Source organism: Saccostrea echinata, unplaced genomic scaffold (genome assembly GCF_033153115.1).
Source record: "Saccostrea echinata isolate AGI-Se365-2 ecotype Australia unplaced genomic scaffold, CSIRO_AGI_Sech_v1 ptg000029l, whole genome shotgun sequence".
In the NCBI taxonomy this organism is placed as follows: Eukaryota; Metazoa; Mollusca; class Bivalvia; order Ostreida; family Ostreidae; genus Saccostrea; species Saccostrea echinata.
Genome location: NW_026889778.1, coordinates 38,596,543 through 38,668,631, shown reverse-complemented (window position 1 = coordinate 38,668,631; position 72,089 = coordinate 38,596,543). Strand labels below are relative to the sequence as shown.

At 32.0% G+C, this 72,089-nt stretch overlaps 3 protein-coding genes across 3 annotated transcripts in view; 1 reads left to right on the top strand and 2 right to left on the bottom strand.

Annotated features, from left to right (window-relative positions):
* The first annotated feature begins 33,174 nt into the window (after positions 1 to 33,174).
* On the top strand, positions 33,175 to 41,705 carry LOC133194812 (heat shock 70 kDa protein 12A-like). Its single transcript, XM_061330718.1, has 5 exons — positions 33,175 to 33,470; positions 33,553 to 33,867; positions 37,353 to 37,572; positions 39,360 to 39,510; positions 40,304 to 41,705. Exons 3-5 carry the CDS (start codon positions 37,552 to 37,554, stop codon positions 41,344 to 41,346), a joined length of 1,215 nt encoding a protein of 404 aa, XP_061186702.1. The 5' UTR covers positions 33,175 to 33,470; positions 33,553 to 33,867; positions 37,353 to 37,551; the 3' UTR covers positions 41,347 to 41,705.
* A 5,538-nt stretch (positions 41,706 to 47,243) lies between these two features.
* On the bottom strand, positions 47,244 to 51,326 carry LOC133195290 (E3 ubiquitin/ISG15 ligase TRIM25-like). The gene is made up of 5 exons (XM_061331140.1): positions 50,174 to 51,326; positions 49,759 to 49,803; positions 49,445 to 49,579; positions 47,580 to 48,256; positions 47,244 to 47,276 (listed from the first exon to the last, which is right to left on the bottom strand). The coding sequence occupies exons 1-5, from the start codon at positions 51,324 to 51,326 to the stop codon at positions 47,244 to 47,246; spliced, it is 2,043 nt and encodes a 680-aa protein (XP_061187124.1).
* Positions 51,327 to 69,290: 17,964 nt separating this feature from the next.
* The window catches only part of LOC133194811 (heat shock 70 kDa protein 12B-like), a 3,343-nt gene continuing 544 nt past the window's right edge, over positions 69,291 to 72,089 (bottom strand). The window contains exons 2-3 of the mRNA XM_061330717.1: positions 71,785 to 72,003; positions 69,291 to 70,398 (exon numbers count right to left, since the gene is read on the bottom strand). Coding sequence (XP_061186701.1) covers positions 69,346 to 70,227 — 882 coding nt within the window. The 5' untranslated portion in view covers positions 70,228 to 70,398; positions 71,785 to 72,003 and the 3' untranslated portion in view covers positions 69,291 to 69,345. The remainder of the gene's footprint in view (positions 70,399 to 71,784; positions 72,004 to 72,089) is intronic.

Here is a 72,089-nt window from a genome sequence, read left to right as displayed (position 1 = left end):
GAAACTGTAGAGCTGAGCAAATTTTCCAGCAAAGTTTCAACACTAGTGAGTGCTTTTACACGTCCTTAAAACTGAAGTTACGTATTTACTTTTACAGACATATATGTTTCTTATCCATTCTAGCATTAATATAACAAGATATCAAATCGCACAAAACAGAGTTTAAAAATACTGATTTCAATCTCCTTCTTTCACCACAGTAAACAATTAAATTTATAGTTCTCTTATTATTCAGAATCAGCACTGTATCTGCATCTTGCTGAAAAATGACCTTAAGACTGCATTAACAAATCCAAGAATTTTCACTAATTTTGGGAAAATATATGGTTCTTCGCAAAACACAATTCCGCCAGGAGAATTCGCTTGCCTTGGATTCTACAAACCAAATTTTTCCCCATTTGGACCTGAAGGCATCGTCTCCTATGACCTGAAAGATTTAGGAATATCATTATGTATTTACTTTTGCAATCCATATTTTGGTTATAACAAATTTACCATGTCGTGGATGAAGGAGGGAAGAAATGTGGATCAAGAACTCTGTAGAACTCTTTCGTCAGATACTGCAAATATGTGGTATGCGTATGGCCACATGACCTGGCATGAAGTCAAGTCCAACTCGCACAATGTCATGGCTTCCGGTTTTATAGGAGAAGGGTGGACTGCCGGATTGCAAGTGGAAATAAAAAATACATGACCAAAGCTTGCAGTAAAAGATATGGACTTTAAATCTTCATAGAAAGCCTGGAGATTAGAAGTTGACTTATTTCTTATATTAACAATCCTCATTTTTGCTTATTTCTAGTGTTGTACATACGTGTTTTGTACATAAACACTTCTATTTTTTATTTTAGATTTTTAAAAAAAAAATAATCAATTTCTATATTTGTAGTTCACGTGACATTTATCAAATAATTGTTCTCCCAATTTAAATTATGAAATTCTACTTTTAAACATATTAAGAATATATATATATATATATATATATATATATATATATATATATATATATATATATATATATATATATATATATATATATATATAATCATTATCCCCTCTTTTGTACATTCAAGATTAAAGCCCTCAATTTATGAAAAAAGTACATTTTTCATTTGTTACTGGTTGTGTCTGCTTTTTAAGAAAACACACCTTTAATCTACATGGCATGGTGCCCATTGACCAGAAGTGCATAAAAATGTTTTAAGGGATCCGAATCAGAAATTATGATAATTCACCCTTGCCTGTTGAATGCGGATGTTACAGCGTCATATCTTCAAATCTTTAAATAATTTTATTTCTTCTGATGTGTCCGTCACTTTTACTGGTACCGTTCTTCTCTTGTTATATCCATTAAAATAAGCTGATGTTTTTTTTTTACCTAATTACCCTCTATTTTCTATTTATATTTTGATTCTTAGTAATTTTGATAATCTTTTTAAATATATACAGACCAGACTAATGAAGGATCAAATATTTATTTTCAGAGATTTATATTCACATTCAGGTCTCTGAAAAATCCAAAGAGTTTTTTTTCACGCCATATTCAACGCGATTAGCTAACAAATAAGCTACAATTTAAATTTGATTTGTAGTTTACACATTCTTCTTTTTCCTATCAAGTTTCAAATAATAAATGCATAGAAATGGAAAGCCAAAAATGGAAGTTCTAATTAATTAATCTCAGCAGAATATGCTTTCTTAAGAAAAAAATTCTTCATGTCAAAATTTATTATCCCCCCCCCCAACTTAAGGTATACGATGCCCATAATAAGCAATTTTATTTTTTTATTTTTTTTTTTCGGGGGGGGGGGGTCACAGCCAAACATTTTCAGTTCGGGGGCACTATCAACTACTAGAAATTCCTTTGCAATACAAAAAAGGCCATCAGACGTTTTTATTGCCCAGCGTGCCCCCTCCCCCTCGGGTTCCTACGTCCAAGTTTTGAAGGTGTTACATGTATCAAATAAAAATTTACCACCAAAGGAATTTACGATATTTCGATAGTTTTCCAATTTAATGCCACTTTTAATTTTACATTTAAGTCTATGTACAGCACATGTTATTGAGATATTGTAAAAAATAATTTGATCTTCATACAAATCTCTTGGTGAAAATACATGTATGCATAATCTCTCTCTTTATTAAAATATGAAATTAAATGAATCATTTACCACAGATATTTTGACAAAATCAAAATTTTCTTCTCAACAAGGGCTTCTTTTCATCACACTCAAAAATCAGGTGTTTCACATTTTCAATTTTGTTATAATATACATGTGACGAAGTCTTTCATCATAGGAAATAAATTAAATCCAGATGAAGGTTCAAATATATTTTATAATGACAATGTTAAAGGGGTCTGGACCCCGTTGCAGTGTTTGCATTTAAAATTTCTATGCTTATTCAAAAAATAAACCAGTTAAATGAATTGAACTTGCATGATTATTTTTAGAATTCAATGACAACGACATTCTTTTTTACATCACGTCAAACACCTGTTTTTGTAAACAGGACACGAGCTCTGTTATTGTTAATGTTTACGTTTCACTGGGTGTGTTCAATTTGTTAAACTCTGCTCACATCATTGAGCACGGATTGACAATACTGGTAAGATGGTTTTGCTTTCTCACATTTCTAATCTGAATTTTATAATACTTTTCATTAATACACAACAAAATTTCTTTTTTTTTTTTAAGTATTAAGGATAAAGTTTCTTTGTGAAAGTGCAAGGATGTGTCAATCAAACACGTCCCGGAATACGTAGTTGCATTGATTTCCAGGTAAAATAAGGTTCTTAACATATTTTCATTTTAACTTTTATTATATTTCCGCGTGAAATGCTAGAAATGCAACATATAAGTCATGATATTATAAAGAAAATTAGAGAAAATACATGTATTAACTTCAAATATGTGTCCAGGCCCCTTTAATGAAGAAACGAATGAAGATGACAACGAAGGTGAAATAAAGATGACCTGAAATGAAAATGACACGAAAATGACACGCTCATACAAATTCATTAACACTATTATATTTATTTAAATTGCAATTAGTTAAAATCAATATTAAACAGGTTGGGCACACTTCCCTTCTTTAGTTTTGTTTGTTTATTGTTTAACGTTCCTCTCGAGAATTTTTCACTCATATGGAGACGCTCCCTTCTTTAGTAACTGTTACGCTAAAAGGGAATTGTTCCTCTTTTCCGTAATAAAGACATTACCATATAAGGAAATTTAACTGGCCCCCCCCCCCATTCTCATGTTTGGATGTTTTTGCATCCTCTAAATATTTATAGTCTATTAAGTGTATTTATGTTAAAAATACAATATTTACCGCTGCAAAAAGCTGAAAAAAGTGATAAAATATTTTTACGATATAGATTTCTTACGGAAGCTTATCTGTGTTAAAATTGTGAGATTGAATACGTTCAGCACTTGCTAACTCGTACATGAAATTATTCTAGGGATGTATTCACTATTTGAAAAGAATTGACCTATAGGAGAGAACAATTTCCCGGAAAAAGTTACTTTTAAAACTCAATGCTCATTAGTTTTTAACTAACATATAATTATAAAATTATGTCTAAATTTTTTAAATTTTTATTTTGAGCCTAAAATTTATTGTATACAACTTACAAATTAACCTCCAAAGTTAGCCAAAACAGCATTTTGTCCGTTTATGCACAGATTTATGCATGAATTTTTTCCTTGAAGTTCTTCTGAGCAGGCCTGTCCCTAAATAAAATTATGATATTTTGATATTTTGTAATGAAATGAATATATGGCCTTTGTTACTATGTCACAATGATGCGAGTCAAAAACATTTCAATCCGCTTGAGATTACATTTAAATTTTGTACATTTTGAAGGCATTTGCAAGGAAATTGCCTTCTATTTTACATTTCATGATTAAGATTATACTATGAGGAATAAAACAAATATCTATTCAAGTTCTACTGTGGAACCTTAGTTGGAACAGATTATGCTTGTTTATAAGCCGCTACGCGGTTAATGAACCGTTAACTAATCCAGATTATACAGTAAAACTTGGGTGACTATTAAATTCATTCCTTAACAACTTTTAGAAATTAAAGGGAGAAAACAGTTGAAGAATTTTATTGTCAATATTAAGTTTTCATACAATTAATAAAGTTTTAATGATTCTAACTCTTTTTATGGTGGATCAAATCTGTTTTTTCTGCATCCTTTTTATTTTTACTTTCTATAACCATAGAATTAGAATTGTTACATTAAATTCACATGCATTCGTTTTTAATTTACTTTATTTTTTATATGCAAATTTATCTATATATACTATGTATTCAAATATTTTACATAAAAAGTCAATGATTTGATACTTGGAAGTTCTTGTACTTAACCTTGCACAAGTTTAATAAATGGTAGATGAAGTTTCATGATAAACTGTCAAATTAAAGCTTCAGTATTTATGTATATTGATGGTTAATCATTGAATTAAAATATCAAGTCTCATAGCTTATCGAAACATCAAGATATAAACTTTTGACTATTGTTTACTATAGTAAATTGAAATGACTAAAACATATTTTGTAGGGTATACATACCGTTTATGATTTTTTCTTGACTACGGTTGCAAAGGAATGAATCGTAACGTAGCATTGTAGCAACCTCTAATGATAAAACGCCGCTTAATGATACAAATATCATTAAGCGTTGCAATTGCAAAGCCTAATGCCATAAATTATTGCATTAATAGCTGACATTCTCAACTGCTAATGCTAAATCGCCGCTTAATGATAGAATTCTATCACTAAGCGTCACAAATGCAGAGCAACATCGACGCTTAATGAAACAATCAAATATCTACATAATCGACGGTTAATGATACACACTAGTATATCATTAAGCGTTGCAGTCACACCCTTTAATGATAAAAAATATCCCCTCCCAACCGGGGTCTTGACGTCATATGCATATTTATTTGTTTGTGTGAATGTGTGATTTTTTTTATCATTTTTTTTTATCAGGCATATTTCATTTCTAAAAGAGCTTTACTGGTGAGATATTTTACCGGTGTTGTAGAGTAGGATTTCTCCCAAAGCAGCTCCCCCCCCCCTCCGGAAATTGTACCATAGAGTAGGATCCCCCCAAGGGGAAATCTCACACCACAGCCAACCCCCCCCCCTCTTTCTCAGAGTAGTATTTACGCCCTCGTTATGGAGCCAATATAAAATACACCCGCAATATTTTTGTGAAAAAAAGATTAACGACACACTGACTTTTAAATGAAAAATCAATGTTTTTGACATATACAGTTCAATTGTAGTAAGAATTTTTTCAGCATATTTTTCAATCATGGAGTCTGAACCCGAATATGAAGCTTTCAAAAGAAATATAATTCTTCTCAGATTCGAACACCTCTAATGGCGCAGCGGTACTTGTTTCAGTATACATCTGGAAGGCCGGCACGGTGGATCAGTCGGTAGAACGCTCGCTCCGTGATCGGAAGGTCGTGAATTCGAATCTTGGAGCGACTGACCAAAGTCGATAAAAAATAGGTAGCAACTGTTCCTTCGCCATGCACTCGGCACTTTGAAGTGAAAGTTGCGGGTCCTTCGGATGAGACCTTAAAAACCGAGGCCCCGTGTCACATCAGGTGTTGGCACGATAAAGATCCCTCACTGCTCAATGGTCCTGAATGCCGAGTAAAGGTCTAAATTTGAAGCCCTTCACCGGTACATGGTGACGTCTTTATATGAGTGAAAGATTCTCGAATGGGACGTAAAACTACATACAATCAATTAATCAATACATCTGGTCACCATTTTGAAGAAGGGACACATGTAGCAATGTGTCGCCCCCATTCCCCCTCATCACATAAGTACAGCCATAATATTTTATTGGGGGAAAATTGGCTCTTGGGGAAATCGAACTCTATAACTACTACACAGAGTAGGACCCCCCCCCCCCAAAAAAAAAAAAAATGAATCTGGTGTGGGATTTCCGTAGGGGAAATCCTACTCTAGAGCCTATTTACCGAGGGAAATCCTAGTCTAAAGCCAATTTCCAAGGGGGAAAGATTTTAGAGGGGAAAGCATACTCGATCTCGAAGATCGACCCCCCCCCCCCCCCCGATAAAAACCGGATACTGCGGGTCTTATAAAGTTCTAATCGTATGAATTTTCTTGCGATTTCAATCTTCTTTTTTAGCATATCTCATGTATTTTAACATGCGCGGATCTAAAGGAGGACAGATCTCCTTGGAATTTTCAGAGCTATTAAATGTATATCCTAAAGCAACTAAATGTGGCCTTGGACCAACCCCCTACAGAAAACTCGGACCCCTGTTAAGTTGGCATGAAAAGTCATACGAATGAAGCTTAAGAAGTAACGGCTACAACCCTTCCCCACCCCCACCCCCCCCCCCCACACACACACACACACCCCACCCCCACCCCACCACCACCACTACTAAATAGATTTTTTTATCTTTTTATTTTTTTTTTCTTGTCAAGAAATATAGGGTTGAATTTTTTTTTGGACTGGGTGGAACCCCCCCCCCCTCCCCTGGAAAAAATTCCTGGATCTGCAAATGTTTAAGAATATTCAGATTGTAATTTACATCTTGAATATTTTGAGTTTGTTTAGAATGTATATATAGTATTAGAAAGTATAATTTATATAATTTACCGCTGAGAAAGCAGTTTAAATTTAAGTTCAGAAATGTACTCTCAAAAGAGAAAAATGAACCAGTGAATCACCAAATACTCTACATCAAGAATATGTATGTATGTTTAATGTGCTACAGAATGAACATCGGGATCGATCCTACAGTGGTGACAGGTCACGATGCCGTGGTCAGGCTAACAAAAAGTATACATGTGTATATACAAAACAAAAGATTTTTTGCGTTTAAAAGGACATAGGCAATGTACATGCACATAAACTTTACAATATACCTTTTCCAATGATAATTTTCCAAAAATATAATTAAGTTCATACAATTAGTACCATCAGATGATCTGTTAGTTTTTGAAAGAGATTTAACAAAAATATGGTTTTAGCGGGTATTTTTATAAATTTGATTCATAGGAGGTGTACAGCATTACCAGGCATCAAAAAATTGCACAAAGGTTCTTCAGTTATTGAAACTTTTTAATTATACAGGGAATAAGAAATTAAATGTTCATAACTACGTTATTTCCTTAAGGTAAAATTGTTCTCTCCTTTCCTCCCTCTTTTTTCTATGTCACCTTCTATTAAGTTTTCCCTTTTTTCTTACACTTAGATCATATGTAAATGCCTATAAAGCAGAGCCAAAGTTTAAAAGCTATTGCAATCCGAAAAATTCCGAAACTTCAAAAAAATCTTTACAAACAAAGATACATAACGGGTTCCAGTAAATGTTCTACCAAGCCTCTTTCTTTACTCATCACTAAGATATTAACGGTAGTGTAGGAAAAACTTCAAGAGTACTGTGCAACAATATATTCGAAAAGTGGTGTAAATCAGATGTGGATACTAAAAAATTCCAAAGAACTTTTGGAACATTTGAAATCACAAAATTCTACCAAAATCAACAACATAAAAACTTACGACTTTTCAACTTTATATACAACTGTTCCCCACGATGAATTAAAGTCCAGACTTTCTGACATTGTTGACAGCTGCTTTTTCAATAAAAGGAACTCGTAAATTTACTCACCTTGTCATCGGTCATTTGCAAAATTACTTTCTTAAAAACAATCTGATTGTACACACAAGTACTCTGAAGTTGACATTAAAAAGATGCTCGAGTTTCTGATTTTCCAATTTCTATGTGGTTTTTGAGACCAGGTCTTCCAACAATCTATTGAAATTTCCACGGGTACCAATTGCGCCCCGTTATAGCTGTGGCCTTCAACTCGACATTTAGATATATCGACGACGTATTGCCAATTAACAATGGTTATTTCCATTCTTATGTCGACACGATATATCCCGGTGAGCTTGAGGTAAAAGATACCACAGAGTCTGACACATCTGCTTCATATTTGGACATTTTATTAGAAAAAGACGTTAATGGTAATCTAACAACAAAACTTTATGACAAACATGATGACTTTATGAACATACGCAACGTAGATTGAACTTTATTGTTTTTTCCCTGGAGTTGAAGAGTTCCAATACTTAAAGGAACTGTGTGCTACATTTAATGTCTATAAATGCTGTTGTACACTTCTTCTAAAACAAGTTTGGATAAACAAAAACATCTAGAATATATGTTTAATAATTTTTGTATATATTTTTTTTGAATTATACAAAAATTTTCATCAATTGATATCTTTTCAAAACCCCTGATAATATATGCTATTTTTTTGTCTACGAACGTCTGATTGCACTATAATCTTAAATTAAGCATATCTTGAAAAATTATCAGTAGGTAAGGTACGTTGTGTATGTCCTTAACTTTTCAATCGTCAACTCCCCTTACTTGTGCAGCAATATACCCTTATCACCTGCATACGGGATTCATATCTAACAGTTGTTTGGATACGCAGGAGCATGCTTTACGTATGAACCATTTCTAAAACGAGGTATATTATTGACAAACAAGTTGATGAAACAAGAATATCAGCAGTCTCGTTTAAAGTCATCATTTCGTAAGTTCTATGGTCGATACAGTGACCTTGTCAGCAAATACAACCTTTCATTAAATCAAATGCTGACTGACTTTTTTCATACTAATTGTTATGCCATTACACTGAGATGTCGATTGCTTTTTCCATTAATCCCGATCATGACAAAGAGCACACGGCGGGTGTGACCGGTCGGCAGGGGATGCTTACTCCTCCATTGCACCTGATCCCACCTCTGATGTCTTAGAGGTCCGTGTTTGCTCTACTCCTATTTTGTAATGTTTAATGAACTTTTGAGCTCGAATACTGTTCGTTTTCTCCACATATCTAATTTCAGGAATTTGTTATGTCTGTGGCGTATCTCAGTATATTAGACAGAATAAAAACAGAGCTTTGTAATTTTAACGACTGACAATGCAACTTCCTCTTACGATTCATTTCAGATATTTTAGGAAAATCCTCCCATGGAGCCTAGCGTACAGGTTCAGAACCTCTTATTTTTGGCCATTGCGCAATGTGTGGGAATTCGCTACGATTGTGGGATGGATATATTCTTTCAATTGTATTTTACATATGCTTGATTTTTAATAGAAAATAGAAAGAATGTTTTTGTTGCAAATAAGAAATATGAGAGCTTCAAATTTGTTGTCAATTAAAGCCTAAAATAAGTATCAAATAAGTTAGTCAAGAAGAGTCAGTTAAACTTTTATACTTAAAGTAATGAATGAGTATGAAATAACAGTGACATAGCATGTTTTTGAAGGGGGCAGAAGCGGGGAGGGGGGGGGGCTGAGAAAACAAATTTCAACTTAACTGACAAGCAAAAAAAAAGGTAAACTTTTCCAAAGTCGAAAATCCTATTTCGTCGGTGGGGGGGGGGGGGGCAATTTTCTCTCTGTACCATTTTTTTGACATACATTACTACCGTTATTAGACCATGCTACGACAAAAAGTGAAGGGGCACCAGTCTTTCAATGAACATTTTTAAAAGTAGAAAGTTATCTGTGGAAAAAAGGGGGACAGCCCCCCCCCCCTCCCCGATGTTAGATGTTACCAATCTGAATAATAATTTGATAATACATGTACTTATTTAATGTGTGGAAAAAGTGTTACAGAAACATAAAAGAAATAATTTACAATCATACTTTATAAAGGTGTCATGTTCTAAATCTTGAATTTACTAAGTGGAAGTAAATACAAAATTACAACATAACAACAGGTATCGTGTTCTAAATTTTATATTTACTCCCACCCGGTAACTTCATAAATTGGAACATATCAGAAAAAGGATTTGAAAAGAAATCGCAATAATCGAGCCTAATCCGATCTAAATTAAATGATCCGGACTGGAAATATATTTAACAACTTCACTTTCACAATAAAAATAGACTGTTTGGCTGCAATATGTTTACAAATAAGTTTTACTTATTAAGATAGTTGATTTCTCCTTGTTAACTACATGAGAATGACAAAATTTGCTGATATTTTTATTTTGAGTTAATTTTATCGGGTTAATTTCATTCGGGATGAAAGTGCAAACTTGAAAATCAGAATTTTCATCAAATATCTCGATTAAATCAATTTAAAAAAGAAGGATTTCCCAACATTTATTTTGTATATGTAAAAAAAAATTATGTAATGGGTTTCTGGGTTGGAAATTTTTTTGACTGGGTTGGACCCCCCCCCCCCTTGGAAAAAGTCCTAGATCCGCGCCTGCCCTCTGTATACTTTATGTGTTTAGATCCAGGAATACCCCCTTCATTTTATGCATTAACCTATCTTATTTGTAGACAGCTTCAGAGACCGTTTGAGGGCATAATATGCATGCATATTACAAAACTCAATTGAGTTAAGGATTTTTTTTTTAGCTTTGAGGCAAAATAACTTACCACCCTCTTTCGTCTTAATATGCAACCTTGCATAATTTACAAATCCCGAAAGTACAAATTACATTTAAAAAGTTGACAAATCGCAAGTCTACGAATTACACTTGATCATTGACATAACTTCATGCATTTACATTTTACAATTTACACTTGTCAAGTCATGCTGGATAAGTTACAATTAACAAATTGTGATAGAACAAATGACAAATTATGAAATTATGATTTACAATTTACAAATTATTAAGGTTCAAGATATTTCCACCCTAACGAATTTATGGGTTCAAAATAGAAAAACTGCATTTATTTTCACTGAATATAGTTTGAATTTTTGGGGCGCCCCCTTTTTTTCTGAGTATAATATTTTGCTATAGTAAATATTCCTTTAGATGCTGGCAAATTCCAGTAAATTACCTTTTTTTGCTTGTGGAATTCTTTCGGGAGGATGCCCCCCACACACTTTTGAAACTTGCTACGGGCCTGTGTAACGAATAGAAATAACCACGTTTGAATAATATAAGAAACAATTATTTTTTATTATTTCGAATTCATTATAGTACAATTCTCTGATATGCTTGGACTTTCGGTATATAAGGTGTGCAATTCTCGGTAAGTGCTACACTGTACATTATTAGCGTTTCTTAGATTCTCCATGGTCCTTAGCTCATCTGATTCAATATTTATAGCGTACCACAAATGCAAGTAAAGAAAAGAAACGCAGAAGTGTTTGAACATTTCTTTCTGTCAGTGTGTGCTGTCGGTTTGCAAAAATAAGCACGAGTAAGAGTTCTTATTGCAATGACATTTATTTAATTTATATATTTTTTCGATATCAATAAACAATTCTTTGCGTGGAAACGCTTAATTTAGGACCCTGCGTAGCAGATGTAAATTTGGATATCCGGAGCTTTAAGAAGTTCCCTTGACTAAAAAACATGGAAAAATTCCAATAATTACTATATTCTATAGCACAAGGGCATACATCAATGTTTTTTTCAAGTGATGTATGCCCTTGTGCTATTGTGGATGTATGTTTCTCTTAGTTATTGGCAGTCATGTCTAAATTTTGTATCATTAAAGGGTGCGACTGCAACGCTTAATGATATACTAGTGTGTATCATTAACCGTCGATTATGTAGATATTTGATTGTTTCATTAAGCGTCGGTGTTGCTCTCCATTTGTGACGCTTAATGATATGATTCTATCATTAAGCGGCGATTTAGCATTAGCGGTTGAGGATGTCAGCTATTAATGCAATAATTTATGGCATTAAGCGTTGCAATTGCAACGCTTAATGATATTTGTATCATTAAGCGGCGTTTTATCATTAGAGGTTGCTACATAGCATAAACATACAAATGTAATTATATATCGCTAAAAGTATCTGAACAACAAACTTATATGTATGCAATAATACATTTCTAATCTGTAAATATACAGATGTAAAGACCTGTTTGGTCGCAAAACATGCTTAATATTTGGTATAAAAATTCTTTGTTGGATTCAAACACTGTATCTTGAGAGTATGTTCATCTTTGTGTAAAATTAAAAGCAAAGTTCATTATCCTACGAACCTCTGCTCTGGCTTTCTGTTTACACTGACTATTATCTGATGTATGGCATTTACTTATTTTATAGGGATCAATCAGATTTTTTCGAGAACAAAGTAATTTTGATTTACTTTATTTTCATCAATTTCTTGAGTGCTTAGATTTTCACTCTGCTTCAAAAAATGATTGTCATCGACCACCTCTGCATTATTTCTTTTAGCAATGGGATGTGATGCAGTTTCAATAGTGCCATAATGAGCTGGATCCGGGTCTACCTCGTTTCCAGTGAAATGAGCGTGGTCGTAATTGTCATCTCTGTCCGTCACTGGTGATTCATGGAGATGGTTGTAGACACCAAAGCTTAATTTGGACTTCATGCTGGATTGAGGTTGCTCTCTCATCATTGGCAGCACTTGCACAACTTTAGATTTCTATTTAATATGACAATGCATTGTGAATGATGAAATTCGCTATAACTTGCTAATGACACTTTCTTAACATGTTAGTATATTTAAGTATATTCGTAGTTCTTCACTGACAGAAACCTGTTATAATTCCTGCCTTCTTTTATAGTCAATTTTGATGTGTTTTAATATTGCCTATATAAATTCTACAGTTACTTCAAATTATATACCACCCATATAAATGGGGAAGAAATGAAATCAATAATGGTCTATTTCAATTTACTGAAGCTAGATATATACTTTGAGCAACAAAGACAAAATCATTTTAACACTTAAACCCCAAAAGTCATATTAAGGGAGAGCTTTCTTGAAAACCCTTCTTGTAAATATGAATATTTTTTTCAATAAAAATACGAGATGGTTAATATTACACCTAATTGCATGAAGGATTTGGAGGGGGGGGGGGGAGAATGGTTAATAAGTTTCCAACCAGTTACTAACTCTCAATTCTAAAAACAAATTTATGTCAATCATTTCTCTTTACTTAATTTTTAACGCATTTTCGGACGTATGCAAATTGTATGGTCTTATCACAGTAGTTTTACTCACGTTTTCTTCATTAATCTCATTGTATATGCCACTCATTGGAACATCTTCAGTAGGTGGTTCATTAGGATTGTGTGCAGAATTAATTGTATACAAAACCTGGGACATTGCTCTGGTCTTTTGTCTTTGTAGTATGAATGAACAAATTCATTAGCAAATAAATATCATTTTTAAAAAGTTTAAATATAACATTAAAATAAATTCTTGATAATTTAAATAAAACGAAGGTGCCTTACTTTTGATTTCTATCACGGAGAAGACAGAAAATGGATGTAATCATTATACCGACAACTAATCCAGCAAATGCAGCCCCAAACGACGAGCCATATAACGTTTCTAATAAAGAACTTCTGTGTTTTATAGAGTATTTCATAAGCTTAGTTTTTAAAACAGACAGAAATAAAATTAATATCTTTACCTTTTTATTAACATGATTATGAAATATTGATATCAATTATTCAAAGACATACTGTTAAACAGATCCTTGGGATAGGGAGTTTCTGGAGATTTCGATCTACTACCTAAATACATAATACATGTACATGTTATTTCATAATCAAAAAATTGCACAAGCTGCTAACTTAATGTTTTCATTTAATTTCATCAAGAGGGTCAAAATTATTATTCACACGTTTATCTCGATGAGAACGTAAGCAATATGTTTGTTTACTATTACATGCAAATAAAAAATACGTTCGGTAGGTATTAGGATTTTGTTTTTATCCCTTTTTTATAATAGGTGCCAAAGAGAAGTAAGCAGTCTCTGTTGACTGTTGACTGGTCACATAATTATATTTAACAGCTTCTAGTCACATTAACAAATATAGTTTTGATAATTGTTTATATGTATTAAAACAAAATATACTTAATGTGTTTGCATTCCTTTATACTTTCTCAATGTACTTTATAAATCTTTATAGTGTATATCAAAACTTCTCAGTTGTATCTAATTTTGAGACAAAAGAAAACCAAAAGTAAAGGGGAAAAGTAAAGGGAAACATGTTAACAATTGAGGAAAATAATGCCGATAAAATTAGTTTCAAACTAATATAAATTACCGTTTGACTGATCATTCATATATCCACTTCGAGTCGACGTTGTTACAGCTGGTATCGTATGAAGTGTTGATGAAAGTTTTGTTGCATCTAATAATGGTGTAAAACAACACTCTAATGATCATACAGATTTAAATTTAAAACCAAACGTAAAGAATTTTGAATATCTGATTAAAAAAAATAATAAATGCAAAGGGATATGTTTAAACAACTGGGGGAAAATGCCAAGACAATTAATTTCAAACTAAAATAAATTACCGTTTGACTGATCAAACAGGTATTCGCTCTCAGTCGACCTTGTCATAGCTGGTGTCGTTTGAAGTGCCGCCGATGAGTGTTGTGCACTTAATGTTGTTGTAAAACAAAAATCTAAATAAATGTTCATACAGATTAAAACTTAGATTTTTATGGCTAACTTTAACTTACTCAAGAAGTATTCAAATTCAAAAATACTTTTTTTTCTGGATATTGATTATTTATTGTGTGTTTTGTACAAAAATATATTTGAAAAGTAAATTCAACTGAAGATGTATAATAATTTTTATACCAGCTGGTAAGGGCAGTGCAGAGATGTTGCATGAAATGTTGTATCTTTGATTTTCATTGTCTCCAAAAGGGATTACATGCATAGTACCGTTGGTAGATATCAACATAAGAAAAGCATCTTTCTGTTGACCATTCCTTCCATTCGAAATAAGGCTACATGTATCGCTGCATATTCCACTCAAATCTTTATATATAAAAATCATATTATTATATGTTATTTTATTTTCATATATTTAAAGAAAATTGCAACAAAATACTAGTATTTCTTTCTTTGGTGTACATGAGAACAAAAATGTACAGTATTTTTATTTCGTTCTGTTAACTAAATAATTTGAAAATCGGATATGTTATATCAAGATAATCATTAAACATTTAGGTTTTTAACTTTATTCACGTATCAATTAAGCCTTTGAATATACAAACACACGAACGAATTTATTCTTACTTTTATTTCCTTTTTTACAAATGTGAAATTTCAAATGTTAAATTCCTAGTCCATTATTTTTGTTTAACATTCAGTTCTAAATTTTGTAAATTAGGTTCAACTTGAATATAAAAGATTAAAACTTTAAATACTTACAAAAAAATATATTCAACAAACTGGTGTAGAAAATTCCTGATGTTATACTCTCCATTTTCTCTGTGACATTCTCTCTTAAAGGTTTACTGATACCTTATTTTACTTAAGTAGAGTTCTGTGTAAAAATCATGCAAAGGGTGATATATGAGGGTTCTCAGAATTTGATGATTTTCCACACACAGTTTTCTTTCGCACTATGAACCATGTATGCAAAAGTAAAAATGTTTTGATTCACGGTTACCATGGAAACATGGGTAAAGAAATTTCCCTAGCAACCAGCCAATTTTCAGCTTTGATGAACTAAAAAATCTCTTATCTTTCAGGCTCAAATTAAATGTAAATACTAAAAGAATTTCTTTTTCATTGCTGTTATTCTCAAGATAATGATCTTAACAGTTTTCACAATCAAAAATATAGAAATAAGATTTAAAGATATAACTGTGATAGATGTGGGAATATATGCATGTTTTTCCTTTTTTGCTGACTCAGCATTTTCTTTGATTTTGGAATTATTCAATGTCTAATTACTCCGTTGATGGATCTCATACAGACATCCTGTGTATATAAAACGAAAGCAGAGGATTCTGTCTTTTAGAATTGGAATTTAGAAGCGTATAATTTTTAAACATTCCTATCCGTTGCCTAGCAACAAAAATGGATGTTTTGATGAATAAAAAGAGAAAAAATGTAAAATGCTAAAGTCATAAGTCACATAACTTGTTATCTTTGAATACTCAAAACAAATTTTGCAATAAATTGAAATTTTTGAGACTTCTCTGCAAACTAGGGAATGTTTTACAATTTGTTATCTCCATGGTAACAGCAATTTCGCCTTAGCAACACATTATAAAATAATGATTCAAGCATGTTCATGTACCTGTTGTAAAGGATTCTTCAAAGCATGCTGTAAAATTGTGATTAAGAAAATTTTACAATGCAATTAACATCTTACAAAATTCTATTTTCACTTGATTTTCCCATGGCAACGATTCTGAGCACATAGCAACCAATGTAGCCTATGTAGAGTTAAGAGTCATTCTCTGTAGGAATTTCAACTGTTTTGATACTCAGAATCATTTTTAGATTACAGGACATTGACATGTAAAATGATTACTGTACAAAATAAACATAAATATATACATTAGTCATTTGCAATCAAGATTTAAAAAAATCAAACTTAGAATGTTACCATGGTAACGGGTATAAACATTTTTGTTTATATCATTTCAGCTTTATTTCTTCATTTTCATTCAGAGCTTTCTAAATTAATAATATATATATATATATATATATATACAAGCCGGGTTTTCATGTTTGAAAAAAAATATTAATACACTTCTTTAATTATTATTTCTTGAATGAAATAAATTCATTTTTTTTATTGAAGTATTTTATAAAATGAATTTTCGCATTTTGGCATAGTTAATTTTCCGTACTTTTTTGCTATGCTTGTATAGGAAAATTGAATTTGATGTGGGATTTCCTTGGGGAAATCCTACTTTAGAGTCATTTTTCCGGGAGGAAATCCTACTCTAGAGCAAGTTTTCCAGGGGGAAAGATTTTATTGAGGATTAAAAAAAAAAAAATGCTATAGAGCGCACGCTCTGTGATCGGAAGGTAGTGAGTTCGAATCTTGGCCGCGACTGACCTAAGTCGATAAAAAATAGGTACATGTAGCAGCTGTTCCTTCGCCATGCCCTCGGCACTTTGAAGTGAAAGTTGCAGGTTCTTCAGATTAGACCTTAAAAACTGAGGCTCCGTGTCACAGCAGGCGTTGGCACGATAAAGATCCCTCACTGCTCAATGGCCTTGAGTGCTGAGTAAAGGTCAAAATTTGAAGCCCTTCACTGGTATATGGTGACATCTCTATATGAGTGAAAAATTCTCGAATGGGACGTAAAACAACACACAATCAATCAGTCAGTCAAAGCATGCTGTAAAACTGTGATTAGGCAAATTTTAAAATGCAATTAGCATCTTATTATTTCTTTTTTTATTTGATTAACCCATGGCAACGATTCTGTGAATATAACAACCAATGTAATCGATGGAGAGTTGAGAGTCATACTCTTAAGCACTTCAACAGTTTTTGTTCACAGAATCAAGACTACGGAACATTGACAATTAAAGTGATTGCTGGTAGAATATATATATAAATGTTATACATTCTGCAATCAAGTCTTAAAACCAAAACTAAGAACGTTACCAAGGAAACTGATGTTGATATTTTTGCATATATAACTACTGCCTGTAATGCGCCATTTGATTCGTTAAATTTTACTCCAAATCATAAAACCTGTGTTGAATTCGTACAATATGACCAATATTGAAAAATCTATCAATCATCTAGACGTTGCTTTTAAAATTGTACATTTTAACCTTAATTGTGATGACGGGGAATCATTTACGATTTTATTCACCTCTCCCTTAGAAATATCTGTTTTGTTAGAATACACTGAGTTTGCGACACGTTTGAATTTGACCGACGGGTTTTGTGGAAAAAAGTTGAAAAAATAAGAAATGAACAACGGGCAGATGGACAGACAGACAGAAGACAGGTGATCAGAAAAGCTCACTTCGGTCCCTTTCTTAATTTTGTAGTAATGTTTCACCTGCTTGTGGTATCTATTCGCTACTCAAGAGCTTGCTCTGAGTACCATCAATTTTTAAAGCGAGGCATGCTACTCACTGATAAGTTGATGTTACAAGGATTTCAACAACCTCGTTTAAAATTGGTATTTTGTAAATTTTATGGTCGTTATAATGACCTCGGTAGCAGATATCATTGGGTTGCGTTTGGATGACTTGTTTCATACCAATTGTTAGGAATTTGTTTTTATACTGAATTGACTATGGAAAGTTCCGTCATCCTGATAAATACATAGGGCTCACGGCGGGTTCGACCGGTCAACAGGGATGCTAACTCCTCCTAGGCACCTGGTCCAACCTCTGGAATTTCCAGGGGCCCGTGTTTTATGCCCTCTTCACATATTTGTAAATATTGTTTATAGATTTTATGAGATTGATCACTGTTTGTTATCTTCACCTTTTACATTGAAACTTCTGTACAGGCGAACTTATTGAAATGGTTCGATCAATGCGAAACTAGAAAATAAAATAATTTGCTGTTTTTAAACTTTTCTATATATATACCTGTACGAAATGTTTCGCCCGGAATATAGTGGGAATAGAGGCGTACTTTAAGAAGGATTCCGGGCGTCAGTTTGTCTCACTACATATATGGTGTTATGGAGTTTCCGGGCGTAAACCAAAAGGAAACCAAGCGGAATTGAGCAGGAATTTGAGGCGAAAAATGCAAATGAGTTACGCCCGGAAAAATAAATGACGTCTGGAAGAAAATTACGCCTGAAAACTAAAATGACGCCTGAAGCAGAATTACGCCTGGAAAGTCCTTATTATTATATAATACTATGTGACCTTAAAACCTATACAGCCAAGAAAAGCAAAATTATGATTTACAATGTTAAAGTTGAAAATTTAGCCTTTTGAACTGTAAGAAAACATAATGACAAGTCATTAACATCTAAAATAGTATAAAAATATATTATAATATATGAAAACTGTTTTATATCTTTGCATAAGGGACATTGTGACATCATCAGGAGTGTAATATAATGTCTATAAAAATTTGATAAACTTTCTGAAATTCTTTTATCACTCCAGGCATGACAATGAATCAAACAAATTACTTAACTTTAGTTCATTTACTCAGTACTTTACAGTTTGAGTGCCTCTATGTCATCTCAGAATGTGTTCAAGGAAACTCGAATAATCTAAAGAGTCAATAACAATCATAATGCACATTCAAATTTACCTAAATAGGTACCAGATATTAATTATCACACCTACCAGCAGATACTGTGTCACCCAGAACAAGTGTAAAAGCCTTAACATTGATATAACTGTATTTCCGATTTCACTCATACTAAAGTCCTTCCGTCCTGATGAAATTCAAACTTAACCTCCTATCTGAACTGACACTTAATTGATAATTAAATTGACCAATCAGAGGCTTTTACTCCTTCTGAAAGTTCCAGGCGTAATTTTTGTTTCCATTTTCCTGCTATTTTACACCAGGGAAAATCTGAACTTGCAAACTGACGCCCGGAATGTAGAAATGACGCCTGGAAGACGCCTCTTCTACTCAGGCGTAACTTTTCAAAAGTCCGTCTTCGTCTCAAGTACGCCCGGAATTAGCCAATTCCTGCTATATTCCACCCATATTCCAGGCTGAATTCGCCTTTAAATTTCATGCAAGTCGTAAAACATGCTTATATCGAAGTACCAGGGATAGACAATTTTAATACATTATAAGTTTATCTTATGGGTTGTATCCACCACACATGTGAGATTAAACTAATTACGTTTAATCTTATACTTGTGCTGGATACTACCCATAAGATTATGCTTTATCCTTGCGTATGCTTTATAAATAGCACTTCAGGCTTTGACACAATCCCATGCTTCAAGACGTAAAATTTTCGAAACTTTTATTTTTGAAAGTGTTTGCGTTTTAACATAAATGATAATGATCAAAAAAATTTGTTAAAAACAAAAAAGCTCTCGTTTTACCTCAACGAAATTTCATTGTTTCTGAAAACTGGCTACTGTAAATATGAATGTTAACCCCACTCCCCACACCACCAACACATTCTCACAGGAAACAGTAGGCCTATCAGTGAAGTTGGTGTTGCATGATTCATTTTACAATTCAGGAAAGTCTAGCCACTTTCATCAATACTTTCTTACATTATACTATATAACTTCCCATGATTCTACAAATAGCTGGCCTAGCACTGTAACCATACACAGAATGATTTCAGAGTAGGATTACATTTAGTGATTCCTCGGTCTGTACAACGTGTACAACTTCAAATTGTCATATATGTTTTAAAAGACGCAGCAAATATCATTCCAAGATTTCATATTTTGTATAGATTTACAAAAAAAACTTTCTTTCAGCATTTCAACGTTAACAATGCAGGGATTATCTTAATTTTTGTGAAAAAAGACAATCTTATAAGATAACTAAAATATCTATAACTGTGCGATCAATAAAACATCTATAATTGTGTGACGTGATATTTGCTTTATCCACGTCGTTTAAATTGTGTATATTCTCTCGGAAAACATCGGGAATATACACCATTTCAACTCATTTGATAAAGTACAGTACCAAATATTTCCTTAACAGATCACTTAGCTGTAAGTGTCATTTCTTATATAAGCTCCTTGTCTATAAGCATGTTTTTCTGTATTCCTGTGTATAACTTTGATCATTGTTGTGGCTCCACACTACCCCTAAGTGTTATGAATTGAACGAACCTGAATCTGCAGCTTCTGTATTATTAGGAATAATTAATCGATTTTCCTTGAGAAGAGGATTTTTAAAGATATTTCCCATATACTTATGTATTCCTATGTAAAGAAATCCATTATCTAATGTGGTTCAACCCCCCCCCCCCCCTCCCCCATCCGGTCATGATTCGAACAAACTTTAATCTCCCCTACCTCCAGAAGTCATTTTTTAACAAACTTGAATCTACACTATCTGTGAATGTTTCCATATAAGATTAATATTTTCTGACTCACTGGCTCTTCGGAAGAAGATTTTTAAAAGATGTCATTAGTTTTTCACTATATTTGTAATTATCTCCCATTGGAAGAAAGCTTGGCCCTTCATTTAGACAAACTTGAATTCCCTTAACTAAAGAACACTTTGTTGCAATTTGGTTGAAATTTGCCCAGTGGTTTTGAGAAGATGTCGAAAGTGTCGAAAAAGTTTACAGACGGACAGACAGACTGTAGTCTGACAGATGAACAGACCGATGGACGCTGGACAAAATATGATCAGAACCTTGAGCAATCTGCTAGCTCTGGTGAGCAAAAAATGGACCAAACAAACTTGAAACCTGATTTGTAAAGCAACAATATCAAGAGACATACCATAAATCGCTGATTATCAGCTCATTATCTACCGGTCTTGTAGAGTAGGATTTCCCCTCTAAAATCTTTCCCCCGGAAAACTGGCTCAAGAGTAGGATTTCCCCCGGAAAATAGACTCTAGAGTGTGATTTCCCCATGGAAAAATGACTCTAGAGTAGGATTTCAGATTCAATTTCCGGTACAAGCATAGAAAAAAGTACGGAAAATTTACTATGCGAAAGTGCGAGCAATTCATTTTATAAAATACTTTCAAATAAAAAAATAATGAATTTATTTCTTTCATGAAATAATAATTAACGAAGTGCATTAATATATTTTTTTTTCAAAACTAGCAAACTTGCTTGTATATTTCTTTTTTTAAAATTTAGAAAGATCAATGAGCTATGAATTAAAATGAAGAAATAAAACATAGAATGACTCTTAACTCTACATAGGTTACATTGGTTGCTATGTGCTCAGAATCGTTGCCATGGGAAAATCAAGTGAAAAATAGAATTTTATAAGATGCTAATTGCATTGTAAAATTTGCCTAATCACCATTTTACAGCATGCTTTGAAGAATCATTAACAACAGGTACGTGAACATGCTAAAATCATCATTCTATGATGTGTTGTTAAGGTGAAATTGCTGTTACCATGGAGGTAACAAATTGTAAAACATTCCCTAGTTTGCAGAGAAGTCTCAAAAATTTCAATTTATTGTAAAATTTGTTTTGAGTATTCAAAGATAACAAGTTATGTGACTTTTGACTTTAGCATTTTACATTTTTTTCTCTTTTTATTCATCAAAACATCCATTTTTGTTGCTAGGCAACGGATAGGAAGTTTAAAAATTATACGCTTCTGAATTCCAATTCTAAAAGACAGAATCCTCTGCTTTCGTTTTATATACACAGGATGTCTGTATGAGGTCCATCACCGGAGTAATTAGACATTGAATAATTCCAAAATCAAAGAAAATGCTGAGTCAGCAAAAAAGGAAAAACATGCATATATTCCCACATCTATCACAGTTATATCTTTAAATCTTATTTCTATATTTTTGATTGTGAAAACTGTTAAGATCATTATCTTGAGAATAACAGCAATGAAAAAGAAATTCTTTTAGTATTTACATTTAATTTGAGCCTGAAAGATAAGAGATTTTTTAGTCCATCAAAGCTGAAAATTGGCTGGTTGCTAGGGAAATTTCTTTACCCATGTTTCCATGGTAACCGTGAATCAAAACATTTTTCCTTTTGCATACATGGTTCATAGTTCGAGAGAAAACTGTGTGTGGAAAATCATCAAATTCTGAGAACCCTCATATATCACCTACATGCCTATTTTGCATGATTTTTACAAAGAACTGTACTTAATTTCTTCCTCTAGAAACAATAGTGCATAGTTCACGTGAGAATGACTTCATATATTTACGTCCTGGTTATTGTACATTAAATACAAAAAAGGAGGTTACTGAGCAGATATTAACAGATCACAATAAAACACAGTAAAAGGAATGTATGTCTCCTGTATAGGTATTTTCTTTCTAATGATACACGAAAGAACTGTTTGCTAAATTTCTTTCCTTTTGCATTTATTTACAATATATATTAAGTATTTATCTATCATGTTCTAAACCTGAAGTTACCTTTATTATTTTTTTCTTTAAAAACTTTCGTTGTAGATTACTCAGAGTACAAGGGAGATTACTGAACAAATAGATACATGGACAGAAATGTAAATAATGATAAATTATTTTCTCAGAATTGAGTCACTGCACAGATCATTTTGATTTTTTTTTCTTTAGCAACATACGGTTCTTCTCACGGGTGTTTATTTTGTTTCTCCAGCAAAAATTCGAGAACTTTATATGCTAAAAAACACTTTCTTTCTTGATCTTGCAACTTTAATTACGCAGCACAGTAAAGGCTACAAAAAGAAGGCGGAGCCTAATTTATAAGGGAAATAGTAACTATGACATCATGTTAAACCAACAAGTCCTAAAAATACCACAAAATAAAATTGATTTACAAATTTAAACTATTGGAGAGCATTAAACTACATCAGAACTTACTATTACATGTACATGTTGTTTTGTCGTTTGTTTAGGTATCTAGGTATCTTAGGTATCTAAGTCACTGATCGCGATGCAATGAAATGCAATTTGTATGCACTGAAAGCGGATCGAATAATATTTCCAGATCGAAAATGCATTTAATAATTAAGTAAAATATTATTTGCAGATATTTCATAGGCCATTAACTTGGATGCAATACCTTTTTTATGGTTTTATTCATATATTTTTATTATATTTCCTAGTTAACCGATACTGCTGTATATTTGTATGCAGGTACATGTACATTGAAGGGTAATGCAATGATCTTAATAAATCGATCTAATGCAAGGGCATACACTTAGTGGATCGTAATAAATTTCTTCACATAAGCTCTGGCAGTAATAAACTATATGAGAAGTGCTGCGATCCTGTTGAAATCTTGAAACTGAATTATTTCTATATTTACTGCAGTTGAACAGCAAAAAGTTAAGCATGCTCCTTACGAGTATAATTACAACAATAAAATAGTATAATCTATTTAGAATCGCAGCACTTTTCACAAATTATAAAGCTTGTTGAAAATATTAATAAACTACATTTTTAAATTGGTTATGCCCATGCACTACTGATTAATACCGCAAGTATATTTGCTTTAGTCACGAGCCTGCAACATCACGTGATATGTGTCACATACAATTTATCTGCTATTTTTATATTTTAACATATTTTCATTCAGTCACATATAAAGCATTGTTTTGGAATTTATTATAAATATTTGATAAATCTAAAGTTATTTTATTTTTGAAAACTGTGTAAAACTATTAAGAACTGGTATTGTAAATTATGTTTATTTCTACATTAATTTTATTCAAATGTGTGAAATTCCTAAAGATAATTCTCATAGTCCAGATTTATGTATACCAAGCTAGTTTTTGTTTGTGACATTTGTTGTTTGTATATAATGTAAGTCATTTTGTGTCTTCTTATGCTCATTTTCCCTTGATGTTACTGATTTCTTTGTTACTTAATAGGTGTCATTCAATTAATTGTTCAAACACCAGGTGTCATATCTGAGACTCTTATTTACTGAAGTTAAGCCCCTTAGCAAAAAGTAGTTACTTACCTATGGTGAATAATTATTACGCGTTAATTGTCTTTTTACTTATATTTTTCTAGACATCCGCAATTTAAACAATTTTCATTGGTCACTTTTTCAAGACCTAATTTTTTATGACAGGCAAGAGTTGGGCAATGCGCATCACTTTCAAGATTGCGCTCTTTCAATAAACAGGTAAACTTAATTCCCACTCTTTGCCTCTTTTTCAAGGTATGTACATTGTATTTTGTTTTATTCTATAATTCGTTATAACATAAACCATCTTATTTAATTCTATTTTCAAATGTTTAAGTTTATTTGATTGTCCTAAAATTCCTAACTAATTAAAGGAATAAATTTTTAATTTAATTTTTCTTTTCACTGATGTTTCTTTTTTTATCTTAATTGTTTTAAGTGTGTTGTTTATAATTTACTGACAATGTATTATAAGTCTTTTATGTCACATACATTTTATAATTTTTGTTTTCCTCTAAAACTGTCACTCTGTTAATGGGAAATAACTCTGTTACCTTTAGAACAATTAGAACTCATTTGTGTAGGGAGATAGGCTTTTTGTAATTCGTTTGCAAATCGTAAGAAGCAAAGATGACTCGCAAAAATTCCTTTCTTAAAACTGTGTAAGTGTTCAAAATTGTTAAACACGAGTTACCATGATTTCCCCTGTTTTCAGATATATAGATCACGCAATTTAATGTAATAAGAATTGAGATTTATAGATTTATTAGATGTACGCTTAATCACTTATGTAAACATTGTACTTTCACTTTCACCATAATCTTCTACGCGACTATCAGATGTGCATTTTATTTTTTAACTTTTTATAAATTAATTAATTGCAATATACATTTTCTATCTATAATTTTGGTTTGGTTTACCGTCTAATTGTGTACTGTGTTATTTACGCTGGTCTCATTTTATTTTATTTTTAGAAATTTACTTTGCATTGTTAAACGAAACCAGGTTGTTTATGTATTATAATAGGTAATATAATATGACTTTCAAGATTGCGCTCTTTCAATAAACACGTAAACTTAATTCCCACTCTTTGCCTCTTTTTCAAGCTTCTCGGATCCAGCCTATTCAGGATTGTCTTACGAAGCAGAAATTGTCTCCAATCGGGTACATGTTAAAGTCAAAAACATACCCAAACCGTGTGAGATATATGTCTAAAAATAAAATGTAATGATCCTCAGAATGTATTTTATAACCATATTGCATCTGTCCAATATTAGTGAAAAAAAAAACTTCTGGGTAAATGTAAGATCAGTTCAGGGAACCAGGTTTTGGGAGGGAAAAAAGTATTTTTTGAACCTCGTTTGGCCCCCAGAATAAAGTTAAAAATTCCAAAACCTTTTTGTATATCTACAGGACATCATCTATAATATTCCAAAAGATTAATTAGCTACTACTGAAATTAAATGCAGAGTTTGAGGAAGAAGAAAGTGTGACAGCGGACAAGCTAAGGGTAGCAGCAATAGTAAGAAAGCGGACCAGGGTAACAGCAATACATCCGAGCTTTCTTTAGAAAGTGCGAGTATGGTTAAACAATATGATATATTATTTGATCGTTAAAATGAAATTACACTTGGTGCAATCATTAACATTGTACTAAGTGTAATTTTATTTTACACAGAATATCTGAACACACATTGACAAATGATCGCAAGTTCAACATTTTGTACATGTATGTGGGCGTTAGATGGAAACAGTGGTCGTCGATGACTACTATAGTTATACAAATACTTGCTTTTCTATTGTAATGAATATTTGAGAAACATACGAGGACTGTCTCAGAAAAACGCATAAATTATTCTTTATTTTCTTCCACTTATATTATATAGTTAAACATTGAAATGCACCTTACTCAACATTATTTTTCATATTACATACGAATTTCAATAAAATGTTTCCATAAATAACATTTTTCTCTCAGTTAAACGCATCTTACAAAATAGTTGTCGCTCGTGACGTTTATGAACTGGTTCAGGAATCATGCGTCTTTAAAAATTCGATAACAATTATAAATGGAAATGATGTATCGGTTTACAAAAGTAAATGTAGGGTTTTGTCATTATTTGAAAATTAAATAATCTGATTAACTTTTTAAGAATTATGTTTTAACCGAAAAACTCTTTTAAATGGAAAAGCGTCATATTAAGGAATTGCACAAGATGGATTCTCTATCCTTTCGTTTTAAGTTAACTGCAATTGATTAATAAATTAAAAGATATGTTATGGAACGGTTCCAGCTAATAAAGTTTTAATAATATAGCCTTTGTTTGTAAGACTCATTATTACAACTGCATTTTTTAAATTAGAAGACCTTGTTTTTAATTCCACAACTGTTAATTCAGCGTTTACTCTTGGTTTCTTTTAAAAAGATGGGTTTGTTTGTTTGTTTTTTTTTTCTATTACGTATCAGTTTTAAATACTTTTAGCACTCCAGTCAAAGAAGTAAGTTTGGTTTACCTTACCTATAATGGGCTCCAAAGCGTCATAAGAATCATTACGAAGTTGTATTAAAAATCCAGTAAATGTTCAACCAAATTCCTATTCTTAATCATCACTAAATATTAACTGCTATGAAGGAGAAACATCTGGCGTATTGTACAACAAAATTAATATATTCAAGAAGTGGTGCAAATCAAATACGGACTACATATGTATCAAAACTTTCGAAGAGCTTTTTATTCAAAAATCAAGCATGATTTTTCATTGCTTTATGCAACCATTCCACACAATAAATCAAAGAGCAGATTTTTGACATATAATACATGTACATTACTGCTTCCTCATATACTGTTATGTGATTGGTAATCTGCAAAATTACTTCGTTTAAAATCATTCTGATCCTACATTCAAGTATTCTGAAATTAATATTAAGAAGATTCTGACAATATACAGTCTTTGCAGACCAGGTCTTCCCACAATCTTATGGATTGATTGATTGTTGTTTTACGGCCCGTTCGAGAATTTTTCACTCATATAGAGACGACACCATACACAGGCGAAGGGTTTCACATTTAGACCTTTACTCGGCACTCAGGGCCATTGATCAGTGAGGGTTCTTTATCGTACCAACGCCTACCGTGACACGGGGCCTCGGTTTTTAAGGACTCATCCGAAGAACCCACAACTTTCACTTCAAAGTGCCGAGCGCTTGACGAACGAACAGTCGCTACCTATTTTTTATCGACTTATGGAATTCAATGGACTCTATTTGTGCTTCTTTATTAGCCGATCTTTTAGACGCAGAATGTATATATTTCAAAAAATCTACATGAAAAGAAGAAAAGTCTTGAAATAAAAATATTTTAATCAATAAAGACGTTAACGGTCAACTTATAATTAAACTTTATGACAAACTGGATGACTTTATCTTTTCTATCGTCAACGTACCATATTCATGTAAGTTATATAATTAAAATTTAATCATATCCATGTGGTGTTTATGTCTCCCGATTGATTCGATACTGAATAACTTCTTCCTAGTACTCTCAGTTTTTTTTAATGGGAAAAAGTTACTAACAAATAAGTCGATGTTACAGGGTTCTTTACTCTCTCTTTTAACACCATTTCGCCAATTTTATTGTTGTTATTAGGACCTTATTTGCAAATACAACCTATCGTTAGGTCAATTTTTGATTGACATGTTGCTATACACATTTGAATACGTATCGCTCTGTTTTCATGATCAATGCATAGCTATAGGGCTCACATCTATCAATAGGGGATACTTACTCCTCTTGGGCACCTGTTTTTGTTAAGGTCCTGTTCACGATTTGTATTCTTTACTGGAATTATGAGATTAATTACTGTTCGTTACCTTTTACATTCAATAAGATTTAACAAGATTTAAACATGTCGAGATACAAAACTTTGTCATGATTAGAAAAAAAAATGTTTAAGTGCCGAAAACTTTTTCTCTCAAACTATATCCTTTTCATTACTTAATTTTGATTTTAAAAGTCTTCGAGTTGATCTTTAAATAATAAATCATGTTTTCACTGATATCTTGTTTTCATACTGAGTCATTTTCAGGTATTTTCATAAATGACAACATGCGGAATGTTTTAGCTTAAAGGGTCATAAGAAAATCCGAAGAAATATTATAAAGACAAAAATCGGTGTTTTTGATTTATGATATGAAACTTATTTCACTATTGCAGCAGGGTTTTTAATTTATATTTTAACTTGTTCTCGATACGGTCTCGAGTTCAACTGTATATCCTCTGCTTAACATTCAAAATTCAAGAGAGAACGTAAATATAATAGGGTGAGTTAACCATGCATCAGACACATACCTTGCTTCGGACAACTTTAAGCAATAAACTTTCATGGAACCTGAGTCTCCCCGTGTTTTTACTTGTTTCTGTCTTAAAGGTGAAGATTTAAACTTTTTAATGATGCCGGTTTTTATTTCCATGTTGTGATAAAAATACCACAAGAATGGTCTTGAAATTACGTCATATTTTTCATTATCAAAGGGGAGTAACCAGAATTTTACGATTGTGCAATTTTTAGAGTTCTCGCTCTTTTAAATAGACTTCAACGGAACGAGTCGGACCTAGGTAAAATTTGTCAATGATTGATAATTTTACAGAAGTTTTTCAAAGATTTTACTTCAATGTTTGTATAATAATTTTTAGAGTTGTTTTTTACTAGTATGTTTATTTCACCGTACATCGGACACAAATTAACCATGCATCGGACACTTTCCGATGCATGGGTAATCACTTCCATTTTCATATAAAACCCAAATGACAGCTTTTTTACGGAAATAGAAAATAAAGACTAAATTTTAAGTGAAAATACAAGACATCGATATATGACGACTAGAAGTGGACCCAATTTATTTCTTTAAACTAGATGATGATAACCCATGAGACAAAAGCGCGAGTTGCCATATTATTAGCATTATAAAGCCTTTCTAAGGCGATGTGATGCAACTAAAATCTCTTCACATTTGTGGATCGAAATAGTCAATCAAATTTAATTAGAAGGTTAATTTTTAAATGAAAGATAAAAATGTTTCGATATCACTAATTTTAAAGCACCGAGATCAAGGTATAATATTTTTCTGGTTTAAATATCGTATGTCCGATGCATGGTGAATATTGTCCGATCCATGGTGAATTCTGACTTATTTGGAAAAAATAGGTTTTTAATGATATTTTCTCAATAAATAGGGCACGATTGTGTCAAAAATTTTAATTTTAACCACATACTACATGTTAAGTTCCATTTTTATAATATTCGGTCGGTGGCGATATCGCTAGAACTTGTTGAAGTGCGAGGGTGTCCGATGATGGTGAATTCACCCTAGATGTGTTCCACTCTTAAATCATGATCAATTATATATTAGAACTAATGTTAAGTTCCGTTTTAGGTTTCAATTGCCCTGTTTCAAAGTTCTGAAAGACATTCTGCATTGAAATACCCACAACGCGCATTTACATAAAGTTCATAATAAAGTACAGATTTTGAGAAGTAATCAATAAACAAATGTTCCTTTGTATCCCGATGATTAGTATACATTTGTATTTGAAGTTGGCATGGTTTGGATTGAATAGCCTCTCTGCTGATATTAATTGGTGTGCAATGTGATTCATCAATCTTGCCTATCAGATAATCTTAAAGCTCCAAATCAAGGTTTTTACTTACATCAGACGGAGCATTTAATGTTTATGATTCTGAAACAAGATGTTCAAAAATAGTTTTAAGGACAAATGATTCAAAGTTTTTTTTCAAAAATCATAAAAAAGAAACTAAAATTATGTTTATATAAGTACAATCAGTAACTTTAACCGAAAAGATTTAATGTATCTTTCAACGTTTCATAAAAATGTCATATGAAGGATTTCAAAGTTATATAGATTTAAAAGGGTTTTGCAAAAAAGGTGGAATTCAGAATATCATACAATTTTACAATTCCTTAATATTGAAGAATTTTGATATTTGCATCATTTACAACCAAAATATACCCAAAAATATATATCAATCCGGCTCCCATTTTTTTTACCATCTCTCCTTCCTTGAAGGCAATAGGCTTATCCTTCAAAATGCAAAAGTTTTTAATGTTTATTTTAAAAAAAGCCTCTTAAAGAATGAAAATTGTAAAATTGTCGAAAAACATTTTGAAAAGTTTAAAGGACTACAGTGGAACAGTACTTGAAAAAAGTGTAAACATTTGATTTTTTTTTTTAATTAAAGCGTGTAGCAAACATTATACGTATATCAGTTTGTAAGGTATTTTAATATATCTACGTAAATGTCTGAGGATCTTTTTTAATTTTTGAGCCAACGTTTTGCTATCAACAATATTTATTGATTTCTACAATTATTTTGCTGGAATTTATCTTTCGTTGAATTATTATATAAATATTGCATATAATTGAGTAAAACACTAAAAAAAATTAACCCGAAGAAAATCATTGTCAACCGAAACGCAGCCGAGGTTGACAGTGTTTTCGAAGGGTGAAAAATTTCAATGTTACACTCAGCTACATGCAAGATTTATTTTATTATACTGAATGTTTAATGCAAAAACATATAACAGTGAAACTTGTGCGCATAAATTCTTACTTATTTACTTACTTATGCCTGCTACCCATTTGTGGGCATAGGCCGCTGACTAGATTCCTCTAGGTCCCTCTAGTTTGAACAATGCTTTCTACCTTTTTCTAGTTCTTGCCCATTATTTTGACGTCTGCCTCCAAATCTCTCCGCCAGGTGTTCTTTGGCCTACCTCTCCCACGTTTTCCTTAGAGGTTCCAGGATAGGGCTTGCCTTGTGATGTTATTATGGTGCTTGGGTAGGGTATACCCTATCCACCTCCACCTTCTCTGCATTATTTTTTCTTCTATAGAGGATTGGTTTGTTCTTAGCCACAAATTGATGTTGTTGATTTTATGGGCCATCTCAGACAAGAGTTGACGAATGTCTGGATCCTGTTTGTTGTGGTTATCCTCCATGTCTCAGGACCATAGAGGAGCACAGCCTTAACATTGCTGTTAAAAAGCCTACCTTTGGTGTGTATTGTAATTCCCTTGGTATTCAAGATGTTTCCAAGTTGTAGGAATGCTACTCTGGCCTTTTCCATTCTTGCTTTTATGTCCGCTTTCGGCATAAATTCTGCACAGGCAATAACTTTTGGAATATCACCGGTCGTCAAGCAATGTTGAATGTTGCTACGCAGAGGGCGTGGCTTCATCATTCAGTGAGTAATAGTGTTTTTTAACAAATGTTTCTCGACGAATCAGATTTAACTAATCTAAATGAAAGTATAATATTTTCAAACTGTGTTTACTACTATCATATTTTCCTTATTTTAATTTTAGGTTTTTGGTTGACTCGTTTGGTATTCTGATATCAAACTTCGTGATTTATCATTTAATTTATTGAGTGATATTAACGTCATTAATATTCAATGTACAAACGTTTAAGTAAAATGATCTGTTTAGACAAGTTTAATTAAATAATAATAATATTGCATGCTGTTAACAACCTTGTTTGAAGTGAGATTTCTTAAATTCTATGGTCGTAATTAATACCTTGTCAGAAATATAGAGTGGGTTATATTTTGGCTAACGTGTTTCACACCAATTCTTCGGCCTTTGTTTTTAAACTAATGTGACTACAGAAAATTTCATCTTCCTGATCAATACACAGGGCTCACGGCGGTTGTGACCAGTCGAGAAGGAATGCTTACTCCTCCAAAGCACGTGAACCCACCTCTGAAATTTTAGAGACCTGTGTTCGATGTCCTGTTCACAGATTTGTATTTGTGGGTTTGTTTTTCTTTTTAGATCGATTACGTTTTGTTATCTTCACCTTTTCATGATGCAAATGGTTATTTCACTTATTAATGTTCATGCAAAAATAAACAAATAAAAAAGAGAAATGTCCTATCGCATTGATTGTATATTTCATCAATTGATATAAACATAATTTTAATACAATAAAAGTATATTACATCATTGTATTATGATTCTTTCTCTCATTTTTTTTTCCTCATTTAGACTGCTGGTGAGTTTGTTATAGTTAACTCTAAAGAAGGGAGAAAAATATTTTTACATATGCAGTCCCTGGATAGAAAATATAAAAAATCAATTCAAATTCTAAAAAAAAAAGAAACACATTTCACAGACTACAATAAAAAGATTATTTGCATTTTTTATTTCTCATTATATACATTGTAGCCTACTCTTAAAACAATTTATTTACTTCTCAAGTGTTAACAACAGTACTTTGGTTTAATAATTTGAAAAAGCAAAGAAGCAATAATAATTTCTTAAACTTATAATAATGTTATGATTTGTTTATTAAAATATTTTGATAAATTCAATTTTATCCTCCTTCATTTAGAATCGGGTAGAGAAGAAATAAATACTATCACTAAAAATAGTGTTAACAAACTTTATAAAATCAAGCTTCATTTAATGTAAGACAACAAATAAATTTTATTTCTAACTTAAAATCTCAAGCTAAAGCAAAATCGGGTGTTTATTTTTACTTAACAGGATCGACAAGATAATAAAAAGTAAACAAAATGCCAAAAATGAATTGACAGTGACAAAATAATAAAATTATCGCATTAACGAAAAACGCCAAATATGATAATATCTATACAAAAATGCAAAATAACTCTCAAATCAATGAAAAACTCTGGGCCTACAATTGTACAGACGATATCACTCACGTGTTGAAAACACGAGTCACAGAGAAAAATTGAACACTTGCAAGGAAAACATATAACACACATGTAACGAGGAACAAGTAAACAGGAAATAACCATGTTGACACTACGAAATCAGGGCTAGGACTGAGTTGTAAGCACTCGTGACATGTCCAGTGAATATTGGAAGACCAGTGTCAGAGTACATGTGCATAGAGTTGTAGTTGAGAGAATATAATAACATGTGAAACCTAATTTTACTAAAATATGTGCAAGAATAAAAATTCCTCTTGGAAGCCAATTCACCGACCTTATGCTAGCCACTTTCATCTTATACTTTCAGTTTGAATGTCACGTTTATAATGCATGTGAAAGGCATTTAAATACCTAAATCTATTAATATAATATGAAAATGTTATCAGCTCTCCAGGATGTCAGGCACGCACTAAGGGTAAGTGTTTCCTATGTGTCCTTCACAACCAATTAATAACGCAACGAAATTTGTTAAAAAAAGTTATAAAATATTATATCAGTTGTAGATTATGTCTGAAAACTCCGCTACAAATTGGCTGGTCATCGTAGCAATAGATTTTGGAACTGCTTATAGTGGTTATGCCTTCTCCTTTCGTGATACAGAAAAGGAATTTCACAATTCTCAGAACTGGAATTCGGGAACTCCAAATCTCCTATCACAGAAAACTCCCACATGTATTTTATTGAACCCCGACGAAACATTCAATTCCTTTGGATACGAGGCACAGGATATTTACACAACATTGGCATCAGAGGAGCGACATCTGGATTATTTCTATTTCTTAGATTTTAAGATGAAACTTTATCACACAAAGGTTTGTTAAGTTGAAGCTTATTCTATTTTGTTTTTCGGTGTATAGTATAAGTTGTTTGTAAAACTTAAAGTATGTGCTATGGTGAAGTACAATAGAACACACATAAAAGGTCATATGGTATTTGCCCTATATTTTGACTCTCACTAAAAGGATGAATTCCCATGTCTATTGCCATCAACCCATTCAATATGTACAAAGAAAGTGATTATTTTCTAACGAGAGGATTTTGATACAATGTACCTTCTTAATAGTGTCAATATTTTGGATTATTTATAATCATGACGAATGCCAAATTATGATCACTTGAATAAGTCACACACATAGTATTTGTTTTTCAACGACATAAATGCTGTTCTATGAAGCTAGTATTGCTACAAGGATGTGTGTTACATCCTTAAATCACAATTGATTCAGTCACCTCGACACTTAGTAACATAAAATACTTCGACCCTATTAAAAATATGAATTATAAATATCAAAAATCCCCTATAATTAGTTTTTAACACAATTAAACATTCAGTCATATGCATGTTTCTTTGTTTCTTTACACTTCAGCATCGGTAGCTTCTAGTAATATTTTACTAATACTTGATATAATTTACTTCATTCAAAGAAGAAGTAAAGCTAAATGTATCAACAATAAAGATTCATACAATAAAGTATATGAAAAATACTATATTTATTGCAGACATCTCAGTGAGACGTAATCATGTGTATAAAACAAGATTTTCCGAACAGTGTTTTGATGATCTAAAGTCTCTTAAGTACTTTGAACTTAAATTTTAAATTAAAAGTCAAAATTTTTGAGTGAAAATCGCATGTTGTATTTTAGTTCTTTTTATATCAACTGAAAGTTGTACTCTTACTAAAATTTTAAGAATATGAAATAATCAAAATAAGCGGATAGCCTTCATTATGAATACGAGAGTCATTCAATAAGTAATGCAATATACAGTTTATCATAATAACTGTAGCAGTTTTTAATTGTATTTTTGAATAGTTGAAAAAATCTATTAAAGAACTTTTAATCACAGAAAACCCCATGTTTTTTCCTTATTGTCGCAAAGGCATTCAATTTTAAAGTAAGCATGGTCACTACACTGACCTGAAAACTGTTTTTAAATGATCTCTGCCAAGAAGATGAAAATGAGGGCTTATGTGAAAACTGTGCTTCATAGCATAAATAGTTGAATAACCCATATTAAAGATACCATTTTGATTTATGGAAAGACTAGTCTTTCGTGCTGTATATTTTTCAGATGGATTCGGAAATTTGGAATAAAAAAAGTACAATTAAAAGATCGCAGTCAAACTGGTCGAAAATCTGTAGGGGCATCAAGAAATATCGATGCTGTGAGCAACATGATATCTGAATATGCCATATTTCCATTGATAGACTTTGCTTAAACACGATACATTTCATCGTCATAACAGTTTATAGAGTTCTTACAAATGAAATAAATATAACAATAATTCTATCAGATGGATGCCTTTTTTCTTTACAAATGCCTAAGAGAAAAAACACGTTGAATGTGCCGATGGTCAATTTAAAGATAAACATTTTTACAAAAAAGAAGATTTGATATATTGAGTGATGGATGACGAAACGTGAGTGTATACTTTTCATAGCCGAAAAGGAAGATCAAGAATAAAATGTGGAATCAAAGAGAAAGCTATCGTCCTATTATTGCAAAGAGAAGCAAGGGCTCCAAATCTGTTCTATTACTTTTTTTATTATTCAAGAGGCCCAGTCAAATATACATAAGCCAAAGGAAGGACTATCAATGGTAACTTTTATGTTAAAATTTTACCAAGGAAAGTTAAGCAGATTTCCTGCAAAGCAAACCCAAATACTGATCCCGAGTATTTTTTCTGCACCTGAAACGCTGCTGCAAATAAACATAGAGAATAAATAAAATTTAGAAGAGAGGAAAATTTACAGAGCTTGGGAATCCCCCATATTAGCTAGATCTCAGCCATTGTGAGATCTTTTTCTTCCAAAAACATATGAAAGCAATCAATGGAAGATTTTATAATTTTAGGTGTATCATAGAAAGTGCTATTCAGCAGTGTCTTTAGTGCATCCCTAAAGATTAGTATGTGTAAATTTTAACAGAGAATGTTTTGAGGGACTGAAAGTATTAAGAATCTGTTTTACATGTTTTCCTATTTTAGATAACCTTTTGCATTATTTATTGAACGACCCTCGTAAGTAGCTTTGCCTGCAATTATCGTTAAAATGAAGCAAAATGTCTTTGTTTAGATTTCATAACCACCTTCAATCATAAGCTGGTTGTCATTTTTTACGTTATTTAGAAGTTTGCATGTAAATTTTGGTGTTGGTTAAAAGTGGTTGTAGGAGTTGCCAAAAGCATCCAATCTCTTGAATTTTCAAATTGCCCTAATGCTAATACGAACAGACAGTGCGTTACTTTGTGACACTATATAATTACAATTTCTATAGATTCATTAACCAAACAACATTTATCACTAATTATAAATATGATTATAAGTCTGATAATTCATGCATTTATTAAGAGAAAAAATATTACTTGGAATTTTTAAGTAATTGTAGGCCGCAAAACATTTTTCAGTGTACTAAAACTTGAGTTGCTCAGGTAGAGCGTACAAACTGATCTCTTATGCTGAAAGATACGTTATTTTCTTGTGGGTTAAATTTTCGGTGTTTTCGAGGTATGTGCACACCCACGAATTCATATGCACCACGAAATGTAAATTTCATATCCATCACTATTCAACTCTTCCCAACCACGAAATCAACTACAACCTTCAACATAACCACCACCCCCACCCAACCCCTACCCCCGAACCAATATTTTTTCCCTCAAATTTCGAAAATTTGACTCCACAAAAATATGATTTTACACTGATATAAGAAAACTAAAGAAAATCTTAGTGTGAGACCCTTTTATATATTATTATATCTTTATAAGCAAAATAATAATTTTTAAATATATTTATTTGTTTGCTTTCTATTTATATGAAATTCAAATTAAACGTACTTTTTACTTGATAACACAATATGCAAAACACATGCCTCTTTACAGATTTATACCCCTTGCCATCCCAGACTTTTTATTAAATATTGTTAAACAAGGAACACATTGTTAAAATATTTTTTTAATCATACAGGTTGAAAAAAAAAGATTTATATACTGGTAAGCTGAACTGACATCGTAAAAAGAACATAATCACTCTTTTGGGCGTCATAATGTCATTTTCCTCTCGAAATGGTGTATACTTAAAATACTGACCAAAAATCACATTGATAACTACTATGAAAAAATAGTTCGGCCACTGATACGAAATTAAAATCAATGAAAACTGTACAGAAAAAAATGAACAGAACAATCTCTCTATTGAAATCCATTGATTCAAAATTAGGAAAGTAAAGAAAATTGAATTATATCAAAATAAATGTTGATTAAGGGGAAAAATTGTTGTTCTACTATTTTTTTTTTCAGAATTTGAACAGAAAAACAATGTTAAGCGACATCAACGGAAAACAGCTCCCTGCAATTAAAGTATTTTCTTTGTCAATCAAGTTCTTTACGGATCACTTCATGAACATTCTTAACAAACGTTTGCCTGACGCTAAGGAAAAAAGATGTGAAATTTGTTCTAACTGTTCCAGCGATTTGGACAGATGCAGCAAAATTGTTTATGCGTGAGGCAGCCAAAGAAGTATTTATTTAAGTGAATATATAGATTTAGAAAATATTTCTAAATTAATCTTGAATACTCTTATTCTCTACTCTCCCATTCTTTTTTGCTATTTTATTCAGATTTAATGCTACAATTAAAGACTCAACCCATCTCTTGTTTGTTTGTAATGTTTTGCCCATCGTAAGGCATTAAACTTTTAATAATTTTGACATCATTTTCTTTTAAACCAAGTTCTTCAAGTTATCATGGTTAACTATATGCATGTACTTTGATACGCTTATTTACAAAGACACATTAAAAACTTTACTGAGGAACTTTCATTTAAAATAAGTCTTCCTTCCAGAATTTTTATGCCCCTGTAATCGAAGATTCGGGGGCATATAGTTTTTGCCCCGTCCGTCCGTCTGTCTGTTTGTCCACAAAAACTTTAACATTGCCCATAACTTTTGATTGGTTGGAGATGGCTTTCATATTTAACATGTGTACTCTTTGTGACAAGACTTACCTTTGGGTACCAACATATTTGACCTCTTGACCTTGGATTTTGACCCACTTTTGCAAAAAAAAAATTACCCAACTTTATCTTTAGCTATAACTTTCGAATATTTTGGTGCTAAGGCTTTCATATTTCACATGTATATTCAACGTGACAAGATCTTTCCAGGAGTGTAAATATTTTTTAACTACCTTAACCTTAGAGTTTTACCCATTTAAAAAAAAACTTTAACCTTGGCCCTAACTTTTAAATAGTACTAGGGCTTTCAACTTTCAAATGTGTATTCCTTGTGAGACCTTCCTTGGACTACCAACAATTTTGACCTTTTGACCTTGAATTTGGAGTTTGACCTACTTTGAAAAAAATTTAACTTTTGCCCTAAATTTTATTAAGTTGGTGCTAGGACTTTTATATTTTGTGTGGTTACTTCTTATTACGAGGTCTTTACCTGCGTACCATTGATTTTGATCTTGCCCTTTGAGTTTGACCCACTTTCAGAAAACATTACACATGATGATAACTTTTGAATGGTTGGTGCTTGGGTCTTCATATTTACCATACCAGGTGTATCCATTGACACAAGTCCTTTCTTTTGGTAACATCATTTCTTATCTCTTGACCTTGACCTTGGAATTTGATTTGCATTTGAGAAACTTTAACCTTAAGCTGCCATACGGGGGAATCAGTGATTCAAAATCTTTTTTTTTTTTAATGTTTAGCATGAATACTTCTCGAAATACATACCAAAACGACAATTTTCAAATTAACAGGAGAATAAACAAGTAATAATTCTAATTAATACCAAAAATATCACTGGAGACTGAGATAATGCATATAAAACATAACAATTTGACTTTCATAGATAAAATATTTTATTATACTATAGTAAACACTACAATTTATTATTATAATTAAAACTTTGAAACTTTGATTAATAATAGTAATTATATTGATAGTTTACTGTAGTATTATTTGTTAAGACGGTATTTATTTATGTTTGATTATAACATAACTTATCTAATTTTATGAGATTCAATTAGCTGTCAGTCTGCTACTTAAAAAGATATGCCAAGACGTTTTCGAATGGAAGAAGGTTTTGTTGTGGATGTACCATTTGTAAATACGAAGTAGTTTTAAAATGGGAGGCAATTTTACAAAAATAAGACAAATATACTCTAGGCTGTAGTTGCTGAGCCTACATATGGTATTGTCCTAAATAAAAAGTAAATTGTAATCTTCATTTGCTAATATGTACAATGTTCCTCACCTTAGGGTTATGTTACTGAATCATTTTTGATTTCAATTTTAGGCAGGCATTGCATCTGATCGTTTACTTCTTGCTCTTGAACCAGAGTGTGCATCAATATACTGCAAAGATATTTCTCCAGATAAACTGTCACGTGGGATATGTCTCAAAGCTACTGAGAAAAGAACGCAATATGTCGTTGCTGATATAGGAGGTAAGGTTTCATTTTAACATTAATGCAAGTTATAATTAGTGCCATAAATGTTTATTTTGTATGGCGTATTACAGGGTATATTTAAAATGATTTTTTAAGTTTGCACTTATCATGTTTATGTTATCTAATTTGATTATTTTTTTTGATTAGTTTAATGTAGATTTCGAATACTTCCTAGTATTCATTCCATTCATAAAACAATAGTGTCAGTCGTTCAATACAGCTTAGTCAACTCCTTCAAGGTTTATTCGATGGTAATTCGCTTATACAATGGAAAAAATGTTGGAGACAATAAAATGTGTAAGGACAAAAATCTTAAAACTGTACACGTCGCGTATAAGGAAGAAAATATCAAATGTATGCAACCATACCACGTTATGAGAAAAAGTATCATCAATTGCACAGGTAATTGCATTACGAGCAGAAAAAAATGCACGAAAAACAGCGAAACATAATGTTAATAACATTACGACAAGCTAAGAAATCCATCTTGTCGGCAAAGAGCTCAAGGTGTGCAATCAGGTTGAACGAATGATAAGAGTATTTATACCTTAGTGCTGATATCAGAGATAGGAAAATTAGTATGGCATATGGGCTATTTATGAGTCGTGCTAAGCTTAAAATAAAATGTAAATGATATTTATTAGGAACCACCGTTAGCAAATATTGGAAATCATACTCAAACGCTTTTATCAAAAGATTTTTTTTTTCGAGTAACGATTATTCAAGGATTTGCAAGACTCTCTATGTACAATAGAAACATTATCAATGATACATTTTTTTATGAATACAGGAGGAACAGCAGATTTTAGTGTTCATGAACTGGACATTGATGGATCCATTACAGAACTTCACAAAGCTAGCGGTGAAGCTTATGGGGGTACTTGTGTTGACAAGAAATACATTGAAATAACAGAATCCATTTACGGAGTGAAATCATTTGAGAGACTAAGGAACGAAGAAATGGAGGATTATCTGCAATTTTTAAGAGATTTTGAGTTTAAAAAAAGAACTGTAACCACACATTTAACGAAGAAATATAACATTCGTATTCCATTATCACTAAATGATTTTGCAAAAGAGTACAAAGTAGATTTACATAGAACAGAACGACTACCTATTAAAGGTGAAGTCGAAGTAATGCGAGATAAGATAAAAGTAAATGGGCAGTTTATGTTACAACTTTTTGAAGATTCTATAAATGAAATAGCAAACCACCTTCAAAACCTGTTGAAGGATTATCCTGATATTTCATGCATAATATTGGTAGGTGGGTATTCAGAATGCAGTATTCTGCAAGAAAAAATACTGTTAATGTTTTCAGATAGGAATGTATTAATTCCTACTGAATGCAGTCTTGCAGTACTGAAAGGAGGTGTTCTTTACGGTCACAATCCATCCATTGTATCTTCGCGTGTGTTAAGATACACTTATGGTACAAATACGGACCTCAAATTCGATAAAGGAAAACACGATGAAAAGAGAAAATATACCGATCAGTTTGGCACGGTTTTATGCCGAGGAACATTCGACTCGATTATTTCGGCTGGCACCAAAGTACCTGCAACAGGAAAGAAATTTACAATAACAAGTGTGCCACTAGATACCCATCAATCTTTTATTGCTACTGAAATTTACTTCTCGGAAAAAAGCGATGTGCTTTATATCGATGAGGAAGATTGTAGATATTTAGGTAAAGTTGAAATTCCGTTGCCTTTCCTTGGGTTTAAACCTACTCTGGAGGAAGAGTTTACATTTGGTATGACAGAATTAGTTTATACTGCAACTGTCAAAGAAACTCAAGAAACTGTAGTCAAACATTTCAATGCCTTATAGTATGTTGATACTTCCATTATGCATATGTCAACTAAATTTAAAATATATTGTACATTGTTAAGGTTTTAGCAAACGTTTTAATCACACTATACTATCCAGGAGCATTATTTAAAATGATTAAAGAAACAGAGGAATCAATTAAAGTGATAAAGTGAAACACTTAATCAAGAAGTGTTATCCTTCCAATTCGCACAGATTTCTATAACTGGCAATCAACCATTAGCTATTGATCTATGAAATAATGAAGAAAATACAGTATATGCATTGTGAGAAGTACTAGTTAAATCAGCCGATATTGAAATTACATGCATTAAGATATACAAGCAAGGGATGATTTTATTTTATGTAAAATGAGCTCTTTGGCATAGAAATAAATAGAAGAATATAGAAATCTTGTTCTGTTATTTTTCCTTTTCGACTCTGTTATTGTTGCCTTTTTTGTTCGTAGAATTAAGTAATAGAAATGCCATTGCATGATTGTCAAATGAAGTTACATGAATGTCATTGCCTGTTCAAATATAGAGACTAGATTTTAAAAGAAAAACAAAATTTTAATGATGATTTTAGGGAAATTGCAAAGGTTTATGTTTGTACATTTACATTCCAATCAAAATTTGTTACGTTTATATATGTGTACTGTAATGACAAGGTAAAAATAACAAACAGTGATCAATCTCATAAAAATATTTAAACAATACAAATTTGTGAACATGGCATAAAACAGGGACTCCCCCCCCCCCCCTGTAAATTTCAGAGGAGGTATCGGATACCTAGGAGGAGTAAGCATCCCCTGTTGACCGGTCACACCCGCCGTGAACCTTATGTATTGATCAGGTAGACGAAAACTCTTATTGTTTCAAGGAAACTGGAAATACCTTCAACGTTTCATTCAATAGAGTTAATGACCTCAAAATTATGCTGCTGGAATGCATGAAATATATATTATTATCCCCAAAAAAGTTTAAACATAGAGTTTGCAGCGATTTTTATACAGCGGTGTACTAGTACATTTGTATTTGATATATCAGTCTAGGAAAGCACATGAACTATAAGGTATATTTCAACCAATGGAATGGAAATCTTGCATTACCTTATTATGTGAACATGATTTTTAATGTTGCACCCATGCCCCCACCCCCCCCCCCACCCCCACCCACCCCACCCAAAGATTACTGCATTTAAGCAAATTCTGCTCAATACGTTTATTACATGTTTTATACTCTGACTGTTACTGTACTAAAATATTCAACTGATAAAATATGGCTATGAACAGCTATTCAAGTGGCATCAAGCAGACAAATTTTATAAACTTACGAATTAGATATAGAGGCTGCTCAACAATGAAAGATACGCAAATATTATTTCTGCTTTTCATCGAATTCGGAACAATAAAAATATTCCTAAATATAAGATGTTTAAGGTAAAATGATTCAAGTTGTAGTTTTCGTTTTTTTTAATATTTGTCAACCTCCCCAAGGACAGGAATGATTTAAGCGAAGATGTTTTTTCTAAAACCTTTCAAAATTTTTTTTTCTTCAACAAAGCATCACGAAAGAATATATGAACTAAATAACCGGCCTTTAACGTTACAAAAATCAATTGTTGTTCTGTCACATTTTGTACGTTTCATGGAATTACAGCTTATGCAAAAAAAAAGAATTAACATTGATATTTAAGACATGAAATCCGTTATATTAACTTGATAGTTTATGTACTCTCTAATGTTTTTCTTGCAATTTTTTTTTTGTTTTATAAAATATTATTGCACCGCTACAAGAGAATCTTATTGAAAAAGTATCAAATGTATAATTACTGTGCTGGAGAAATTTTAACAAGTTGGGTAGGTAGTAAACTGTATTTAAACTAACTAGTCCTCCCTGAATTCTAAACTCATTTTAAAAAGTCCTAGAAAAACCTGCTTTTTAAATTGTTAAGATTGTTTTTATCAATTGTATTGAAGGAAAATGATGATTCTGAAGATTAACTGAGAGAATGAAATGTACGTTTCATTTCAAAATTATCTTGATCTATGAATATTTAATGTACAGCACATTCAATATGAATCTACAAACATTAACCCCAGAAAATCTGATCTTTTAAGATTTGTATATGTGACGATATATACTATGCGTATTTATGACAAAATCGAATACGTACTAATAGGACAGATTTTTTAAAAAGTAACTCTACCCAACTCTTCATGAGTAGCAAAAACAAAAACAAAACAAAATCCAACTAAAAAAAAACACAACGGACAATGAATTTACAATTAAACAAAATAGGTTCGCATGTTTTTGTTGAATGTCTCATTCGAATGACCATTAAAACACAAATGAAGTTATTTTACATTGGTATTTAAAAGCATATAAAGTATTGTGGCGAAATTGAAGTTCGTAGTTCGAGGTCATTTTTACAAAAACTGTGAAATTGGGAAGGCTAGGGGCTAAGTCATTGATTAATTACTAGTCATTTGCAAAAGAAAAGAGGGTAAACCTTTCCCGGTTCCAATGCCTAAGAGGAAGAAATACAGTCCAGTCCCTGGAATAAATTGGCTTTTTTTCTTACTGAAATGTGGAGAAACAGTAGTGGTCGGTATATCTATACACAATCCAGCCCTGAATTTATTAAAATGCATCTAGGTCTTAATGTTGGGTCTTGAGTTATCTTATTTATAATATGCGATCGATATATACTGGGCTGCACATGTACAACTAGTAGAATGGACGCGTCCAGCTACATGTATGTTCATCATGTCTAGTCATAGCAAATATTAGAAATACAGCATTCACAATCATTACGCTTTGAATATATCGCTTTTTTAGTTTGTTAATTTTGTTTGTTTAGTTTGTTAATTTTCAACAGATTATCCAATTCTGTACATAACACACGGATTAAAGTTTGAATTGTTAGCTGTGTTGTTGGAAACTGGGCAACCACTCTCAGATTTTCGGTTTCTAGGATGTGGAATTTATCTGATTGAGTTTCTTGATCTTTATTGAAATCTTAGCCCTATGACGTGTATCTATTTTACACTCTTCCAGGGTGTTGTCCAGGTCCAATCCTCTCCTAATTTTCCCAGTGCTTTAAACATACTCAGATACAACTCAGAAAAAAAGCAGTTGGCAAAATTAGAATCGTAAAAACGTATTCTCATACTTCTTTGATGATATTGACATTTAATTTTTTTTTCTCCCCGTTTTTGGAAATAAAAGCACAAGATAAAAAGCCAGGTTTCCCGACTTGGAATTCTAATGAAAATGAAAAAGATGAAGATAACGAACAGTAATTGATCTAAAAATAATTGTGAACAGGGCATTAAACACAGACCCCCGGAAATTCCAGAGGTGTGATAAGATTCCCAGGAAACGTATGCATCCCCTGTTGACCGGTCACACCCGCTGTAAGCCCTATGTTTTGACCAAGCAGACATAACACATTGTATTCAAATTTATCATAAAAACAAAGGTCTATCAACAATATTTGTTAAAACCTATGGTAATCGTGACATCATTAGTTTCCATATAGTTTCCTTTTATGGAAACCACTTTATGGTTTCCACATCACATAGATTCCCGACTAGGAATCAATAGACCTGGTATTTCCCAAAAGTGAAATACTGTAATTTGTTTATTATTTACTGAATAAAAGTATTTTTCTGTCACAGTTTGAAAGGATACCAAAGTGATATTCTGTCGCAGTGTGAAAGAATATCAAAAATTCTGCAGAACTCTCGATTTTCCTTCCCTTCAAAAGAACTTTTAAAAAATTTCCTGGCCTTTATAAGATAAATGGAGTAAATAAATTATGTTGAAATCCATGTTTACAATGTTTTCAGATTTCACAATCGCTAAGCTTTGACGTCTCAAACGTTCAAATATGACGTCACATCCTAAAACACGGTGTAATTAAAAGACCGAGGCAAAGTAAAAATTAAAGAAAAGGTATTAAACAGAAAATTCAATATTTTGTGGTTGGATATGGAATTTATTGCATATCCAACGACAAAACGTTGCATATCTCTATAACTTTGTGTTTCAGGAAATCTGTGTCAAACTACTTAAAAATAAAGGAACAAATAATCTTTTCATTCAACTCGAGACACAGTGTTGTTTACAATATTTGACCTTCATATGATATTTCACTCATACTTTTTAGAGAAAATCGTTGTCAACCATTGAATAAAATAACGAACAATTTTTTAAATACTATTTTAATAAAATAAAAACACACAAATGATTTTTTCAAATATATAAATAAGTGAAAGAGAAAAAATAAAATACATCATTCTTTTCATATTCTTTGGATAACACAGTCAGTTTCAGTAAGTGCATGTAAAATTTACTCGTACATAATTCACAACAAATACAAACTTTCTATGCAAGGGTAAGATCTATTATTTGAAAATTAGCGTAGTATCCTATAAGGGATTTTCATTGTTTAACGTACAATGTAAATTATTTTTACAAGAACGGAATGACAAAAACCATTGAAGAGAATAAAGCAAGCTGAACTATTATGCTATGCAGGTTTTAAAGAGTAGTTCCTTACATACCATAACAGTTAAATATTTATCTACAAATATACTTGTTCATATTATGAAACTTGATTAACTACCAGTTTGTACAGGATTTGGAAGGTACATGCATGTCCCTCACCTGAGCGATTGGCTAGGGAAAAGCACAAATCAGTTTAGTATTGAAAAGTTTATGGGGGGGGGGGGAGACTTCAATTTTACACTACCTGAGAATGCCTCCATATCAATAAAGGAAATGGCTTTGCTGTTCTTGAGAAGATTAAAAAAAATCTTATATATTCCTTTGTAAAAAACTAATCCCCCATTGTGGGGGGTCATGATTTATACAAACTTGAATCTACATACATGAGGATGCTACCATATCAATATGACTAAACATAGATTTTCTGTTCTTGTGAAAAAGTTTATTCCTATATATTCCTATGTAAAACTTTGAACCCCCATTGTCATAATTGTGGCCCCATCCTACCCCCGGGGGTCATCATTTAAAAAAAAATTGAATCTACATTACCTGAGGATGCTTCCATATCAATATCACTTATCATGGCATTGCTATTCTTGAGAAGATGATTTTTTTAAAGATTTTTTTTCCTTATATATATTCCTATGTAAAATTTTGATTCTCCATTGAGGCCCCACCCTACCCTTAGGGGTCATCATTTGAAAAAACTTGAATCTATACTACCTGAGGATGTCAGACGATGGAAAAAATGTGATCAGAAAAGCTCACTTGCTCTTTCAGCTCAGGTGAGCTAAAAATAGTGTGACTTTTTTGTCTACCAACGTGACGGATGTAATATTTTAAAGAAGTTTCTCATGAATCCAGTAATTAATAAATTGAGCTTTAAGGAGGCATTGCTTATTATGTATATTTTAGTAAACACCTATTTTTCTAAATAGCTTTTGATTATGATCATTTATCGTCATTTAATAAATTAAACAGTATGTATTTTAAAGAAGACATTCTTTGTTACTAGACATTTGGTGTTTTAAAATGTTACTTAAGGGCAGGCCCATAACAGCCGAGGAGAATAAACAAGCAAAGTTTTTTTGCAATGTATTTTCTAAAACAAATGATTATAATTCATTACAGGTAAAATTCATCTACAAGTACTCATACATTTATACATTATGAAAAGTAGTATTAATGCCAGTGGAAGCATCGTGATCAGGTCTATAAAATATGAAAGGTATGATACTATTTTGGATACCATGATTCTACTAAGAATTGAATCTCTATAGAGGTATTCCCTTTTGTCCCAAAATGAAACGGTCATTTTATGTGATGTATAAACTTTAATTCGCAAGACAGGACGAGAGTGCAAAAGAGAACGTGGGAAAGGAAAGTAATATTTATGGAAGTTTATATCGATACTTGCTGTTTTTGTTTCTTTGTCTATCAAAAGAGCACAATGAAAAATACCATTAAGATTAAAACCGGTTATTTCAGGATCAGTTACATTCTTGTCCATAGATAAACACTTAGAGAAGTAGCCATAAAATAGTACAAAATATAGCTCAACATGCAGGTATCATCAGACAAAAATAACACTTCTTCTGAGTTAGTTGTACTCCCAAAATATATATCAAACCAATGCTCTGCAGTAAGAAAATATGGTGAAATTGAAATAGTGAATGTTATTACACATTTCCTTTCGCAATCGTGAATTTCTATATCCTGCATGAAATTTGAGCTCACAACATCAACTTCGTTTGGACTGAAGTAATTACGCGCAGTTTTATTGTTGTTGGATAAATACACATTGGAAAACATTGACTGTGCATTAAATGCTATTCTGTCAGAGAGGGATTTTACTGATATCCTAGCAAAGGACTTTTCACAGAACTGGAAGTACACGAATAGAGTCGGGTATTTTTCATGTATATGATATGTATCCAAAATTTCTTTATTTTCTCTATTAGCTATTTTTATGATTCTTCTTCTATTATCTTTCAGAATTCGATATTTCATCACAATTTTTGACTGTGATGTAGCACTTATGCTAGCAATTTTCTCATTTAAAGTATTAAAGAGTTCTAAACTTTCTTTACTTTTTGATCGAATTAAGTTCCATTCAAATTTCTCTGTAGTTTCGTTAATATAAATTGAACCTAGTGAAAACCCTATCCTGAAAAGAGATGTCCCTCTGATTTCTTCAGCAAAATCTGTTAAATGAATCTGAAAATCCATAACAGCATACCAATCCGAAAAATTAAAAGTTTCATTTAGAAAAACACCATTTTCCACAAAGGGGTTACTTGGATTTCCACAGGTCTGTTCGGTGTGCTCTAATAATAAACTGGATGCAACTCTTCCACCTTTAGCTCGACAAAATGAGGAATGGCTTGAGTTATCGGAAAACGTCAGAACAGCTTCTAAAACATACAAACACAAAATTAATCAAATCAGATGGTACATCTATATAATTAAATGATACATGCATATGGAGTTTTTGGAAACCGATACCTATTTCACGTTTATTAGTCCCCTACCGATGAAACCGGAGGGGACTATAGGTTTCCTCTGAGTCTGTCCGTCGTCTGTCTGTCTGTTTAGCTGTCTGTCAGTCTGTCCCACTTGGTTTTCCGCATTTTTTTCCTAAACGCTTGCAGATATTGAGCTGATTTTTGGTATGTGAGTGTATCTTGATGAGTTACAGATCAAGTTTGCATTTCGTTCCGCTTCATTGATTTTTGACGGAATTACGGCCTTTTCAACTTTTAAGGGTTTTCCGCAATTTTCTTCTAAACGATTTCAGATATTGAGCTTTCCCTCCCTGTGGGTATGTATGTGTGTGTTTTTCAATTTCTCTTTCCTTTCCAAAGTAAATATTCGTCAAAACAAAATACTGACGACAATATATGCCGACCTTGACTGTACATATTGTCGCCGACGACAATATGTGCTGGAGCTTGACTTTGTCGTCCATTATGCAGGAGGAAGATAAGGCTCATCTCGGTACATATTTTCGCCTTCGACAATATGTACCGATGGACGACAATATGTGTAAGGAGGGTAGGTAAATATTGTCGCCTACGACAATATGTACCGTCCCAGAGACCTTAAAAACCGAGGCCTAATGTCACGGTCAGCGTTGGCATGATAAAGAACCCTCACAACTCAATGGCCCTGAGTACCGAGTATAGGTCCAGATTTGAAGCAGATTTGGTGACGTCTCTATAAAAGTGAAAAATTATCGAATGGGATGTAAAACAACAACAATCAATCAATACACAACTCGCTGTATTTATACTGGTGAATGAAATAACATCTGAAAAAAAGTAGTAAACTAAAATGACGGGGTATTTTTCATTGGTGAAGAAGTAATATTGCTTTTCTCAAATAACTTATCTAAAATTTACTTGAAAAAGTTAGCATGTTTTAAGCTAATATGCACCTGTAGTTTTTGAATTCCATTTTATTATTTTAAAGGACAGAATTAATCAAATTTGAATTAAGAGCTTTATTTCATACTCGAATAGTAATAAATACTCCACATTAACTTTATTCATATTAAAAGATAAGCGTTTTTTTATCTGGTATTAAAATTTAAATATTCTTACCATCACATTGTTTAACTTCACAATATGATAGACTCCACCATATGTCGAACTCTCTAATGGTGAACAATATCGCCGCAATACATGTCAGTGATATAAGGAAAACACAAGTACATTTAATAAGGAATGATATTACTTCTACAATAAAAATAGAAAAGAATGCAATTGATTTTTAACTTCAAATACTATATAAATTATTTTTATTTCAAGGAAAACAGAGTATTGAAACAAAGCTGCAAAAACAGAAAAAAAAACCATTAATTTTTGACCCTAAAAATTATTTATTTACCAATTTCCTAATGAATTTCATTACATACTTTCACGTTTCCTTGGCATCTTTTTTAATCTCACAACAGGGACTCCTACAATATTTGAGTCGAGTTACATCAAAAGCCATATCAAGGAAAAGACAGTGAGCAAAAAAAATATTTCACTTATGTAATAAATAATTCTACAAATGTTATATAATCTGGTGTGAGAACAAATTATCTGATTATAAACAGGAATATTCTATAAACTAAAGAAAGTTCTAAAATAAAAAAATGTTACAGAATTTTCATATTTACGTCTGTTCCAAAAAAAAAAATTTCAGCTGTTATAAAATCTTATGTTATGAAATAACTTTATAATTTGTATTTTTTACTTTCTTCTTTGAATTTTTCAGGTCATTCATTTTATATAAAATATTACTCTTTTATATCAATTTCTTTTAAATTGTTTTATTTGTATTACCTCTGTCGTTCTCTCCTGCTGGTGTTATTTCAAACAAGGAATGTTCGTCCATCTCTAAATATGGATCTTTCATTTTTTCAATTCTTTTTTTCAGCATGCTGCATTCATCTTTAAGCAATAAGAGGTCAATGTCAATATCTGATTTTTCTTCAGGAAAAGATCCCTTTCCAAAATTTTCCAACTTCTCTGATATTGTCTTTTCCAGGGACAAAAAGGACAATTTGCTTTCCTTAAGTAGTTCTTCTGATATAGAGCAACATGCCTGTGCGTTTTGAATAAAGTTCTTTAAGAATGACTTCTTTTTTTCGAATTTATCGGTGTAGACTTTGATAATTTGTGTGCTTCTTTGGCACAGATCTTCAACTTCCTGATTTAGATAATCAATCCCACTCTGTTTTTCATTTTGAATTGTCTCTTTTCCCATACGATCATTTTGCATGATTTTCTCATTTTCCTTCTTGATATATGATAAGACGCCTTTTGCTGTTTCAATCTTCTTCTTAGCTAAGGATAACCGAGCAAGAAGGGTTTCTTTCTCTTTGTTATAAAATAAATCTATTTCTTCCCAGTCATGATTTTTGTGACCTTTCGTTGTACAATTGGCGCAAATTGGTTTACGACAGTCATTGTTTTTACAATAAAATTTCAATGCATTTTTTTCATGAAATGGTAGATTGCATATATTTTCTGCATGCTTTTCTAGAGAGTCGAGAGATGAATCAGAGGATTCATTACTTTCTTTATAGACGTCTTTCATTTGGTGATTCTTGCAATCATTTAATTTACGAACCTTGAAACAGCCTTTGCAGACTTGTATATTGCATGATGTACATTCAAATCTTGCACTTTCTAACCTTTTGCAAATATGACAGGATGTTGCTGCAATTCTATTTATGATTTCCCTTAAACTTCGCTTTGTGATATCTTTTGGAAAATAGTCAATTCCCTTTTCTTTTAATTTATAACTTCGTTTACACATGGAACATATAAGTTTACCACCTTTAATGCCTTTTTTGAGACATTCAGTACAGAAAGAATGCTGACATGGAAGGAGCCGTGGTACATGCTTTTCTTCATCATATTCCTCAGTACAGATAGGACATTCACAGAACTCATCCTTAAGGTCACACAGTATTTTTCCACCTGTAGCCATATGCATTGATTAAGGAATCTAAAGATAAATGATAATGGGATAATTTATGATAATGCTTTGAAAGATATAAATGAATAAGTTATCTAACGTGTGGATTTTTTGTGGTGGTTGTTGTTGTTTTTTTTATTTTTTTCATTATTTTATTTTATTTCAGTCGACATCAACATTCATTTTTCATATACCTAATCCATATGAACAATGAAATGAAGATCAAATAAGTACTTCTTATCGTCAATCATGAAACTATGCGGCTTTTCTTTAATTACAAAGCCCCCAAAAAATCAATAAATTAATATCCGTAGTAAAAGTTATACAATTATAGCCTTTTGTTGAGGTCAGTCCCTAGATATAAAGACCTTAGAGAAAGCATATCGACCGAGCACGAAGTGCGAAGTCTATATGCTTTCACTAAGGTCTATATATCTAGGGATTGTACCGAATCAAAAGGCTACAATTCTTTTATTATTTTTTAGTTAATAAGAAATGTCTTAAAATATATGTTTGTTATACTCAATACTTTCTCATGTAAGGCATTGTTATGCTATTCGCATTTTGACGTCACAGTAATAAATAGCAGCTGCAGTATCTGTTTTTAGAAACATCCAGTTTATAAAGACTATTGTTGCTTCACAGAAAAAACGTTTCCAATTTCAGAAACAGCAGGTTTATAATTATTTTTAGAAGCTTAAAATAGAAACACCCAGTTTATTAGACTTTTTATTCTTGATCATGTGATCTAATTTGAGTCAATCAGATAGCTGGTAACAATAAAGAAAATTGATAAAGGTAAATATTGGTTGCAGTAGCCTATTGGCAGGGTGCTTGTTTCGGGACTGGGAGGTTTCTGGTTCGATCCTCGTTCCCGGCGCAGTATCAAACCTACAATGTTAAGGACCCTCTCTGCACCTGTGCAAAATGTTTTCTGGACATTTAGAAAAATATATATCATATACATGTGTAAATATTGAGCTTATTGAGCTTTAGTTTTCAATATATGGTAAATGGCATTTACCCTTAGGAAAAATGCTAAAAGACAACTAAGTATCAAAGACTGATTGATTGATTGTCTACTGTTTAATGCCGAGTCGGCAATGTTTCAGCCATATTTTGGCGTAAAGTATCAAAGAAGAGAAATCTATGTTGTTTATTTCACTGAAGAAATGACATGTAACTGAAATGTTTAGTTAGTCTATCTTGGCTTTTAAAATGTTTAAAATGCTTAAATTGATTACAAATTGAATAATACACTGTAAATTTCAATGTATTTGAATTTACATCAAAGGAAAGATCACTCTAGCTACGTAAAATTCCACAGAATCAGAGCTCTTTTGTGTGCAGTGTAGGGGCGGGAGGGGGGTCTTAACATATATGTAGTGACTGTTCATTTGCGAAGCACCCGAGACTGGAATTTGAAAGGTCACTCGGAAGAGTCCTTAAAAAAACGGGGTCCCATGTTATGTAGACGCTGGCAAATGACAACCCCTCACTATATTATACTTAATGACCATGAGTGCAGAGTAAAGGACCAAATTTCATGCCTTACACCAGTATATTGTGACGTCTGATATGAGTGATAAATTCTTGCAAGGAATGTAAAAACAACAAGCAAGCAATCAATTATACCTGGACATGTAGTTAGTATATTAAGAATTATCCTACACATGTTTCATACTTTATTAGATTTCAATCTAAATAATTACGCAGTTTTGTAGATATTTTTTTATCTTGATGCATCAAACCTTTCTTTTTATAGAACACGCCTCACTTTTGTAGTCCCTTAATTTTTCAAAAAGATCGATTTCTCTTTTAGTTGACATGCAATCTCATGAGGAAACTGAAGATATCATTTTCGATACTACGCGACAATTTACGCTTATAACACTCACAGAACTATTTTTGAAAAATCCTACAGCAATCTAAATGTGGGGGCAGCAATATTTGTAGTGAGGGTAGGGAGGCAAATCGTGTCCCCGGCGAAAATATATACAGAAAGTCAATATCTACCGTTACAGGGTCCAATACGCTCGATTGTATAGAAGAGCTAAGTATTTTTTAATGTTCCCTTAAATGCAGGAATTCTCACAGGTGGCTTGGAAATCTTAATGAAACTTTAAATTTTCCGTAATTATAACCACGAAGTGTTGTGCATGCAACATTGAAAATGAAAGCTCTTGAAATAGAAACGGGAGAAGGACAGTTTAGCGTCATTTCCGCTTTTCTTACATTAGCAAGGTTTCTGTAAAACTGCATTTTTAGTAGTTCTTTTGATAAAAGTACATGAACAGAAAGCAGAAAATTTTCATATTTGTTTCAAATATTTAAAGATGAAAATTCATTACGTTACCAAAATTGTGTTTTCAAAAAAAATTATCCATCTTAGTCAAACTATTTAGGAGATTAAGTCTGGGGGAAAATAACTACAAGCACAATCAATTTCCATGCCTAAGAACAGCTCTTACGTATAACATAATTCGGCCGATGCATAGTGTTACTTTTTCTGTTTTTTTAATAATTATTTATGAAATAAGGTTTCTAAAGAAAGAAAGAAATAAACTAGTCCAATCACTTAACAATGAATCTTTAAAGAAATGTTTTGTTAGATTAAGTCGATCTTATTCTATATAAACGTTATAGCCAGAAATAAATTGATTTAGAGTTCTACGTTTTACTTCTTCCTTCAAAGTTGGAAAATTATGTGAGATTCACGGTATATTTACCTTCCCTGCCATCGAGTTATCCAGTGAGGAATAAATGCTATTTTTGCACTGAAGATTCCGTTTACTTAAAGATTGGTGTAAACCTTTTGTTAGTCCTTATCGACCATACTTGACAGCCAATGTATATTTAAATCTTATCAATGACTCTTTGTATTTATGCAGCAATCCAATGAATCACTTCATGTTCTTAAGGACGGTTTATTTGAAAAATAATCGACATTATTGATTGATTACAGCGTTATATTTGCATACTCTCTGCATTGTGGCAACACACTTTGAAAAAATTACGCACTTTGAAAATATTTTTCAAAGTGCGTTAAAACTGGGACAAAATCAACGCACGTTGAAAAAAAAAATCAAAGTGCGTTAAATCTCACAAGATGAAACACTTCCTTTAAGTTTGGCTTAATGGTGGCTTATAGGTCCTTAATGATGGTTTAATGGTTGTCTTTAAGTCACCATTAAGCACCTTTAAGCTACATTTAAGTAATAAATACACCACCATTAAGTTACCATTAAGCCATCTCAAAGTCCTTAATGGATGCTTAAAGGTAGCTTAATGGTGGCTTATAGGTGCTTAATGGTAGCTTCTAGACAATCATTAAGTCACCATTAAGCCACCATTAAGCCAGACTTATAGGTGCTTAATGTCCAAACTCCATTAAGCTACCATTAAACCACCTTTAAGCCACCATTAAGTCACCATTACGCAGTCGATAAAACTGCTTTTACGGGTTAAATATTATTTCTATAATGATTTCTTCACAAAAATTATAAATATCGAGTTTATACATTTGTTAATTCAGAAAAAATAATGTAAAAGAAAGAAAATTTTAAAAGAAATAAATAAATGGAAAAAAAAAAAGAAAGCATTCCCAACAGGTTTGGATCCCACGACCTTTAGATTGGAGAGCGAACGCTTTAACTACTGAGCTATCAAGGCTGTTGAAATTGGAATGAAATATAAAACCTTTATTTTTAACAAAACTTGTTTGGAATGGTTACAGGTACCTGTATATGTATTTTCTTCTGATGTTTATATTTATTAATCAACAATACGAATAATTATTTTAAAAAAGAAATTTTGATACAGTTTTATATTACGTTAATATTTCTTACCCGTGGACCGGAGTTCGGTGTGATGGTGTGAAACAACTTTTTGATTTTAAGTAACTGAATTCCTCGTCCTGTTATTCGCAGATTTATAAGCATGAAAAGATTGAAATTCAACAGATATAACAAATTTTTTTATTAAAAAGGAATATATCATCGAAAGAGAACGATTGGGGAAAAAACAGACTATAGTTCTTATAAATATGCTGCGGATATTTACGATTTTTGACAATCTTTGCGTAACAATTAAGTTATAAAATATTTTTGTAACATATCATCTTCAGTTTTAATTCTTTTTATATCATTATGGGTATCAAAATAATTGTCTTTTTGTGTACAATTATAATTTCTAATTTGTTATATGCTTGCGTAAATTTTAAGTTTTGTAAAAAAAAAAATAAATAGATCATCAGAATCTGTCACTGTACGTTCCCGTGTATAGTTTCCTGTTAATTGACCGGGGACTGGTGGGGACACCTAATTAAGGTCTATTGTCTAACTAGTCGATATACTGTACACTGATTATTTTACCCCGCTTCTCAATGTGTATAAATCTGGTCGGATACCCTGTTTAATCTGATCGGCTGTTCTTCTGAAAATTGATTTTGAAATAACAAACATTGAAGACCGACTATATTTTGATTAGTTCTTACTTCTGCATTATTTTAAATAAATTCTTACTTCTGCATTATTTTAAATAAATTCTTACTTCTGCAGTATTTTAAAAGAAAGGAAAAAATAATGGCACTTAACCACGAATTAATTCAAATTATTCATGAATTAATTCAAAGATTGGCAATATAATCTATACCTATATATTTTTTTATATCTTAAACATTTCTCTACCCAAAGAACAATTAAGAGACTTAGAGATATTCCAGAAGAAAATGACTCTAATCACATTTCCTATGAATTCGGCAGTGGAACGTGGCTCTCCAAACACGAAAGAAAAATATGTGGGTTTTTTTAAATTAATATATATAATGTATTTATGGATAAAAATAATTTTAAAACAAGTATTCAAACAAACTGATTTTAGGGAGCGAAAATTTTAAGGCATTTGGTGAAGCTGTTCTCAGTTCCCGAGTTTATACGCATTGACAAAGATGTTAGAAATAGCGAGAAAAAATTATGAACTGAATAAGTATTTGCGTAAATGATACTGAAACAACTTCAAACTTAACAAGTTAGTTTAAAGACTTGATACTGGATGCGTTAAGGTGGTTTAATTAAGTTTGGACATTAAGTCACCATTAAGCTGCAGCTTAAAGGTGGCTTAATGGTAACTTAATGAAGTTTGGACATTAAGCACCTAGAAGCTGCAGCTTAATGGTGGCTTAATGGTGGCTTAAAGGAATTAACTTCTGTAAGCCACCATTAAGGTACCATTAAGCCACCATTAAGCGATTGCTTAAAGATGGTCTTTCGTCCTGTGTCTGGGACAAAATCAACGCTCTTTTAAATTTTTTTCAACGTGCCTTAAGAGTATACATCAACATTTTCACCATGGAGACACTTAAAGCACTTTGAAAAAATAAATAGAAAATAAAAATGCATAATTTTTAGTAATAGACAGCATTATTTTGTTATATTTCTTTCGAAAAACTGATGAATCGATCTACCCTCATCGAGAACGAGGAGAAAGCAGGTAGAAGGTCCCTCACCCAACTTTTTATTTTTCCTTCCCAAATATACGTAATATATGGAGATAACGAACATATGAAATATGAGATATGAGATAACGAACGAATATATGAATCTAAATAATTGATATGACATTGAAATACTTTCTCTCCATAAATTTGAGTTAAAGTAAAATAGATGTAAACATTCATGATCAGATAAGCCTTCCTGAAAAAAAATAAGGTACCCTATTAAAGAAGAGAGGCTCATATGGTCCATATCGCTGATCTAAGTATCACCGTGTTTTGGGGACTGTAGTGATAACTAAGATTTCTAAACCTGAAAAACAGGACAGGAGACAGTCTTAAAATTAAAGCTGTTTATTCGTGAATGTCCGTCGCAAAAGTGATCATTTACAATCATAATAAAAGATATAAAAACAATGATACTCTGTATAATTAAAATGAAAGTGTGAGATAATGCCACAAATAAGAACATGTGTTAATTAAACATCATCTCATGAACACACAATTCATTACAGGTATTATAACATGTCTACTGAATATCTTCATTATAAAAATAAATGAGTTAAAATAAAAATATATAATTAATATCAATTGGGAGAATTAGCTTGTAAAACATTTACTTGGCTATGAGAGGGGTATGAAAGGAATAGACCAAAAATAGAAAATTCACATGTTATTGTTTACAATGAGCCAACTTCCTGTGCAGAGATTCCGACTTCCGGTCATACAAAAGGGGGGGGTCCTAATGGACAAACATACAAAGAAACCCTAATCTACTAAATAAACACATTTACAGAAGAACCTAGTACATTTACCATATTCGGTCATTGAGTACAAGTACACATGTACTAAGCTTCATTCTACTAGTCTTGCACATGATTTTACAAACAATCTACACCTACAGCATGTATAATAGTTATGCATCATAAGAACATGTTTACTTACATAGATACTTTCAGCATTTTTCCTTTTTACAAACAATTTATAGAGTAGAACAGTAAAATCGACTGCGCGTTTACTTGTACAACAATGTTTTGAATACTAAATAGAAAACCAGTACAAAATAGATGCTAAATATCCGGAAAGTCCAAAACACTGTAAATTCGACAAAATGACTTCTTTCGAAAAACTCTATTATTCTAATACTAAAACTTCACTTTATAATTTGGTTTCCTGACACATACTTTCAAACATTAAATACAACATATGTTTAACTTCAGATTTGTGAAAAATAACATTTTGTAAATATGGGATTATTACTTACTACATGTATTTTATCAACATGAACTATTAAACAAAATATAAAAATGAAAATAAAGGAAAATACAAAGTACAAAGTAAATCTACATTACCTGAAAAACAGGACAGGAGACAGTCTTAAAATTAAAGCTGTTTATTCGTGAATGTCCGTCGCAAAAGTGATCGGACAAAAACCCGATAGCGTCCCCTGTCCAGGTGTTGAGTTATTCTTGCCACTAATTATTAAAAAAGGGCGTTAATCTAAAAGGACTCATACTCGACATCAAACGGAAGATTAACAATAGGGCATTACGGCAAAATAGAATTTAAGTAATTAAGAAAACAAAGTTCCATTTGCGGAAAACTAAGAAAAGCACAGATTTTACACGAAAGGATGACACTAATTGATTTCACAACTTTTCTCAAGAAAACTGACAAAGGGCATCAAGTTATTATTTCTTCTAAATCCAAAGCCATGAATTTTATTGCAGTAAATAAAAATACCAACTGGTAAATAAAAATTAATGAAATAAAAATAATTTGAAATTGATAATAAATTTATACTAAATTTATACTAAAAATAGAAAATATATCAGAGGGTCAATTTTACACTATGATATAAGCAACAAGAGACAACTGACTGTACTTTGGCCAAATTAGCTTTACAAAATCAAATATATATTAAATACAATACAAATCCCAAAACATAATTTAAAAAAAAAAAAATTTTTTAAAGAAATGAATAAATAAATACAAATTGTATAAAATGCATATTCAATTTTTTCATGCATCTTAATACTAACCAAATAAATGTAAAAAGGTCCTATATTGTGCGGAAATAAACAATTTTTATACATCTAAATACGTATCAAATAACAATAAAAATGTATATGTTGTGCGGGAAAATTAACATCTGAGAGGAACAAGATCTTAAAAACGTCTATATCTTATATCTTAGATCCTGAAGTGACATCATCACCAAAAAGTCAAATAATTATTATTTATCATACTTAAAATTTCCAAGAATATTGACCACGCCGTGGACATTTATTTCAAAGTGCGTTAATACTTTCAAATTAAACGCACTTTGAATAGAAATGTGGTTTTTTTTTTCAAAGTTTGTTAATTTGGTCCCAATTTAACGCACTTTGAAAAAAAATTTCGAAATGCGTAATTTTTCGAAGTGCATTGTAATACTGTATGAAGGACTTCTTCTGTGAACCTGTACTCACCGGTTGCATTCATATCCCTATAAATGCAGTGTCTTGATTGCACTTCGTTTTCTACACTTGCACAGATCTTGCTTCTCAAATTTATTATACCGTTAAGAAGTATATATAGAAAAATTGTGCAAAAGAAATAATTTGTACTTTTTAATGAAATCTTCCGGGAAAGAAAGGAATTCAAAATGTTAAGAATTACTGATCCATGTGTTTTAAAGTTTTTAAAACTAATTTTGATCGATGTATTTAATTGCACAAAAGATTTTTTCCAAATTAAACAGAGCTGCTATATCTTTATTTATCTGTGCATTTTTACACATATAGTTACAAACCCTAACAAAAACGTACTATATTAAAGGACTTATTGCATGTTTCTGAATTATTTGAAATTAAAAACGTAAAACGTTCCTTGTGGCCACAGTTTATAAATTTTGTGTTTTTACTGCGGATAAACCGCGGTAATTAATCAATTATTGACTCAAATGAAAACCCCTGATTCAAAAATCTAAGTTAATTAGATAGCGATCACGTGACCCTGTGACTTCAAAAGCGACAATGGCTGATCAGCTCCACAATAATCTTACGAAAACATACGCGATACAACCTGAATTTTCTGCGTTGTGGACGACCAAATCGCTTATTTTATCGATATGAAATTGAATATCCAACCTTATATGTTAGAATTGTCAGCAAGAAAAAATCTTAAAAATCTGTTAACATTGTAAAATAGCAGCGACGATCGCGAGGGAGACTCGGCGAAGACGAAGAAACTCGTCATCTGAATACGATTTGATTTGTCATCTTAAACATGTATTTACTTATTTGATTCACAAATTTAACATTATATATCTTTGTTGTTCTTCGTTTTTAATATAATATTAATTTATGCAAGTCTTCATATGTTTTTTAAAGGATGGCGATCATGAAAAATAATTTCCCGATTACGAAACATTGCCGTAATCAGAGCTACAGATTCTAAATGTTTGGAATAAAAAAACGAAAATATCTCATATAAGCCTTCTATCATAGAACAAGTTAATTTTTCTTTAGTAATTTAAAAAGCACGTTAGGAATTAATTCTTTCAGCATTTTTCGTAATTAAGCTGCATTTGTCGTTGATAACTCCGTAAATAGTGTGCATATTATCATCTCTCTATCTCTGAATTGTCGCCTATGATGTCAGAGCAGTATTTCGCCGATATCAGACTGAAATATGCATGTTGCCGTATTTGAATTTCAACTCCCAATACCTCTTAAAATATGCTTTTAACAGTGTTTTATTGTATTCAGTATTTTAATAAACAAGGTTGTAGATAATATTTTTCATAAAATTACGATTTTTGAAAGACCATGCGATAAGTCCTTTAACTATAGTTTAATATAGCTATCTATAGTTTACTATAGGATCAAAGGTTTTACTATAGTAAATCAAGTATTTTTACTATGGATTTCAAATTGTTATATTTTAAGTTCTCCAATTCATACATGCACATTTTTTTATATTAAATTGGTCCATATTTTACGTCATTGGTATTTAATTTTAGAGATTTTAAGTATTGAAATCACAAAAGATCTAAGGTAAGGTTTCAAAGTAAATCAAAGTATTAAAGTATTCACTATAGTTTACTATAGTAAACTATAGTTTACTGTAGTATTTTTTTTAGGAAAGAACGATAACTCTTCATGTGCGGGTGTTTAAAGTTCAAAGCGAAATTTCCGTATCTATTTCAAGAACGAGTTTAGATCTCAAAATGAATTTTATATTCTTAAAAAATATCCTTGAAAAAATAATGTTATTTTTCTTAAAGAGTTTCTATATACTTTGCTTGATGACGTCACAGCTGAGTAAAAACAAAAAAAATTACGAGAATGCTGAAGTTGACACGATTTAAGCCAGATAACTGGGTCTAAGAAGTATATGCCATATATACTGTATGTGATTTATTTAAATTAAGGTAGATTAATCAAGCCTCCTGACTAATGGTCATTAGTTTTTTTCCCAATGAGGACAAGCAGCGGTGCCTTTATCCAGGTCAGAACTTCCTCTGACATTCTTGACAACATTACAAAATGCAAATATAAGTAATGAACAGCGTTGTTTCAGTGAACATGGTGTTATGAACAACTTTAGCAAAACAGACATATTTACCATGACACCCTAACGGGCGTTATGCGATATGTCTGCAAAGCTAATGTTTTTCATAACACCATATTCACTGAAACAACGTTGCTCATTTCTTAAATGAACAGAATTATCTCTGCTGGCATATTCTTTAATTGTGTTTTGTTTGTTTGTATGTTGTTTAACGTCCCTCTCGAGAATTTTTCACTCATATGGAGACGCCATCATTTCCCGGTGGAGAGCTGCAAATTTTGACCTATACTCGGCACTTGCGGCCATTGAGCAGTGAGGGATCTTTTTCGTGCCAACACCTACTGCGACACGGGACCTCGGTTTATACGGTCTCATCCGAAGGACCGGTCTCCACGTCCCACAGTGGGATTCGAACCCGCGACGTAAGGATCAACTCCTTACTTCGCGACTCTAGAGCAGACGCTCTAACCACTACGCCACGCGGGCGACTATTTTTTAATTGATGTGCACTAGCACATCATGGAAAATCTGCCAATAAAACAACTGGTATTAATAACGCCATTTTCACTTAATATCGTGTTTTATTACTGTAGATCATCGAATCTCGACACCGTTTTTAGCGACACCTTTTTTTAATTCTACATATATTCTTTGCTAATAAAAATGTATGCAAGAGTAAAATTTTCGCGTGAAGACCGCCTCGTGCAGTTATGCGAAAATAAAGTTCTCGCGAATAAAAAGTTATTTATAGCATTTATTTTTGCATTCCATGATGTTGTCAAGAATGACAGAGGAAAGTCTCATTGATTATTTTAAAAAAAAATTAAAATAAATCAGCAGATTTACCTGACCAATACACGTACTTTAATTACATGTGCATTTTATACAATACTCAACATATTTCTTACCATCAAGTTTATGTGTCTGCTTTACCAACTTCTTGAACATTTTCATTTTCACTTGTCACATCTCATAAACAGTATGCAGGTATCGTTCGAATTATTTGACAGTGAAAGATAATTAAAAGGTTTTTATCACGTATCTAATTTTTTTTAAAAATGAAACTCTATTATATTCTTGAAACATATAATTATCAATTAATTATGAAATAACTTTGAAAACAGTCATAATTAGGCGATAAAACGCCCGTTATATAGAGTTATCGAAGTAAAAAATCTCCACTAGTTAGATGGGGGTCACGTTGTGCTGAAAGTCATAGGTGTCAATGGTCAATTAGAACTCGTAAAGCTTATCGTAAGAAAAATGTATCAAATAGATTTTGACGTTAGATAATATACATGTACACTACACAATAAGATCGGTGTAAATTTTGACATCGACGATATTCTTTTAGTTATAGACGGCCAATCTTTTATGTATGAACGTCTAGCCTTTTATGTATGAACGTCTAGTAGAGAGAAATAACCAAGAAAATATGCCGACAATAGGAGGGGACACCGAAGACGAAGCCGTTGACAACTCGGATTTTCCCACTAAATAGAACAAATAACTAAAGTTGGACTTCGTAAATATTTGTAAATATGAGATTTTTAAATTCAGCTTCTTCTTAATATTTTAATAAACTGTATTTAAATATCATATTTGTTCCAGGGAATATCATGTACTACAGTACTAGAAATGACATTTCTTCAAAACTGTTCAATGGCGCCGTACGCCATTACGAAGTTTACAACATTCCTACTACCCTGTACTAGATTCTGTGCGACTTTAAAAATGCGTGTTGGGTATTTTTAAAAAGGTACTGTGTCCTTAGAATATTTTATAGTACAGGAAAAAATTGTGATCGGGCATAAACGATTGTTCTGAATGGAGACAAAACCCTCGCGTTTGCAGAAAAAGGGGCCCCCTTTCACTTCTCGACCAAGCCCAGGAAATGTGAAAAAAAAGTCTTTTTAAAATCTTTCCTATGCGCATATATGCATCCTAAAGCCACAGATTATACCTTACTAGCTGTCAGTTATCCAATTATCTTTTATTTATTTACTAACAGGTTTAATAAACACAAGAAATGAGCCGTTTTGTATACACAATAAGTACTTTGCTTAACCAGGATTGACACCTATGACGTCAGAGCAATGGCGCATAGCATCGGCGATCAAAATATGCATGTTGAGAAATTCAAACTTTGAATCGCTGAAACATCAACAATATTAATTTTCTAGCGAAGATTTTTTAACATATGATTTTAATAACATGAAAACTTTGTCATATCAAAAAATTTTAGACGTGATAAAAACCCTTTGAAGCAAGTCCTTGTTACACAGGATAGGGATTAATGATTTCCACTCTCCTCTATCTATAGCTATCTTTTTTCCACTTCTCCCACGGTAAGTTTTTTTTTTTTAATTCTTGCTCGAAAGTTTTCCTCCAGGTTGTTTTTGGTCGGACTTTCCTCCTTTTCTCTTCTGGGGTCCATCCGAGTGCCACTCTTGTTATATCATCAATTTTGTTGGCTTTCTTAAGACGTGGCCAATTCATCTGTATTTTTTTCAGTAATGTCCTCATATCTGTTGTTTTTGTTATTTCATAGAGATTTTAGTTTGCTATTTTTGCTGGTCAGAATATCCTCAAGATCTTTCTGAGGCACCCACTATGGAGGCTTGATAGTTTGTATATGTGATGTTAATCATATTTGTAAGCAAATGAGTTTTATTTAGAGACATTCTTTTTATACAATTTTGATCATTGCTTAAAATATGTGTACATTATTAGAAGGAATGGGGTACATTTTTTCGCATATAGCAAAGAGTGATAAACAAGCTTAAAGTAAACAAGGAATGATCGGCATGGGATATCAATAGTCAGCATCATGAAATGTCTTGAAATAAGTTTGTGGACATATAAACTATTGTTAAATCACTGTTTTAATACATTTGACTTAAATTGCTATTTGTCCCATGAGTATATTTTTCCCACATTGTTTCTAAACTGAGTATGATTTGTAAAGAATAGCAATATTCAAATTTTTCTACTATTTTTTCATTAAACTAAAAATCTCTCCAGATTGATTAATTATAACTAGAAACTTTTTTACAGAAAAAAGGGGAAAACAAAACTTAAGTAATTTTGTTCAGTTCTACACCTAGTCATTTTATGTTCAGGAACATTTCGTTTTCCGCTAAACGCCAAACGAATTATGAGCCGTGTGCAAAATTAATCGATGCATTCTATATCTAGGAGAAAGTGTTATCGTATAGTGATGTTATATGATGCATCAAACATTTTTTTTAAATATCATCATTAGATTATCATTCAAAATACTTCTAATTTGAAATTGGTGATATTTGAAGCTTCCTATGAATGTAAATAAGCCAAAAGGCCACCATGCTAAAAATCGACAGAATAAGATAAGCCGCGCTTTCTGAATTCAGTGTAACGTATATATTGTTGTTGCTTTCCGAAACAACAATGAACAGAATAACCTTTACTCCAAGGGGAAGTGTACTTCCGAATGAAATTCTTACGCATATGAAGAAATACATATGTTTTATTCACCATGAAATATGGAGATAACGAATAGTACTCAAGCTCGAAGTCCATTAAATTAATACAAATCGGGAGCAGAGCAAACACAGACCTCGAAAAACATCAGAAGTGGGATCAGGTACCATGGAGGAATAAGTATTCCCTGTCGACCGGTCACACCCGCCGTGTGCTCATTGTCATGATCGGGAAAAACCGAAAAATCCATAGACATTTCATTGTGTAAATAATGACCTAACAATTAGTATGAAAAATGTCAGTCAGCATTTGACTTAATGATATGTTGTATTTACTGACAAGGTCCTTGTATCGACCATAAAACGAGACCATGTAACATGATAAATGTTTGCATCTTTAAATAAATGCAACAAAATGCATAGAACTGAACGTGCTCTGAAAGATTCACAAGAAGCTGTCATTGCATGGTAAACCAAGTAGTGCAGGGCGTCATGTGTGCGCAAAAGTGAAGCCGAATCCGATCAAAAAGGAATGCTTGTTGGTCGAAGTTATTTTTACAAAGTGGTGAAAGGAAGGATAGTGGACTAATCTAAACTGTAGGAAAATGATAATAATTTAATAATAATAATAATAATTTGGGACTTTCCTACCTTCTGTCCTATACTCAATCTAAAATTGATTTTACGTCCCAAGATCAAGCTGAGAAATTCATACTTTGCAAGAAATGACTTCCAGTTGATAAAATTTCTTTTTGAGCTTTTTCAATGAAATTTTACATCTGAACTTTCAATGACTATAGGCAAAGTATAAAGAACACCCCTGTTTTTAGAGGCTTAAAGTTAATGTCATGGTCAGAATTCAATTATGGCGAAAATGGATTCCAGAGGATATCCTTAGTTGCCTTTGACATTTTCAATGAAAATTTATATCAGAACTCCAAATGACGAAAAGTAGACCCATTTTGATTTTGAGTTGAAAAAAAATAAGTTAAAAATCCACATCTTGATAAAATACCAGGGTTATTTCCTTGTGATAAGTTTTCTTTTCTTTTAATGTAATTTTTAAATCATCAGTCAAAATTGCAAGTTTAGTTGAAATTTGTAAAGTGATTCCAGTAGTTGATAATCTGATAAATTTATGCACAAACACGACAGACAGACGGAAGACGGACCCTCTTTGATCAGAAAAGCTCACCTGAGCCTCTGCATCAGGTTAGCTCATTAAAAGCACTAGAAAATAAAAATGCTCTACACTGTATGATAAATACATATAAATACAATCCCTTGTTATGTAGATCATACTCATGTACATGTATCTAATATAATGTAAAACAGAAATTAATAAGACAGCCTGAGCACTTCTTTTGTATAATCTACTAAATCTAGTACTTAAAACATAAAATTTCTATCCTCCTTTCCTATCCAATAAGTTGACAAATTTAGAATTAACCGACAGGGGTGTCACTCTAAAAAACGACATCTTCAAGGAAACATGGATCTGGAATTAACTTCCACGTGGGGGGAAGTAAGGCTCTAGAGTGAGCACTCCTCCCTTGTGTACTTACAATCTTTTGAAACCTTTGGGAAGAAGTATCGGTCTGAGGGGGAAGTATGGCTCTAGAGTGAGAAATAACCCTATATGGGAGAGGCTCACTCGAAGGGAGGAGGCTTCCGGGCAAACCTCACTATAAGGGAGGGGGGTTCGCTCCAAAACACCGGTTCCAACACATTTGGGAAAGAGATTAAGTTGCTCAAGTAATAATATATTGGGGAAACAGTAGTGATTAGTATATTTCGCAATCGATCCAACCCTGAATGTATTAAAATGATGAATCTATACCTTTTTAAAATAATTGAGTTTGGCTTAAATAAAACATACATTTATGTTAAGTATGCAATTAGCAGAGCAGAGGTGTCTAGTTACATTTACCTCAGACTAGTCATACATGTACCAATATGTAGAAATAAAACAAAACAATTAATATAACACTAATGCTATCCCGATTCAGACAAATTTGAAGAAAATTGATTGGCTACAAACAGGTCTCATGACACCCTAATGCCCTATTTTTTATTTTTATTTTATTATTTTTTTTTTAAATACACCGTCTCCAAGCAGGGGGTGGATTAAAAACCGGGTGCGAGATTCTGATTAACGTGTTTCTGATGTAAACATATGGCGGCAAGCAAACGGTTTGCTTTTTTTTTTTTTTTTTTTTTTTTGGAAATTTATTGTACGTATGTTCAAATGTGATGATGTAATAATGAGAATGTATGATGTTCAAGGATTTTTATTTCAATCAAATATTTATTTTTAGCAGAAATATTTGTCTACAGACTTCACTATATTTGTATTTATTAATGATATTGTAATATAAGTATTCATCAGAATGTTATGCATGGGGGGGGGGGGGCTTAATATTATTGCCTAGTATTCTCAGACTTGTGAATTTTAGATTTTATTACAGTAATATTAGTGGTCTTTAAAGTAGCATCCAGTTGTAATTTTTTTTAGAAATGATCTACTGTGTTCGTTTACTTAATATGTTATTATTGCAAAACACATTACACTTTGACGTTGCCATGTAAACGAATGTTGTTATACTACTAGACGGTCTTGTAAGGTGTTGTAGAGTTGTAGCAAGGGGCAGTGAATTTACAATGTTTCATGTCAGTTTTTCACCATTGTCTTCCCTATTACAACAGTAATTTACTTACTTGTGTAGGCATTATAACACATGTTGTACATCCGGTGCTTGACATCTTTCTTACGAAGGAAATAATTATGTGACAAAAACATTACCTTTTTACATCTGAAAAGTTGAAAATAACACCGTCCATATGATTAAATACTAATATACATATCACTAGTTTGCAGGATTGTAAATTTAATACTGCTTTATTGGAAGAAACGTTTCGAACTTGGATTTTGTAGTGTAAGACTGATGTGTACGTAGTACTGTCATGAACTGTACCACATCATGGATATTTGTGTGTCGGTTTGATTTCAGATTATTTGTTGTACTTATTTTTTATTACACATCAAATAGTATTTATAGCTCCTATCTTAGACGTGGAAAGGACATTTTTATGCGACATTACTTTTTTGTATTACACGAATGTACGTAAGTAGTTCTGAGTGGCTCATAAAAGGACAATTATTCATTGTTTTGTTTTTATCCTTCATTATTTTTGAAGTCTATATATATGGGAACTGAGCATCAGTTTCATCAACATATTAATCGCGTCATCATCATATCACGCGATTAACGATATAAGATATTGCAAGAATTTAGTGAAACAACTTTGGTATGTCAAAAAATGTAAATATCAGTACAAATCAGCGTATAGCATATAATTCTCAATCGCACAAATACCGCAATCCAAGTTTTTGACTATAGGCTATGATACAAATCAATTAATTATATGCCTCAGATTTTCTGAGTTCAGTTCATCAATTATTTTAAAATAATTTGCTTAAAATATTTAATTTACCTTATTGATGTATTTAAAAGGAATTTATGATAGTTTTAAAATTTGACACATTTAGAAAAACAATGATTTATTTGCTCATCATCAGGAACATGCAAATGGAACCATCATTTGTTACTCATAGATCGTTAACACTTAAAGAATACGAGTCAAATTTAAAATTACTTGATTCTCCTGTACAGTTAATTTTAAAGAAAACTTTAGCTCAATTTCAAAAGTCAATTTCTAATATAAAGAGTTTTCAATATTCCCGTTACCTTTGCTTTTAAAAAATTGATAACGCACTAAACATGTAATTATTTAATACAAATACATATATCATACTTAAATAGTTTACATGTGGAAGAGCAAAATGCTGTTCTATAAACCAAAAAATCCGAAAATAAAAAAAATGATATAAGCTAATGCATATAATAACAAGTTTTCAATTGTTCTAATGTCCAAAGTATTAAAGAAGTGAATAAATATGTCACATTGTTGAATTTTATGTCCATGTTAATGGCAGGACAACTATTCTGGTCTAGATATACCTAAATGCTTTGCTCATAAAGAAACTGTTCGTCCCTTTAGAGAGCTTTTTGGGAAATTTTTTTTGGAGGTCTCAGCTTAAAGCAACCTTGCCCTTGTGGTACAAATGTCAAAATTATTAAGTCGAGAATCAGAGGCATTAGTTCTGTCAACTAGTACATTAGTCGACCTCATATAGTCAAGATTTTTTTTACCCCTGGATCTGATGTCAGTGGAACTTTTATGATGTCTTTACTTTGATATTCAACATTTGATTATTAATTCGCCTCGACTAGTACACTTCAAAATAAGTATATTAATCGGCGATCAAAGATGAGCAACAGAAACGTTCTGATCCCGATTTCCTGAAACACTAATTAAAATACAGTGAAAAAAGTCTGCTTATAATTTTACGAAAACCAACACAAATCAGATAGATTTGTACACATGTATTGAAAACGAACAAAGTTTAGATATTTTGAGTTTTATTGAAGAATTTACATATCCTCAGCATCTAGCAACATCACGTAAACTCAAATGCATTGAAATGTTTGACCATAGTTTGTCGTGTTTCTTTGATTGTTGCGGTATAAACTAATTCTGTCATACCAAATGTAAATTCTTCTTCCAAAGTGGGTTTAAATCCAAGGAAAGGCAATGGAATTTCAACTTTACCTAAATATCTACAATCCTCCTCATCGATATAAAGTACGTCGCTTTTTTCCGAGAAGTAAATTTCTGAAACAATTGTTGATTGGTACTTATCCAATGGCACACTAATTAACGTACATCTCTTTCCAGTTGCAAGCACTTTACTTCCAGCAGAAATAATGGGATCGAATGTCCCACGGCATCGAACTATGCCGTATTGATCTATGTATTTTCTCTTTTCATCGTGTTTTCCACTCTCGAATCTGAAGTCTGTATTTGTACCGTAAGTGTATCTTAACACACGGCAAGAAATGATGAATGGATTGTGACCATATAGGACGGCTCCTTTTACTACTGCAAGACCACATTCATTAGGAATTATAATATTCTTGTCTGAAAACATCAATATTATCTTTTCTTGCAGGATACTGCATTCTGAATATCCACCTACCAATATTATACAGGAAATATCAGGAAAATCCTTCATCAAATTTTGGAGATGGTTTGCTATTTCGTTTATAGAATCTTCAAAAAGCTGTAGCATAAAGTGTCCATTTACTTTTATCTTATCTCGCATTACTTCAACTTCCCCTTTTATAGGTAGTCGTTCTGTTCTATGTAAATCTACTCTGTACTCTTTTGCAAAGTCATTCAGTGATAGTGGAATACGAATGTTATATTTCTTCGTTAAGTTGTTGGATACCGTTCTTTTTTTAACCTCAAAATCTCTTAAAAATTCTAAATAATCTTCCATTTCTTGACTCCCCAATCTCTCAAACGATTTTAACTCCGTAAATGGATTCTATTATTTCAATGTATTTCTTGTCAACACAAGTACCTCCATAAGCTTCACCGCTAGCTTTGTGAAGTTCTGTGATGGATCCATCAATGTCCAGTTCATGGACACTAAAATCTGCTGTTCCTCCTATATTCAAACATACAATCAATATGATTTCTAACATTCATGGAGTCTTGTTAATCTTTAAAACTATGATTTGATCATGTTCTACTTGTAAAGTGTAAGATTGTCAAAGTTTCCTTAATGTGCTTTTTAGAAGTTTTTTTTTTTTTTAAAAAAAGATTCACATTTCATAAAAGATTTTCTGAACACAGTTCAAGGCTTTTCAACTTTTTCCCTATCAAACATGTTGTTTTAACAAAATTAAAGCGTTTTAATTTCAAATTAAATAATGATAAAATTATTTTTAAATCAAATTTTTATCGTAATATATAAAAAATCACAAAAGAAATCTTTTTTTTTTTTTTGTACCTAGGGCAAATGAAAGCTAATCAATATGCATTCCCACCTCATCTAATAAATGTATTTAGCACAGTAAAATGCAAAGAATAATGGTGCTTCACTTAATTACAAACCCTACCTCCTATATCTGCTACGACATATTGCGTTCTTCTTTCATTAACTTTAAGACATTTTCCACTTGACAGTTTATCTGGAGCAATGTCTTTGCAGTACACTGATGCACACTCTGGTTCAAGAGCAAGAAGTAGACGATCTGATGCAATGCCTGCCTAAAATTTAAATCCTTACCTGAGTAACATTACATTTACTGGCAAATGAAGGCAAAAAAATCAAGCTTTATTTAGGCTCAAATTCAATCTAAACTCAAGAATTTTAACCTCTTCTAACCTAGAGTATATTAAAAAAAAAAACCCAGCAAATTCAACATTCTTTGTATTTACTGATACTTAAATTGTACATGATTAATGGCCTTTGGAAAAGAGTAAACTTTACTACTTAAATTAAGTGAGCATCTACATTTCATTATGCTCTATTTCAATTTCTAGTCTGAGGTTGTTGAGAATAATTTTCATAACATTTTCTTTCTATTTCTATGCATTTTTACGCAAATCTTCAAACCAATCTGAGGCTCGACCCTGAAACGAAGATCTTGATTTGCAAAATAAAAATTAATGCATTCGTTTTTTCATATTTTTACTAGGTGTTCTAGAGAGGAAAATTTTAAATGACCTTACTCTAGTTTCATTAATTCATCTGTGGGGTATACGGGAATGGGAAACAGTTTATAGCCATACAACAAACAGATATAACACAACTATATAACGTAACTAAAGAACAAACTTCGCTCAAGAAGAAACATGAGTTGAGCCGAAATGTGCCCAAGTTGAGTCTTTGGCTCATTTTAGCCAAAAATCTTAATAGCATTTTTTTTAAACTTTACAGCATTAAAACTGAAAGAAATAGTAAAATGGAATATAAATTTTAAGAAAAACACAGTTTTAGATAATGATATAGATATTTTCTGTCTATAAATCTACTCAAATTACATACCTCCTTTGCTGCTTCTCGCATAAAAAGTTTGGCTGCGTCCGTCCAAATGGCGGGAACAGTTAGAACAAATTTCACATCCTTTTCTGAAGCGTCAGGCAAGCTCTTTTAAAGAGTGGTCATAAAGTGATCCTTCAAGTACTTGATCGACAAAGCAAATACTTTGACTGCAGTAAGTTGTTTTCCGTTTATGTCGTTTAACATAGTTTTCCTGTTCAAATTCTGGAACAGAAAGGAAACTCTTTCTTCCTCTTACATCAATTTTTTTCAGTGTGTAAAGAATATGGTATATTATAAAAAGATAATAT

What these genes read in the sequence shown, in the direction of transcription:
- LOC133194812 (XM_061330718.1), top strand. Translation starts at nt 37,552, where the DNA reads ATGCGTGAGGCAGCCAAAGAA. An exon ending in TGCGTGAGGCAGCCAAAGAA is followed by an intron (nt 37,573 to 39,359) that starts GTATTTATTTAA and finishes TTTCAATTTTAG; the next exon opens with GCAGGCATTGCATCTGATCG. An exon ending in TGTCGTTGCTGATATAGGAG is followed by an intron (nt 39,511 to 40,303) that starts GTAAGGTTTCAT and finishes TTATGAATACAG; the next exon opens with GAGGAACAGCAGATTTTAGT.
- LOC133195290 (XM_061331140.1), bottom strand. Translation starts at nt 51,326, where the DNA reads ATGGCTACAGGTGGAAAAATACTGTGTGACCTTAAGGATGAGTTCTGT. An exon ending in TGAAGTTAAACAATGTGATG is followed by an intron (nt 48,257 to 49,444) that starts GTAAGAATATTT and finishes TGTATGTTTTAG; the next exon opens with AAGCTGTTCTGACGTTTTCC. An exon ending in GTCCAAACGAAGTTGATGTT is followed by an intron (nt 47,277 to 47,579) that starts GTGAGCTCAAAT and finishes CTCTTTTGATAG; the next exon opens with ACAAAGAAACAAAAACAGCA.